Source organism: Oryzias latipes, chromosome 5 (genome assembly GCF_002234675.1).
Source record: "Oryzias latipes chromosome 5, ASM223467v1".
In the NCBI taxonomy this organism is placed as follows: domain Eukaryota; kingdom Metazoa; phylum Chordata; class Actinopteri; order Beloniformes; family Adrianichthyidae; genus Oryzias; species Oryzias latipes.
Genome location: NC_019863.2, coordinates 1301077 through 1364872, shown reverse-complemented (window position 1 = coordinate 1364872; position 63796 = coordinate 1301077). Strand labels below are relative to the sequence as shown.

General features: G+C 44.1%; 3 protein-coding genes across 4 annotated transcripts; 2 read left to right on the top strand and 1 right to left on the bottom strand.

Moving 5' to 3' along the window:
- The first annotated feature begins 8388 nt into the window (after positions 1 to 8388).
- pxk (PX domain containing serine/threonine kinase like) lies at positions 8389 to 38367 on the top strand. 2 transcript variants are annotated; one of them, XM_023954699.1, is made up of 19 exons: positions 8389 to 8697; positions 17286 to 17336; positions 18250 to 18297; positions 19691 to 19877; positions 20590 to 20667; positions 21302 to 21375; positions 22954 to 23028; positions 23739 to 23843; positions 23944 to 24045; positions 24133 to 24294; positions 24368 to 24485; positions 24782 to 24860; positions 30512 to 30560; positions 30640 to 30717; positions 32060 to 32146; positions 32789 to 32852; positions 33648 to 33707; positions 33997 to 34061; positions 37444 to 37553. In XM_023954699.1, the coding sequence occupies exons 1-18, from the start codon at positions 8596 to 8598 to the stop codon at positions 34011 to 34013; spliced, it is 1536 nt and encodes a 511-aa protein (XP_023810467.1). In that variant the 5' UTR covers positions 8389 to 8595; the 3' UTR covers positions 34014 to 34061; positions 37444 to 37553. The 2 variants fall into 2 exon arrangements, with proteins under 2 accessions (XP_023810467.1, XP_023810466.1); XM_023954698.1 differs by lacking the exon at positions 33997 to 34061 and having other exon boundaries at positions 8398 to 8697; positions 37444 to 38367.
- Positions 38368 to 43371: 5004 nt separating this feature from the next.
- On the top strand, positions 43372 to 52748 carry LOC101163393. The gene is made up of 5 exons (XM_004086153.4): positions 43372 to 44378; positions 48307 to 48468; positions 49279 to 49457; positions 49532 to 49772; positions 51394 to 52748. The coding sequence occupies exons 1-5, from the start codon at positions 43953 to 43955 to the stop codon at positions 51739 to 51741; spliced, it is 1356 nt and encodes a 451-aa protein (XP_004086201.1). The 5' UTR covers positions 43372 to 43952; the 3' UTR covers positions 51742 to 52748.
- On the bottom strand, positions 52749 to 60805 carry pdhb (pyruvate dehydrogenase E1 beta subunit). The gene is made up of 11 exons (XM_004086154.4): positions 60679 to 60805; positions 60524 to 60583; positions 58480 to 58587; positions 57288 to 57350; positions 57179 to 57214; positions 55264 to 55454; positions 55065 to 55159; positions 54330 to 54440; positions 53700 to 53791; positions 53485 to 53626; positions 52749 to 53090 (listed from the first exon to the last, which is right to left on the bottom strand). Exons 1-11 carry the CDS (start codon positions 60715 to 60717, stop codon positions 52945 to 52947), a joined length of 1083 nt encoding a protein of 360 aa, XP_004086202.4. The 5' UTR covers positions 60718 to 60805; the 3' UTR covers positions 52749 to 52944.
- Positions 60806 to 63796: the final 2991 nt, after the last annotated feature.

Below are 63796 nucleotides of genomic sequence, written 5' to 3'. Positions count from 1 at the left end.
ATTAAAGTCTGAATCCTTCTGCGGCTGTTATCAGTGCAGCTGAAAGTTGAGGTCAAGTTGTCTGCAGGTCAGAACTCTCTGCTGAAAATCAGGGTCACTTCAGACTTTTAGAGATAGCGCTGATCCCAGGTGCCTTTTTTCTTGAAATCATATTTGACTCTTTATGACTATTTATCACTGCATTTGTTGCTTCAGGCGTCCGTGATCAAACACTTCTCCAAGTCCTTCGTGTTTTTCACAACCAGAACCTTGGACCGGTCCGATGGACCGAGTGGTTTTAGGAAGATTCTCCAGCCTTTAACCCAAGTGTTCTCAATCTGCTTCACTTCCTGAGAAGCCTGGCATGTTTGGTGATTTCAGCATTCCTTCTGGTCAGATGGTCGTTCAGATAAACACCAGATCCCTTCAGATTCCTCATTTGATTCATCAGAGCTAGTTTGTGGTTTTCATTCACAAACCTGATGAGGATCGCTGGTTTATCCATCTCCTTTCTCCTGGGGAGCCGGTGGCAGGTCTCAATGGTATTTAGATTGAAGAAATGTTAATGCTTGGAGCTTACAGTGTTTACTTCATATTATTGTAAATGTCCCTATGTGACCTTTCAAGTTACAAAACAAGTGACTCCTTGTAGGGAGGCTGTGCAGGATCAACACCCTAAGCGGGGAGGTCAATCTCTTGTCAAAGACAAAGAGCCTTCCCCCATGCCATGAGTGCCTGGCACCCACCTCCATAGCCTCTCCTCCCATGTGTCTGTTCCTCTAAACTGCAGGGGGCCTCTCACATGTATGTATGCTTAATCTGCTGAAAATGATTCTGAACCAGTTCTGTGGGTTATTTATTCTTTAGTATGTATGAAAATTGTCTGCCTTTGAACATTTCCAATGCATTTTAACGTGTTTTACAATATTTCTTTTGCAATATATATGGCATCCCCTGGCATTCCCATTGTTATGACTATTGTCACACATTCTATATGTTTTGAACAATAAAGCATTAAAAAAATACCAACCGTTATACCAAAAAAAAAAAAAAAGCAGAACTAAAATCAGCAGGTGCTCTCAGCCAGTCGTGTTGAGCACTGTTGTCTGGGAAATATTTGAGAGAGAGTTAGTTCCCCCCTCATTTCCCAGCCTTGTCCCACCGGGTGGCTCGCGCCTCAGCAGTTTGAAAACCACTGTTCTAGTGTATATCTCTGACCCTGTCCCAGCTGTTCCCCACATTACAGATGTCTCACAAAAATTTGTTGCTATATCTGGATATAACTTAAACTTCAGTAAAAGTCAAAGCTTCCCTCCCAATAATTTAGTGCTTCAATTACAGGACGCTACTTTAGCATTTCAGATGTCTAGGAATTCCCATTACACGAGACACGCAAAGTCTGTACCAGTAACATTTCCTTTACTGGAGAAAGTCAAAACAGACCTGAAGAACTGGGAAGTTCTCAAACTGTCTCTTGCAGGGAAAGTAAACTGTATAATAATGAACACACTTCCCTGATTCCTTTACCTGTTTCAGCGCGTACCCCTCTATATCCCTATTTTTTTTTTTAAATCAGTTGAAAAAAGCTTTTCTTCATTCATCTGGAGCACTAAAAACCCAAGAGTCAGTTTAAAATTATTAAAAAGAAAATTATGCATTGGCTACAGGCCAGATACATTAAGAAATAGCCACAAAGATAGACTGGTACTTGCTTCTGCTTCTCTAATAGCAAGACGCCAAATATAACTGCACTGGAAATCTAAAAACTTTTCTAAAGTCTTTTCCATTGAAATATTTCAGTGAAATTCACCATCTAATGTTAAAACTCTCAGTTTTAAATTTAGTAAATAGTTAGGGCACAGCTAATTTTTTATTTAAAATTACCAGCTTCTTTCATCTTAAATTTTCTCTCTTTTTTTAATTATTATTATTTTAACTATGTATTTAAGTTCTGTGTGGTCTTTTATTTCACTAAATACTAGGGGTATTAGGGACTCTGTTAAAAGAAAATCACTTTTTTTGTTTTGCAAAAGCCAAGAATGTTCAATGTTGTCTTCAGGATACTCACTCCAATGAGAATGATGAAAAGTTTTGGTCCAATAAGTGGGGAGACAAAATCTACTTTTCTCATGACACCAACCAATCAGCAGGGGTCGCTATATTACCAAACAATTTTTCTGGCAAGCTGTCAGTTACAAAAAGAGTCATATTTTAAAGTTCTAACAAAAAATGTAAAAAAAAATCATGCGGAGAGATGGCATCCATCCTACTTTGAACCGCTCTCCTTTCTAGGAACAGTTCTGCTATCCTTAATCGTGCAGCCTGACAACCCAGAGACGAGACCCGGCACAGAGCAGCAGCCTCCCTTAGGGTTAGTGCTGGTGCAAAACCCAATGCAGGGACAGTCGAGCAGTTCCTAGCTTTAGCTTATGTGCTGAAAGGCAAGTGAAAGGAGTGAGACACAGAAACCTTAAAGTGAACAGACAGCAGTCCTCTCAATAACAACAAGCAGAACTATGATGTCATTAAATATGGTTATTTAAACATTCGATCCATTTCCTCTAAGTCCCTCTTAGTCAATGAGTTAATCAATGATAACAACTAAGTTTCAACTTAGTCTTCTAGCCTTAACAGAAACTTGGCTCCAACAGGATGACTATGTTAGATTGAATGAAGCAATCCCCCCCACTCATGCTAACTATCAGAAATCCAGGATTTCAGGGAAAGGAGGTGGTTTGGCAGTAATATCACAGTCTAGCTTACTTCTCAGCCCTAAAGTTAAAAATGCTTATAACTCCTTTGAAAGCATCATATTGTCTATAAATCACCCAAACAGGAAAACTCCAAAACCTGTTTTACTCATAATTATTTATCGCCCCCCCGGCCCATATTCAGAATTTTTAACTGAGTTTTCCGACTTCCTATCGACTATTGTCTTAGATTCTGATCAAACTATAATATTAGGGGATTTTAATATTCATGTTGATGACCCCAGTGACTGCCTAGGAAAGGCTTTTGCAGCTTTATTAGATGATGTTGGTTTCACCCAAAGTGTGAATGAACCCACTCACTGTCATAAGCACACCCTGGACCTTGTTCTAACCCATGGGATAGAGATCAGCCAGCTGAGTGTCCTTCCTCTTAACCCCATCATTTCTGATCACTTTATGATTACCTTCCAGTTTACATTAGAACATCCTTCTGCCCCAGTGAATAAGAAACAGCTTAGAAGAACCTTAACTGACCGTTCTGTGTCTGAGTTTAAACACACAGTTCAGCCAGTACTTAGTGATATTCTGAGAAAATACTCTGAGACCAGCTCCCATAGCATCAGTCCTAGTATAAATGACCACTTTGTTAATGATGCCTTACAATCCCTCAGGAGTACACTCCATGTTGTTGCCCCCCTGAAACCTAAGTTCGTTAGACAAAACCGAGTAGCACCGTGGTTTAACGCTGAAACACGTTCTCTTTCACAAGAAACACGACCGTTTTTGTGATTTTGGGCTACATAAATAAAATGTAATTTAATTGAATTGAAAAAGCACCTTGACACTAGACTTAGAATGTGAGGCTTGTTTCCCAAACAGATGTTGGTCCGGTACTTGACATGACAACAGAAAGAAGAGAGAGGCAGCGGTCAGGATGTCAAAAAGGTTACTTGTCAGAGAATAGGTGAGAGTCGGGAAACCAGCAAAACCACAGTAGAAAAACCGAGTTCCAGTGATAGTCAAATGGTAGGCGTTGGAGCTTGTGTCACTTCCTGAAAATGAGGTTTTTAAAGCGTTGTGGTGGAGCTTGGGTCAAAACACCGACATGACAGTGCAAAGCCACGAACATCTCTCTTTCCCTTCAAAATTCAATGTTTCAAAATGTTTTGAGGCTGTTCATTGGCTCATAGTATCTCAGCGTTTGCGGCGTTTCAATGCATTCTGGACCAATGACAGCTTGACAGATACCGCACATTTGAGTGTTTTGGTGCCATACCAGCTACACAAAATGCACAAGTTGTGGGTTTGCAAGTTTAAACTCCAAACTGTCCTGAGGAAGACCCTCAATTTTACAAATTAAAGAACAAAGTCATTGAGAAGCGGACAAATTAGACAAATCTTTAACAGATAATGAACTGGTAACTTCACTTAATGGCATGGAAAATAATAAATCACCAGGACCGGATGGCTTCCCTGCTGAATTCTATGAGCACTTTTGGAATATTATATCTCCATTATTCATCAGAGCAATTACAGAAATAAAGCAAACCTCAATACTTCCAAAACACATGAATACAGCAGTCATCTCTCTGCTCCCAAAGCCTAATAAAGACCCAACCCTCCCATCAAATTATCGCCCAATCTCTCTTATTAATGTAGACTTAAAATCATCAGCAGAGCTCTAGTTTGCAGGATTGAAAAAGTAACCCCCATATAATTCACCCAGATCAAACTGGCTTTATTAAAGGAAGACTTTCCTCTAGCAACACACGAAGACTGTTTAATTTAATACATCATTCTACTGTACAGCAAGAAGACACCATCTTAGCTACCTTAGATGCAGAAAAGGCCTTTGATAAAGTCAATTGGACATTTCTCTTTAGTGTCATGGAAAAATTCGGTTTTGGGGAGTCATTCATTAACTGGATTAAGACTCTCTACAACGCACCTCAGCCACAATAACCACCAATGGCATTACATCACAGAGCTTTACGCTGCACAGAGGAACTAGACAAGGATGCCCACTTTCTCCTTTATTATTTTTATTGAACCTTTAGCAGCAGCTATACGACAGAACCTCAACATAATTGGAATCTAGACGTCTCTAGCCCACCATAAAATTAGTTTATATGCTGATGATGTTTTATTGTTTCTACAAAATCCTCAATCATCATTACAAGAAGTTAATTAATCAATTCTCAAAAATTGCAGATTACTTGGTTAACTGCAACAAATCAGCTATCCTTCCGCTGAATAAAACTAAATGGGAAAATACAGCCTTTACTTCAGCTATTCCAGTGTGCCTTAATCACATCTGACTACTTGGGTATTAAAATTTCTCCAGTGGCTTCAGAGCTGATTAGCCTCAACCTTACACCTCTGTTGAAAACAGTAAGGGATGACCTGCAACGCTGGGTAAATCTACCTATCTCCATCATGGGTAGAGTAGCAGTAATTAAAATGACAATTCCTCCTAAAATAAATTATTTATTTTCAATGATTCCGGTGCCACCCCCTCGCAGCTGGTTCAAATCCTTAGACTCAATCATTACAAAATTCTATTGGAAAAATAAAACACCACGAATAAAATTAGCCACCTTGCAAAAACCCAAATCTCAGGGAGGTTTAGACTCTCCCAACATTTAATATTACTCGCTAGCTAACCAGCTTCAATATATCTATGAGTGGATTCATCCGAGTCAGTCAGACACCATCTGGCTAGATAGTGAAAAAGAATTGTGCAAAGAACTCCAAATCTCTGACATCCCATTTCTAAGTGAATCTATCAAGAGTCATTCATGTTATAAAGTAATGACAATAGGCTCCACTCTCAATGCCTCGTGGAAACTCTATAAAATTACAAACTCAAGTCTATCTGTATCTTATTCTACACCTATTTGGAATAATCCAGATTTTTTAAGCAATAAAAAACCAATCAATCTACAATTCTGGGCTACAAAGGGTATTACACATCTCAAACATATTTTTAATTCCAGTGGTCTAGTCCTAGTTTCTTATCTTATCCAAAAATACAGCATTAGGAACAGTCAATTTTTAGAATACCTACAACTTAAATCTTCAATAGAAGCTAAGGTGAGGACCAAGACACACAGTGAGGCTTCGTTCCACCATTACGGTCCTCACCTGTGGAACAAACGGCCTGCCGGAGGGCCTCAGGGCCGCAGAGACCGTAGAGGTTTTTAAGAAGAGGCTCAAGACCCACCTTTTTAGTCTGGCTTTGACATGACTTTGATCATTTCTTATGTCTTTTTTTATTGTCTATTTAATAATTTATTTATTTATTTACGTATTTATTCATTTATTTTTTTGTAAGGACTATTATTATCTCTGTTTTTAATATGCTATTGTTTTTATTGTTATTTTACCAATGATACGTAGGTTATGTTTTAATCAGTTTCCCTTTTTTATTTTTTAATTACTTACATTGTTATATCTTATTTTATTGTTTATCTTTTTTCTATTTTTAGTGTTGTTATTTTATGATAATTTTTATTCTGATGTTTTCTACTCCAGTGTTTCCTCTTGGGGATCCATTGTTCCGGGGCACCACCAGCTTAACCTGTAGGGGGTGCTGTTACTGCGGTGCCCGTTCTCGTTGGGCGGGCTGGGGTCCCGCTCTGTGGTCTAATAGTCATGGAGTGGGCCCTGGGCTGCTCTGTGCTGGGCGGGCGCTGTGGTAGTGACCCCTGTGGTCGGGCTGGGCCTTGGAATGAATGGATCCCCATCATATCGTTTCCTCGCAGCAGTACCAAGCCAGACCTTCTTTAAGCTGCAGTTCTTTGTTTCTAACTGGGTCGGTGGGGTGTGGGTGGATTGGTTGGGGGGGGGGGGGGGGGTGAGGGAGGGGTCCCATCTTTGTGTGATTGTCCTTTGTTTGCTGTTTTTAACAATTTTCGGTTTTTATGACTGTTTTATCTGCTTTTATGTTAAGCGCTTTGTGTTTTTAACTGAAATGAAAGACGCTATATATATAAATAAAGTTTGAGTTTGAGTTTAAAATATACGTAACTACAATAAATCTAGATCTTCCACCTGCAGTAACAGATTTAATAAAAATAACTTCAAGAAGGAAACTTCTCTCTAAAATATATAAAATAATCATATTCTCAGACGAATCTTTATCACTTCCCAAAACAAAGTGGGAAAACGATCTTTCCATTTCTGGTAACACTTAGTTCTGGGTTCAAATGTGTAAAAACATCTATGTTATGACAAAAAAGCACTAACTTACAACTAATACAATACAAAACCCTCCATAGAATTCACTACACAAGAGAGACAATATCAAGAATGGGATTTGATTCAGAGATCTGCTCATTTTGCACTCAGAATACTCCGGACGCATATATTCATGCAACTTGGGACTGCACACCCGATAAAGAATTTTGTGAAGAAATTACCCAAACCTTATCTACCTTCTTGGCCTGCCTCATTCCTTTATCACCCTCATTGTGTCTTTTAGGAGACCTATCAGAATTAACACATTCGAATGTTGACCCATCTAAGATTAAATTCACTCTTGTAGCAATAACAATAGCTAAAAAAACAATTTTCATGAGCTGGAAATCAAAGAACACCATAAACCTATCTTTATGGAAACATTAATTTCTTGAATATATTTCTTTAGCCAGTTTATCGCCTTCTCCCCCCGACACGACCAAACCACTATCAGTATGGTCACCTTCATGGAGTTCCTAGACCAATATAAAGTTTCATCTGAGAATCAAATATGTGACTGTCGTGTGTCCTCACCTTTTTCTCTCTATTATGTTCTATTCACTTCATTTGCAGGCGTCTGTCTGATGGTTATGTGTAATCACTCTCAACTTTGTTTGTTTATTTGTTTTATCTATTTATTTATTTTTGAAACAATGACAAGATGATTATTTACAGAGTGGGTTCCAGGATAGAGACCGCTATTGTTCTTTTCCAGTATCAAGAATACAATGAATGCATAATTATACGTCTCGAGCCTTTCAGGTCTATAGATGATTCTCTAATAATGTACCATAAATATGTATAGTTAACAGAATGTGTGACGGTTAGTTCAAGCTTGTGGATGGAATTCTCACTCGTTCTCCTTAGATCACACACACACACTAACGCCAGCACACACACACTTTATGTGTTAGTATTGATAGCTGTCTGTGTTTGTCAGATCTGTTTTTTCAAGTGTTTGTTGTTTTGTTTTGTTTTGTTGTCCTGTTGTCCGACTTAAATAAATAAATTTAAAAAAATAAAATAAATAAATAAAAAATCCTTCACAGAAGCAGTGAACCACACATTCTATGTCTGTGTTCTGTTTGTGTCAAGGAGATTCTAAATAGCTGGAAACATTGAAATAGCATCAGCACTACAGTGCAGCTTTCCCAGACTGTGAAAAACTTTGCTTTCAAATTTTGTTAGGTGTGGCAGCTATACCTACAAAACCCTACAAATCTACAGTGATGGATTAGGATAATCTTAGATCTGGATAATGTTGGATCATAATTCACAGTACACGCTGTATAGAATGACACTTTTCAAACTGTTTCTTTGATTTTTTCTTTAAAAAGTTGATTTGATGGGTAAATACCATTTAGTACTTAGACTGGATGTTTTAAACATGCATTTGTGAAAAAAGTTCATGTTAAGTGATAGAGGAGGCTCTTTAAAAATGTGCGGTCTTCGCTGGAACCGGGCCCCGCAGAGAGCGCTACGACTCCCGCCCAGCAGGGGGCGCTGTCGCTTTCCCCCGAAGTTCTGACAGACCAGCAGCGCTTCCGTATTACAGTGGATCGAGCCAACGGCCGGTGACTTCTGCGGGTGTTCATCCGGCTCCGTGGACTTTGGTCCCGGTGACAAGCGGACACTTTTGTCGGGCTTTTAGTGGCCATCATCTGGGATGTCATTCTCTGAGAAGCCGCCTCCCGGTAGGCTGCTGCTGGACGATACGGTGCCGCTGACGGCGGTGATCGAAGCCAGCCAGAACCTACAGTCCCACACGGTGAGTTGTAACCTGGAATAAAAATACAGTCGAACACCAGTTTTATAAACCGTCATGTTTGGTGTGGGTCGGCCTCTCGCTCCGAAACCTTAAACGAGTAGAGTGTTTTGAAAAATAGAGCCGTTCGTCTGGTCTGTCGGCCGTACATTTATTGTACTGAACGGATTTTCACGTCAAAGTCTGCCGGAGCTGAATCACGGAAACACCTTCACTTCCGGGCACGTGACAGTCCAGAGAACCTAATGCAGCTTTTTTTTTTTAATGTCCAAAATACAACGAATAGACAGAACAGGTTGAACAATATAACAGTGGTAGTGCCAGGGGATGGCATATGCATTACAAAACATACATGACACAATATTTGAACTACAGGTGCAAAAGTCTAGCGATACGATACATATAATCCCGATGTACCGGAACACTTTTTTGAAGCATGATTTAGAAAAAACTCTATCTGAATATCAATACGTTTTTCAGTACAATAAAATTGTAAAATTCAGTTTATTTATATGTTAAGCACTGCAGCTGTATCCCATAAATTAATTGTTTTTACCCAAGCAAATTCACAGTTATTTTATTTTGGTAACTTAAAATATATAAAGAGAAAGGTCAACATTGTCTAATCTTTACAACAAAATATTTTTCTGTATTAAAAAATAAATAAATAAACAAGTGAATTTGTCTCAACCAATAAGCTTCTAAAAGTATGATTGAGGAAATAAAGTGCTGTTTACATTACTTAATATACCTTCTCTAGTATTTTTAAAGGGTTCAGGAACAAGTCGGTGCTTCAAAAATAAATAGAAAAAAAAACAAAACATAAATTATTTCCAGAAACAACAGAGTGTGATGATGCAACATGACAGGGCGCTTTTTAAAGATGCTTTATTTACGTGACAAACTGCACTGCAGCGCTGCCGCCACGCTTTCTCACACACGGAAGTAAACAGCCTCATCGCCACGACCTTGGCCATCGCTCTGACCCATCAGGTCACCAAACTAGAATCCATTGCTTGGAGGTTCTGCTGAACTTTGGCCCGCTTTGCCGACAGCATTTTGCTTGATGTTGCGTGCAGTAGCTGCTGTGCCGCTGCATTGCTTCACTCGTTCTTATCTGAGCCGCTACAAAGCACCGCAGTCCGCTTTTCTATGATTCTTGCAGCAACATGGCATAGAGTTTCGGTTCGGTGCTCATACCAAGTAAAAACTAAGTGGTGCATGTGTCATATCAACAAAACAAGCTGCTTGTCGCTGAGATCTTGTTTTGTGTGTGTAGAGCTGCTCAAAGAGGCTCCGTGTTCTCTGCTGCCAACCCGGTCGGGGCTTTAAGTGGAAAACGAGAGTCAGACGCTGAAAGACGCTCATAAATAAATAAATATCGTCCGGACAGCATTTTGAATCGATACAAGTATCGCCAAATGAAAGATCGCGATCTATCGCCGAAACAATTTTTTTTCCCAACACCCCTAATTAAAACTGTTTTTATAGTTTTCTTGTTTACTCTTTTTGAAATGATAAAGAAGTAAGATTCAATTTTTAAATTTTACAGGGAAAACATTTTTGATGAAGAAAATTTAGATTTCCTAATATAAAACATAAAAAACATAATTAGTAGATTAAATGCCTTTTTTGTGATCACGTCCCATGTTCTCCACACATAAGCCAAATATGATGTGCTGAAATTTCATCTGAAATTTGGAGTCAGCATGTAAGAGTTAATGGCCAAAAAAAGTGTGCATTATCCAAAATTAACGCACGCCAAGTAAGAACCGTCTGACAGAAGCGGAGGACGGTTGCTTCCGCGAAGTGCGTTAAAAAGTGATAATGCATACTTCAAAGACCATCAACCCGCTTTATACCATGGTCACTTACAAAAGAAATAAATATTCAACCAGTTTTTAGTATCTTGTTCTTGTTATATTTTTTTAGTTTGGATCGCTTTTTTCACAAAAAGCAGACTATTTGCACGGACCTCGAGTGCAGGCGACAAAGGAAAGCGATATAAATGTTGATGATCACGACAGGTTAAATAAAGCATCAGTTGAGAGAGAAAGTTCTCCTCTTACCGCTTGTTTTTTTCCAGATGATGAAGCAAAAGGTTGCTTTAAAGAAGATAACGCAGTGATACAAAACATTTATGCGATGTGAGCGGATTTTCTTTTGTAGGTGTGGTATATCACTGTGCATTATCACTTTTTAATGCACAACCAGCAGCCAATCAGAATCGAGAATTCACCCGGACCGTTGTATAATGACATTTATGAAACATGTACATTCTTTTCAAAATGTTCTAGTGTTTTCACATTTTAAAAACAGATGACTAATTGTTTCTGTATGTTCTTTACAGAGTGTACAGTTGGAATCAATTGTTTTATCATATCTTAACATGTATTGATTAGCATGTAGAAGTTTGTACAAGACATCTCTCATCTTATTAATCAATCATTTCTGATGCAGTATTTTTCTGGCATGTCAGGGACCAGTAAAAAATTGGGCAGCCATGGTACAGAGGCAGGGCGGTCGACCCCGATCAGAAGATCACAGGTTCAGTTCCCGCCCTGCTCGTCTCCACAATGATTGCTCCATGTGGTCATCACATTTGCTCATGGGAATGGCACCTTGAAAAACTGTGTGAATCTCAGCTAAGTGCTGGCATGTGACGGTTAAATATTTTTAACCCATTGAGATTTCTAGAAGTTTGTATTATTGCATGTAGAATGTGATTCTTATAAGAACTGTTTAAAATCTAGAAACAGAGTTTTACTTTTGTGCTTTAACCTGGCATTCAAAGAACTTAAAGATAAATACTTCTTATCTTTATCTTAAAGATAAAAATTGATTTTTTTTAAAGAAGAGAAAACAAAAATCTGAGTAAATAAGAGTGTCTTGTGTTACTTCCAAACTATGTGCCAATGTTCACACAGAGTGAAAACAATATTTTAATAACCTTGAAGAATTTAAGTAACTGCATTTAAACATCACTATCAGAACTCAGCAGCCAAACTGCTTAAAACATGAACATAAACATACTCATAGCATTTCAGTATAATTAATGGTAAATGTGGGCTTAAGAATTTGGACGGCAGAACAGCTGAGATCAGAACAAGAGTCATGTTTGATGTAGAAAACACAAAGCTGCTTGGGATGCAGTTAGTTCTGTTAGTCTGAGCCCTCAGGAAGACCCACCTCTTTACAGTTGATGTAGGCAGGGACCCCGGGTGGTGGACTGTTTTACCTTCTCTCCTCTCTGCTCAAATCAAAGCCCACTGCTCTGGTTTCCCACTCAGCTGTGATCAGGTCCTCAGTGAAGCACAGATGGCGTTCCTTCAAGATGGAATTATTTTTCGCTGCTTTGCACACGGAGAAACTGGAGAATGATCCCTCCCTGTTTGTTCTCGTTTTTCCTCAACTTTCCTCAACGGCGTCCAGTTTCATTCACATAAAACAGCTTTTGTTTTTCAACCAGGAAAGTAGTTTGACAAATATTGGCAGTTTCACATCTTCCCTGGACACTGTTTCTGGCACCCCATAGAGTTTTAAATTCCAGTAGCTTCTTCTTTCTTTGCTTTTTTTTACAATCACATTGATCCTTTTCTTTGCTGATTTTAAGTCTTTAAAGGTAGGGCTGTACGAAATGAGGAAAACTTGCAATGTGCCATATTAGTGATCAAAATTACAATGATGATATAGATGGCGATTCATGACCAAATAGCAAAACAACCAAAAAGATCATTTCCATTTCACTGCAATAGTTTAATTTAAATAGGAGTCAACATAACTTGAATTATACTTCAAATGACCCTCGTCTACATAGGAGGTGAGCATCTAACATAAAAGGCGTCAAATGCATAAATGGATTTATTTGATTTGTTAAATACTTCAAGCTGCCATAAGATTGTTTAGCACATTTCAGATTGCCATTTATTGCAATTTCCACCGTCTTTTGCGATATGCGTATTGCACAGCTTGATATCACGATAACGATAAATTTGCAATTTATTGTGTCAGCCTATTTAAAAGCGAAGCCGACCAATATGGAATGATTATGTATTTTATTATACCTTTTTAATTATGCATTTACTTGGTTCTTTATAATCAGGAACAATGTGTGTGTGTGTGTGTGTGTGTGTGTGTGTGTTGTAATAACGACTGTGCTCGCTTGCTGGAAACTGAACTAGTGGAACTGGCTTGACTGCCATATAAGGGCATGGAAGTGCTGAACGCTGAAGCTGTTTTGTGTCTGTGCTGAATGGCTTATTGAACAGAGAGGAAACATGTGAAGGGATGCCAACCCAACTGTCCTTCACACAGGAACTGCTGGTCTCTTCATCTCATGCCTGTACGGACAGACAGAGCAGTTGTATGCCATGATTTGATTTACATGTTATTCTCTTGGATAATAAAAACTGCTTGCTAGAGGAGCAGATCAGAAGCAGAGCACTTCTTTTCTGCAGATCCACCTGGCTTTCCCTTTGCAAAGGTTTGAAACTTCAATGCAGAGATTTTCATGGGATTTTTTTTTTCTCGAGGAGGTTTTTGTGTCTTTACCATCCAAACCTGGGAAGACCTTAGGCCATCGTCTTCATCTGGGATGATCATCCGCCCTCTGTGGGTAGTGGTGTCCCGCAGCACTAACGGCTGTTGCTGTTAGCCATGACTTTGCTCTCTTGAGAGGCTCTTTCTTTTCTTGAGACTAAGTTGAATCGATTAAAATATTTCAGCTTTTATTTATAACCAGAAGAAATTTCAAAGTAATGTATAACTAAGCTGTTTCCATAATATTTAAAAAGTTTGGCGCGGCACATGGAAAAAGAGCATCTGCTCCAGCTGCCATCTTTGTTCGCCCCCTGCCACCGGTCATGCTGACTTGGTGCAATTATCAGACTATGAGCCTGATTGCGAGTTTCTGGCAGTTGCTACCCTTTCCGTGAGGGCAACTTGATCAGTCTCTGTTGATGTTGCAATCTTCCGGAAGCTTCTGTGGTGTCACAGCAGCCATGAAGAACTGTTGCAGGACTGTTTACTGGGACCAGTTTTCATCACACACCCCGTAATGTAGTGCTTCTCAAATATGTGATGCCGGGGGGGGGGGGGGGCAGTAGTAGCGGCCTCAGTCACTGGCAATACGGCAATTGCCCGGGGCGCAAATTTAATGGGGGGCGGTGGCAGCAGCAGCTCAGTGCTTGGAATGAAACATCTGCTCCACTATTGGTTTCCTATGATGTTATATGACAGTTTGTAACAGCCTGAAACTGTGAACTGCCGTCCTGCAGCTGTCGTCTGTGAGAAGGAAAGGGGAGGGGGAGGGGGCTCAGGCTGTGACGTTGAACGGCGTATGGAGTACAGCCTCGATTGTGCAACACCAGGATCATTGTTTGCTTTTTGTATCCTCAGCTCATTCATTAACTATTGTAGACATTTTTATGATGTGTCTTTATTTTCCATATAGCGTAATTTCCGGATTACAAACTGCTACTTTTGTCACGCTTTTAACTCTGTGGCTTATTCGATGATGCAGCTAATTTATGCATTTTTTCTAACAGCCGCTAGGGGCGCTCGAGCAGAAAGGGTAAAAGCGAGACAGTGGGAAAACAGTATATGTGTCGAGGAAGACACAAGTTTAATGTAAATTCCCGCTTTGTGAATGAATAGCACTAAGAGACTCTCATCATGGAAATGAAAGAAGAAATGCATATGAGCAGCTTTCAAGTTCAAAGCAATCGGTAAAAGCAGTGTGAAAAAATCCACCATCATCAACGGGCTTGGAAAAGCCGTTCTGCTGCGTGACGGAAAGGACAGGCAAGCTCCGGAGAGAATTTGCCTCAGAGTGACACTGACCGCTACAACGAAGGAGAGACTGAGAGAGTGTGTGGCGGAAACTATCTGATGCTGTTCCAATCCAACACTGAGGAGGAAGACTTCCATGGTTTCAGTGCACAGGAGGAAGATGAAGAAAGCTCTCAGTGAGTTTTACGTTTATGTCTTTTTACCATGTTAGTGCTGTTACCACCGTACTGCTGCCGTGTTACTGTCACAGGCACTTTTTGGAAAGAAAAGCTCAGGTATATCATTAAAACGTTGAAAACTCTTTCTGTGTACGGTCTTTCTTTGTAAATATATCATGTGTTGAACCTTCTCTGCGATTACTTTTTTCTTTCTGACCGTGAAAATGCAGGGGAGATGCTCTCTGCTGAAGGCGGATCTTCCTTCAGTTCTTCACTTCCCCGTTCGGACCCTCAAAGTGGGTCAATAAAGAATCATTCATCTTCTTCTGGGTGGAACCTTCTTTAATTACAGTTCCCCTTCACTCTGTATAATAAACATAAACACACACCCCCAACACACTTCTGCTGCACACTCTCCCTCCTCTTTCTTACACACACGCGTGGTTTCAGCACATACACATCCTCATTCTACAACACATTTCAATGTGGGCCCATGCGGCTTATAGACAGGTGCAGCTTATGTTTGTACAAAATGGTTTATCCTTAAAAAATGAAATGGCTTATAATCAGGTGTGCTCTATCTCCGGAAATGATGGTAGATGTTTTCTTTGTCTGCCTGTGGTTTAGTTGGTGTCAGTATTTGACATACAGACAGCAGGTAATGCAGGAAAACAGCTGCACTTTTTTGAGATCATAAATAAATAATCCATCATTGAGAAAAAAAATTAGAGCAATGTTTTAATCTATTTCTTCAGACTAAAAACGTTAAATATATTGGTGCTGTTAATGTTTCCGATCAATTTACATTTAATATTATTTATTGAATTAATTTTCTCAGCATCAAATGGTTCAGTTGGTCAAAATGTTTCTAGTTTAAATAAGGACTGCCAGATTTTTTATTTCAGGCACTTTAAGCTTCTTTTCTGTTTTAGACTAGAACAGAGTTTCTGTGGTAAAATAAAGTTAATATTTGTTGAAAGTGGATTTATATTGCTGTTTTGTTTTGTTAAAGTTAGAAGATACAACTTTAGGTTTACTTGCACAATTTTTATAGATACTGATCTTATTTAGAGTCACTGTGGCGAGTGTGTGTTTGTGTGTGTGGGCAGGCGGGGGGACTTTTTCTTTTACCTAGTGGGGCCTTGGAAAAAATAATTGAGAAGCATTGGCTTAATGAAACACAATCCTGCTTCTCCACCTTAACCAAAAATGACTAGCCTGAATTGAACAGACTAGAATTGGAGGTTTTTTCTTCAAGCCATGTTTTGTTATGGATTTCTACAGGCTGTTTTTATGTTGATGTCATGGTGAACACGGCTCAACTGTCAGTCATCATTTCTGACACCCTGCCCACATCTGGCTGCTGCTCTTCTACCGGCATCGGTTCCTCTGCGGCTCATTCAAGTTATTCTCTTCCAGAAGAAATGTCTTTACAGGCAAACTTTTGTCCGAAACTTTTATGGAAGATTTTGCTGCAGTCTTTGCTGGATCAGCAGTTTTCCTGAGGAGATGCCTGTCACCTTCACTCTGTCCAGCAGCTGCCATGTTTTGTGCCCTGATCTAAAACCAAAGGCCAAAATGTCATCTTTCCTCTTCTTCTGCTGTCTGACCCTCAGAACATTCTTTTATAGATGTTTGCAGTTTTTCCTGGATTTTGTCACTAGAGCTGATCTCAGAGGCACCTTTACCTAAAGAGTTTGGAGTTTTTGCACCTAAAGCGATTTTCTCTCTGAGGATGTGCATTGATGTGTATTTTCATTTTAATGCATCCAAACATTGGCAACTATAGACATAGCTCCACCGAATTCAGTGGTTTGCAGTTACACTGTTCTTTCTGCGAGTGGATCTATCGGAGTCTCTCTGAAGATCCAGTTGGTTCTGTCAGAACCAACATCAGAGACAATGTGGCTGCAGCTGTGGACGGCTGAGCGTTGTGGCCGCTCGCTCTTCTGGAGGGTTGGATACAAAGCAATCTGAGCTGATCTTCCTCAAACAATCGTTGCTTCAAATTCATCAAAGTCTTTTTAGTTAAATTCTTGTTGGCTGTTCACACCAATGAAAGCTCCACCTCTGTTTGAGCCGTAAGACTGAACCATTAACTTCTCAGTCTGACGGCAGGATTCTGTTCTTTGGCTAAAGTTAGCCGAGACATTTTTTCTTAATAATGGATACAAGGTGAAACATCTTCAGCCTAAAAAAGCGAGGCCCAGGCGACTGCTGTGGAACCGGCCTGCATGAATAAGATACTGACTGGGGGATATTCAGAGGAATGGCGTTAAACCAGAATTTTAAACTCCTGAAGGAGATTGGACTGGGCTCTGGACAGCAGTGCAGGACTCTGAAATCCACTGAAAACTGAAAGTGAAGGAAGCGTCAGACTGTGTGCTTCCTGTCAGCCTTTCAGAGGATGACTCAGCAGCTTTAGGACACTTTCTGCTGTGTCAGCTGACCTTTTGGTGTGTGGAACAGTTTGAGTTCCCTCTGTTTTGTGAGGAAACTCTGGCTTCCCGACCAAAGTTTGATGACATTTGACTCTAAAGCATCAGGCAAAACTGTAGAACAATCAGGCTGCTATTGTAAAAGGATAAACATGTGAAATTCAAACTGTTTTACATTTTGATGAGCTTTGTCTCTGTCTGTCAGGAGTACATCATCCGAGTCCAGAGGGGCGTGTCTTCAGACAACAGCTGGCAGGTAAACCCACCAATCACAACCTGAACAAGCAAATACAAGTATTGTACTGTCATTTAAGGCCTGCTGATGAGGGGCAGCAGCTTCCTGGATGTTAACCCTCCAGCTTGTGCAGGTTATGCCCCCCCCCCCCCCCCCCACACACACACACACATGTGACTACATTTGCTCAGACCTTCGCTGTGTTTACATGGACAAAAGTAATCGGAAAGAACGCCTGATCAAACAAAAAATGTGTCATGTAAACACGCCGTTCTGAATAGTCTGTCCCGATCAGACTCGTTTGGATCAAAATTTCTTTCTGATTGAGATAGGTGGGTTATGCTGATTGTAGATCCGATTGTTGTTCATGTAAACGGTTCATTCCGATCGTGTCACTACTGCCTATAGTTTACGTCATGCATAGACGGTGTGGCGCTCCAGAGAAAGCTTTAGAGCTCTAACAGGACCGACCGGCTGCCGGACTCAGGAGAACCGTGTGTCCAATCAGAGCTCGGACCGTCCGCTCACACAGCGGCTTTGTTTGGGACGGTGTGTGAGCTTTTCAAAGCAGAAATGTGGCTCAGTCCTTAGAAACCGTTCATACAATCACGTGGATTTGTGTTTCCAGTAGTGTCCCGACAAAATAAAGGCTGATGTTTTTCCCACATATTTACATGCAGCCAGGATGCAGATTGCAGAATCAAAGGCTAAATGTCATCACGTGTTAGCCTTCTCCTGACCCTGGCTTCTTCCAGCGCCGTTCTTCTTCCACAAAAAAGCACTGATGACACGGATTAAAAATAAAATGATGAGCGAACAGGCCGAAAAGTGTGACCTGAAAAGTGGTCCTGATTTTAATCAGACCATTGATCCCATCAAGATATTTTGCGGATGTAACTAGTGGCAGTGTCTGATGCAGGTGTGTTGGTTGCAGGTGATTCGCCGTTACAGTGACTTCGACATCCTCCACAGCAGCTTGATGGTGAGAATCTTAAACTTTCCTTCATAACCTGCAAAGTTTTGTTGAAAGTCCTGCCAAGACTCAGATCAGACCCACAAGTGTGGACCAAAATGCAAGGGTGGGACTGTCCTCCCCCAGAGGTGGCCGGGGCGAGGGAAGTCTGGGCATCTTTGCTAAGACTGCTGCTCCCGCGACACGGTCCCGGATAAACGGAAGAGGATGGATGGATGGATGGATGGATGGATGGATGGGAATGTCCAAACCAGGAAGTCTGCACTGAGATTCACTTGTTCAGTGTTGGGGAAATCTGAAAGGCAGAAGAACACCTTGACTGAGACGCTTTTGTGTGGAGTTGGTGGAGAAGGAGAAGTCAGGAGTGAGATGCACCCCCAGGAACTTGACACTGTTGACCTTCCCCACAGTAGCACCATTTATGGTCAGATGTGTGTTGTGGTGATTGCCAGATGCCCTGAAGTCGACCACCATTTCTTTTGCTTTGTCCACGTTGAACTGGAGGTTATGGGGCTCAGGACGCACCCCTGTGGTGTCCCTGTGCTCACTGAGATGGGCCTGGATGTGTGTCTGCTGATCTTGACTGTCTGCAGCCGGTCTGTCAGGAAGCCGACTGTCTAGTTGCGGGTTGCCGTGTCCACGCCTAGTAGCCTCAGCTTCTCCACCAACTGTTGTGGGATGATGGTGTTCAAAGCCGAGCTGAAGTCGATGAAGAGGACTCTGGCGTAGGTGTTCTTCCTCTCCAGACGCGACGGTGTGATGTGGAGAGTGGTGGAGATGGCATCTTCCGTGGTTCTATTTGCTTTGTATGCAAATTGTAAAGGGTCCATAGTTATTGGAAGACTGTTGTTGATGTGCTTTAGGACTAGGTGCTCCATATATTTGGTCACAAATGGAAGAAAGTCGTTTGGGCAGGCTGGATTTGAGTTTTTTGGGACCGTTGTTGTCCGGGCCGGCCGCTTTGCATGGATTGATGGTGGAGAAGGCCTTCCTCACCTCAGCGGTTGACAGCTGCAATGCTGTGTCGCTAGAAGACAGCGGGAGCATCTGTGCCTGGGTGGAGTTGTTAACTTCAAACCGGGCGTAGAAGTTGTTCAGTTCCTCTGGTAGAGAGCGGTTGTTCTGGCATATTGTCGAGGAGGGGGGGCTTATGGTCCGTGATGTACTGAAACCCCTGCCACAGTTGACATGAATCTTTCTCGCACACGAAGTGACTGTTCAGTTTTTGTGCGTACAGCTTCTTCGCCTCTCCGATCAGGTTTTTCCTTGCCAGACTATATGCTGCTGCACCTCTGGATTTAAATGCCTTGTCCGGGCTCTCAGGGAGCGCACGTCTCCTGTTAGCCAAAGTTAATACAGTAGTCAGATTGTAATTGTCCTTTTCCTCTTTACCTGTCCCCAGGTGTGTGGCATCAGCCTCCCTCTCCCTCCAAAGAAGCTGATTGGAAATATGGACAGAGAGTTCATTGCTGAGAGGCAGAGAGGGCTGCAAACATATTTGGACTCCATTACCCAGCATCCCCTGCTCTCAAATTCTCTGACAGTCAAAAAGTTTTTAGACCCCAGCAACTACTCTGCTAACTACACAGGTTTGTTCTCCGTGCATTCCAAAGACATTTAGTCCCTTCCTTAAACCAAACCTTTTACACCAGCACCCAGCATCCTGATTGGTTCACTGACGGCCTTTCATGGTGATGCCTCTTGGCTTTAACTGTGTTTCTAATTACCCACCCTCCTGCCTGTTAGGGCCCCCCCCCCCCCCCCCATTGCCCCTCCCGTAGTTCTGGTCCCCAGATGTTGTTATTATTTTCAGACGTTTTTTAGGGGAAACTGCTGATAAGTTTTCTTTAAGTAGACAGAGGGGCAGACGTGCACATGGGGGGTGCCACAGTTTTCCGTTTAAAACCACTGTTGAAGTGAATCCTGTGGCACATGGGGGGTGCCACAGTTTTCCGTTTAAAACCACTGTTGAAGTGAATCCTGGTTCAGTGTGCATCGCTAGTCTGTATCATGGAGTGAAAAACAGAGGCCCCACCCCTCTAATTAAAGTTTATGATGATACTGAGGATCCAAAATGGTGCTTTTGTTTTTACATTTTACTTCAACCCTAACTTTAATATTTTCTGTGAACTGCTGGAGAGCATCACACTTTTCCTGTTTGTAGTAATGACACTAGACGGATGTCTAATTGTGGTTTCCATTGATCATTGGATTGGGACTTTAAATGTTCTGCCATAGAGAAGCAGCCATTAACTCTCTTCAAGGTTACATTATTTACCTCAACTGTGTTTTCTTTGTCAGAAATCGCACTTCAACAGGTCTCCATGTTCTTCAGGTCGGACCCAAAGTGGGAGATTCTGGAGCCCCTCAGGGACATGGGTGAGACTAACTGACTGCTTCTGTCTTTTTTGGTTGATGTTCATCATCATCTTTTCCATTAATTATGCCCCCCCCCCCCCCCCCCCCAACACACACACATAAATATTTAATCTGCAGGTTGTAATGCTATCATCAGATTGATAAAAGCAGCAAAGAAACGCAAAAGGAAAATTAGAATTATAGCCTTTTAGTTTAAACAATCAAAGCCTTCATTTGCATTTTTAGACTAATGATTCAGATGGGGGCTGCACGGTTGAGTAGTGGTTAGCACTCTCACCCCCCAGTGAGAAGGTCCTGGTTGGAATCCTTTGTGTTTGCATGTTCTCCTCATGGGGGTGTCGGTTTTTCCAGGAACTCTGGCTTTTTCCACAGTCCAAAACAGGATTCAAAGGGTACCGGATGATTCTGAATTGCCCTGAGGTGTGAATGTGAGTGAGTGATGCTTTCCACAAAGTGTAGAGCTGGTCCACTGTTCCACAACAGGACACCAGATTTCCACCACTGCAGGTGCTGAGACCCTACTTCACATCACTAGTGTCTTCTGCTGGTCCCCTAACAGATATAAAGGCTGACACCTTAGCAGCCCATGTTACATGTGGTGATGAACACGCATCAGCTGTTCTGTGTTTTCCAGGCTGGAGGATCAAGAAGAAGTACTTCCTGGTTAAAAACAAAGAGCTGCCCAAAGAGAAGTACCTTCTGAGCTGGGTGAGTGGAACTGCTGCTGCTCCTATAGGTCCACCTATGTTTGGACAGGTCTTCAGAAAAGCGTGGCTCTGCTTCATGTCATCTCTTCTCTCTGTTGTGCTTGGATCAGTCAGTCAGTCAGTCAGTCAGTCAACCTTCTTATTCGCAGATGGAGAAACAGAGAAACAACAGTTCTGGGGTTTACCGTCATTTCTGTTGTGTTAAAAACCTGCAGCTAAGCTGTGTTTGTCCAACGTCCTCTTCTGTCTGACGACACAATGTTGTTAGTAATCAGTTGAAGGTCTTTAGGCTCCTACTCATTTACTTTAAACTAGTTATTTGAGTTTTCGACTTGATTTGTTGCATTGCTTAAATGTAAAAATTAGTTTGTTTGAAAGAAATAGAGTATAATATTGTTGTTGTCTCTTGTTTGTACAAGAGACGTGATATATGGAGAGGAACAACATTTAATAGACTTATAGTGTATAATGTTCATTAAAATGGTAACAAATCAAATTCTCCATCGTGGAGCAATTAGTTTTTTTTCCATTCATTCCAAATCCAAAAAGTACATCCAAATCGCTTGTAGTAATTATGAATCTGTTCCACTGTTTAGGAGTAGACAAAGTGTCAGTGTGGCTCCAGTTTACCTGAGGCAGAAACAGTCTGTGGTGGTCAGTCATCAGGTTTTAGAGAAAAACAGTTTGAACAGAAATTCATCCAATCACAGCTCAGACTTTCTTCACATGGAACGTTTTGTTCCGTCTACATTTTACTAAACTCATGTTTTAACCCTAACCTTCTCTAAACAAGCCTAACCTGAGGAAGAGTCACTTCCTTTACTGCAGCCAAACATTTAAAGGATAAAGTACATGTTTGATGCTTTTATGAATACCAGTCTTCTTTTATGTTATAATAGTGGAAATAAAAGTGAAGGATTTTCTACCAGACTGGAATCTCCATGTTTGATTCTTAATCATCTTAAAAAACTTCTGTCAATCAGTCCTGTTAACCATGAATGCTAAAGCCGCCGCTGCCACAGAATAAAGAACTGGTCCAGAGTTCTGCCTCAGTGTTCAGCTCTAAAATACTTTTACATGATTTAGATTAACACAAAAAGACCCTAAAGTGCGTTAAAATGATTGTCCATGTTAATTCAGTAACACCTTACTTACCACGCCGACCCCGTCTTCAAACGTTGGAATCCTCGCCGGCCTTCAGGTCAGAGTCTTCTCTGATGCTGGAGTTGAACCCACAGCTCCTGGTGTGCTTGGATGGCACACCAGGAGCTGTGATGCATGTTGTAGGTTGTTGTTTTAAAAGCTTTATTGTCCGTTTTGCACTGTTGTGTATGAGCCACAGACCTAAAGTTAGATTGGGTACCCTGCTCAGTCTGATGTCAGGTCTTCTGCTCCACACAAGCCAGACTTCTGTACCGTAATCAAGGGGGATTACTGTTTGAGGGGGATTACTTTTTGATGCTAGTAGCTTGGCATCTTTCTATTGTTTATTTTTTTTCTGAAAGAGGAAACCTGTTGAATTGGTACTGAAATCCCATTCAGCTTCTCTTGAACTTACTCTGCTTCTCCTTGTGTACAGGTGGATCTGGGTCCTGATAAGGTCTTGTCGGACAAGGACCTGCAGTCGGCCATGAAGCTGCTGACCAGCTTTTCTGTAGGTGCCACAGATGCAGAAGTAACATTTTGTGCTGTTGGAGCTGAGAGCCACCATCACAAACCATCACAAACTCAGACCGTAGTCGGAAACCGCTGTTATTTCCGGTCAGGACGCAAACAGTAACCAATGAAGCGGGATACCGTTGCTCTGGAACAGGCTAGAAATCGTTTATTTCTTTGCTCGGATCAAACTGTTAGTACAGCACAACGTCTGCAAACACTTCCTCATTCAAAACTCAGAGAGAGCACATAAGCCGGCCGAGCAGCCCTCCTTTTTCCTCTCATCCCCTCTCCTGCCTCATCCAGGAGCGCCCATGGCAACGCCTCCTTCCGTCGCTGCATTGTCTCCATGACAACCGCAGTCACACAAAAAAAGGGGGAGGGTCTCACCATGCTAAACATTTGTCGTTTGGACTGTTATGATAATTATTAAGGGCCTGCTCGCTCATAATTTTTTAAATCCGTGCGGTCAGTGCTCAGGTCTGTGGAAGGCAGAAATGCTGCTACGTTACATAGTCCTCAGAACTTCTACGTTTGATAGTTTCAGCATTGTATAGTGTAAATGCAAAAATCGGATACGGGTCACTTTTAAAAGATGACGTAAGCGGGTCATCAGAAAAATCTGATATAGTCAGAAAATCGTATTTGGGCATCAAGACCTGCAGTGGAAATGCAGCCTTCAAGTATTCAACCTGTTGTCTTCCACAGACGCCGTACCTCTGTCCGCTGTTGTTCTCCAATGTGAGTGAGTCCTCTGCTCTGCTCATCCGGCCCTTCAACGAGAGCGGCTGCCTGAGAGATCACATCTGTAAGGTGAGTCCCGGGGTCAGCTTGGAGCTCCGCCCCCACGCTCAAGCCAGCGGCTGGAAGGTCTTTGTCATTTCTTTGGGATTTTCAAGTCTCTTCTCTGCAGGTGAAGCCCAGAGACAGTTACCTGAAGAAGTACTGTAATCCCAAAAGGAGTCAGGGCCTGGAGCTGGAGCAGATCAAACTGTACGGCCGTCAGATTCTGGAGGTATGCACGCACGCACACCTGCGTGGGCGGGGCTACATGTGCACATGTGCTGGCGTGCTGCAGTGGCGTCTGTGGCTTTGTGTTCAGGGCCTGAAGCTCCTCCACGACAACGGCATGTTTTTTGGTCACCTGCACACGTCCAACGTCATGGTGGAAGAAGACGTGTGTCAGCTGCTGGAGGTGGAGAACGGCATTCTGGGAGTTCCCTCTATGCTGCGAGCAACGTTCAGCCAACTGAGGAAGATCAACGTACGTACACAGGTCAGATGAGCCTGATGGGGAATCCAGCTTCTGTCAGTGACAACGGCGTTGTTGTCTGCAGACCACAGAGAGCATCGACGTCTTCTGCTTCGGCCATTCACTTTACGAGATGACATATGGTCGACCTCCCGACAGCGTGCCTGTGGATCAGTTCCCCGCCGGCCCCCATACGTCTGTGGGTGTGTACTTGGAAACACTTTTGACCTCTAGCCGGCTCTTCTACGCTTATCTGGGAGAAAGGGAGGTGTCTGAAGTGGAACAGTGGTCTGACCGCCGGATTACCCGTAACCTAAAATCTAAGAGTTCTTGATGTCTTTGAGAAGTGATGCAGCAAACGTGGAAAACTAGTTTTTCCTGCTTTTGCTTAAAGTGTGATGATCTGTAAGAAGAGCAGACTTTAGACTTTAGACAATGTTTGGGGGGTCATGCCATCCTTTTCAGCTTTTTTGTGTGGTTTTGTCCGTTTGGGCCTCAGTGTCGGTGCTGGAGTCCATCCTGTCTTCTGAGGCGTGTAAGAGCGGGATGCCCTCGGTGTCAGCGCTCATCCAGACGCCGTGAGTCCTTCACCTACATGCACACCAACACACACCCTGTAGCTCCTTCACCCACACGCACACCAACACACACCCTGTAGCTCCTTCACCCACACGCACACCAACACACACCCTGTAGCTCCTACACGCACACCAACACACACCCTGTAGCTCCTACACGCACACCAACACACACCCTGTAGCTCCTACACGCACACCAACACACACCCTGTAGCTCCTACACGCACACCAACACACACCCTGTAGCTCCTTCACCCACACGCACACCAACACACACCCTGTAGCTCTTTCACCTACATGCACACCAACACACACCCTGTAGCTCCTACACGCACACCAACACACACCCTGTAGCTCCTACACGCACACCAACACACACCCTGTAGCTCCTACACGCACACCAACACACACCCTGTAGCTCCTTCACCCACATGCACACCAACACACACCCTGTAGCTCTTTCACCTACATGCACACCAACACACACCCTGTAGCTCCTACACGCACACCAACACACACCCTGTCGCTCCTACACGCACACCAACACACACCCTGTAGCTCCTTCACCCACACGCACACCAACACACACCCTGTAGCTCTTTCACCCACACGCACACCAACACACACCCTGTCGCTCCTTCACCCACACGCACACCAACACACACCCTGTAGCTCTTTCACCTACATGCACACCAACACACACCCTGTCGCTCCTACACGCACACCAACACACACCCTGTCGCTCCTACACGCACACCAACACACACCCTGTCGCTCCTACACGCAAACCAACACACACCCTGTAGCTCTTTCACCTACATGCACACCAACACACACCCTGTCGCTCCTACACGCACACCAACACACACCCTGTAGCTCCTACACGCACACCAACACACACCCTGTAGCTCCTTCACCCACACGCACACCAACACACACCCTGTAGCTCCTTCACCCACACGCACACCAACACACACCCTGTAGCTCTTTCACCTACATGCACACCAACACACACCCTGTCGCTCCTACACGCACACCAACACACACCCTGTCGCTCCTACACGCACACCAACACACACCCTGTCGCTCCTACACGCACACCAACACACACCCTGTCGCTCCTACACGCACACCAACACACACCCTGTAGCTCTTTCACCCACACGCACACCAACACACACCCTGTCGTTCCTACACGCACACCAACACACACCCTGTAGCTCTTTCACCCACACGCACACCAACACACACCCTGTCGCTCCTACACGCACACCAACACACACCCTGTAGCTCTTTCACCCACACCAACACACACCCTGTCGCTCCTACACGCACACCAACACACACCCTGTAGCTCTTTCACCCACACGCACACCAACACACACCCTGTAGCTCTTTCACCCACACGCACACCAACACACACCCTGTCGCTCCTACACGCACACCAACACACACCCTGTAGCTCTTTCACCCACACGCACACCAACACACACCCTGTCGCTCCTACACGCACACCAACACACACCCTGTAGCTCTTTCACCCACACGCACACCAACACACACCCTGTCGCTCCTACACGCACACCAACACACACCCTGTAGCTCCTTCACCCACACGCACACCAACACACACCCTGTCGCTCCTACACGCACACCAACACACACCCTGTAGCTCTTTCACCCACACGCACACCAACACACACCCTGTCGCTCCTACACGCACACCAACACACACCCTGTAGCTCTTTCACCCACACGCACACCAACACACACCCTGTCGCTCCTACACGCACACCAACACACACCCTGTAGCTCTTTCACCCACACGCACACCAACACACACCCTGTAGCTCTTTCACCCACACGCACACCAACACACACCCTGTAGCTCCTTCACCCACACGCACACCAACACACACCCTGTCGCTCCTACACGCACACCAACACACACCCTGTAGCTCTTTCACCCACACGCACACCAACACACACCCTGTCGCTCCTACACGCACACCAACACACACCCTGTAGCTCTTTCACCCACGCGCACACCAACACACACCCTGTCGCTCCTACACGCACACCAACACACACCCTGTAGCTCTTTCACCCACACGCACACCAACACACACCCTGTCGCTCCTACACGCACACCAACACACACCCTGTAGCTCTTTCACCCACACGCACACCAACACACACCCTGTCACTCCTACACGCACACCAACACACACCCTGTAGCTCTTTCACCCACACGCACACCAACACACACCCTGTCGCTCCTACACGCACACCAACACACACCCTGTAGCTCTTTCACCCACACGCACACCAACACACACCCTGTCGCTCCTACACGCACACCAACACACACCCTGTAGCTCTTTCACCCACACGCACACCAACACACACCCTGTAGCTCTTTCACCCACACGCACACCAACACACACCCTGTAGCTCCTTCACCCACACGCACACCAACACACACCCTGTCGCTCCTACACGCACACCAACACACACCCTGTAGCTCTTTCACCCACACGCACACCAACACACACCCTGTCGCTCCTACACGCACACCAACACACACCCTGTAGCTCTTTCACCCACACGCACACCAACACACACCCTGTCGCTCCTACACGCACACCAACACACACCCTGTAGCTCTTTCACCCACACGCACACCAACACACACCCTGTCGCTCCTACACGCACACCAACACACACCCTGTAGCTCTTTCACCCACACGCACACCAACACACACCCTGTCACTCCTACACGCACACCAACACACACCCTGTAGCTCCTTCACCCACACGCACACCAACACACACCCTGTCGCTCCTACACGCACACCAACACACACCCTGTAGCTCTTTCACCCACACGCACACCAACACACACCCTGTCGCTCCTTCACCCACACGCACACCAACACACACCCTGTAGCTCTTTCACCTACATGCACACCAACACACACCCTGTCGCTCCTACACGCACACCAACACACACCCTGTCGCTCCTACACGCACACCAACACACACCCTGTCGCTCCTACACGCAAACCAACACACACCCTGTAGCTCTTTCACCTACATGCACACCAACACACACCCTGTAGCTCCTTCACCCACACGCACACCAACACACACCCTGTAGCTCCTTCACCCACACGCACACCAACACACACCCTGTAGCTCTTTCACCTACATGCACACCAACACACACCCTGTCGCTCCTACACGCACACCAACACACACCCTGTCGCTCCTACACGCACACCAACACACACCCTGTCGCTCCTACACGCACACCAACACACACCCTGTCGCTCCTACACGCACACCAACACACACCCTGTAGCTCTTTCACCCACACGCACACCAACACACACCCTGTCGTTCCTACACGCACACCAACACACACCCTGTAGCTCTTTCACCCACACGCACACCAACACACACCCTGTCGCTCCTACACGCACACCAACACACACCCTGTAGCTCTTTCACCCACACGCACACCAACACACACCCTGTCGCTCCTACACGCACACCAACACACACCCTGTAGCTCTTTCACCTACATGCACACCAACACACACCCTGTCGCTCCTACACGCACACCAACACACACCCTGTCGCTCCTACACGCACACCAACACACACCCTGTCGCTCCTACACGCAAACCAACACACACCCTGTAGCTCTTTCACCTACATGCACACCAACACACACCCTGTAGCTCCTTCACCCACACGCACACCAACACACACCCTGTAGCTCCTTCACCCACACGCACACCAACACACACCCTGTAGCTCTTTCACCTACATGCACACCAACACACACCCTGTCGCTCCTACACGCACACCAACACACACCCTGTCGCTCCTACACGCACACCAACACACACCCTGTCGCTCCTACACGCACACCAACACACACCCTGTCGCTCCTACACGCACACCAACACACACCCTGTAGCTCTTTCACCCACACGCACACCAACACACACCCTGTCGTTCCTACACGCACACCAACACACACCCTGTAGCTCTTTCACCCACACGCACACCAACACACACCCTGTCGCTCCTACACGCACACCAACACACACCCTGTAGCTCTTTCACCCACACGCACACCAACACACACCCTGTCGCTCCTACACGCACACCAACACACACCCTGTAGCTCTTTCACCCACACGCACACCAACACACACCCTGTAGCTCCTTCACCCACACGCACACCAACACACACCCTGTAGCTCTTTCACCCACACGCACACCAACACACACCCTGTCGCTCCTACACGCACACCAACACACACCCTGTAGCTCTTTCACCCACACGCACACCAACACACACCCTGTCGCTCCTACACGCACACCAACACACACCCTGTAGCTCCTTCACCCACACGCACACCAACACACACCCTGTCGCTCCTACACGCACACCAACACACACCCTGTAGCTCTTTCACCCACACGCACACCAACACACACCCTGTCGCTCCTACACGCACACCAACACACACCCTGTAGCTCTTTCACCCACACGCACACCAACACACACCCTGTCGCTCCTACACGCACACCAACACACACCCTGTAGCTCTTTCACCCACACGCACACCAACACACACCCTGTCGCTCCTACACGCACACCAACACACACCCTGTAGCTCTTTCACCCACACGCACACCAACACACACCCTGTAGCTCCTTCACCCACACGCACACCAACACACACCCTGTCGCTCCTACACGCACACCAACACACACCCTGTAGCTCTTTCACCCACACGCACACCAACACACACCCTGTCGCTCCTACACGCACACCAACACACACCCTGTAGCTCTTTCACCCACACGCACACCAACACACACCCTGTCGCTCCTACACGCACACCAACACACACCCTGTAGCTCTTTCACCCACACGCACACCAACACTAACCCTGTCGCTCCTACACGCACACCAACACACACCCTGTAGCTCTTTCACCCACACGCACACCAACACACACCCTGTCGCTCCTACACGCACACCAACACACACCCTGTAGCTCTTTCACCCACACGCACACCAACACACACCCTGTCGCTCCTACACGCACACCAACACACACCCTGTAGCTCTTTCACCCACACGCACACCAACACACACCCTGTCGCTCCTACACGCACACCAACACACACCCTGTAGCTCTTTCACCCACACGCACACCAACACACACCCTGTCGCTCCTACACGCACACCAACACACACCCTGTAGCTCTTTCACCCACACGCACACCAACACACACCCTGTAGCTCCTTCACCCACACGCACACCAACACACACCTTGTCGCTCCTACACGCACACCAACACACACCCTGTAGCTCTTTCACCCACACGCACACCAACACACACCCTGTCGCTCCTACACGCACACCAACACACACCCTGTAGCTCTTTCACCCACACGCACACCAACACACACCCTGTCGCTCCTACACGCACACCAACACACACCCTGTAGCTCTTTCACCCACACGCACACCAACACACACCCACTTCAGACCTAGACACACTCAGAAATGACATTTGATCTGTGGAAGGCCTGGCCAGGACTCACATTGATGTCTCTCAGGCTCTTCATTGATGTCCGGCTCAAACAGTCAGAGAAGCTCCAAATCAAGGTGAGCTCGGCTCTCTGTTTCCTGTGTTTAACCTCAAAGGGGGGCGGTCAGCCGTCATACGTCTCTGCTTGTCCTGCAGGTTCCTAGCAAGCTGAAAGAGGCGCTAAGGGCAGCAAAGGAGAAGCTGGAGAAGCGTCTGCAGGAAGAGCAAAAGCTGGTGCGTCCGTTCTTCATCTGGATGATGCCGTTGAAGTTTCTGATTCATTCTTACATCCTTTCCTTTCAGGGGAAATCTTTTCTCAGGAATTCTGTGAGGCTTTGAGAAGAAATAAAGCAGCTCTGCTTTAGGCCTAAAAACTTTTTATCTAAATTTAAGTCACATTAGAAATATCCATCCTCAATGAAATCATGAACATACATTCATCCTTCCCACTGAGAAACAGCAGGTCTGTGTTTAAGTCCACTGACTTTGGCCTATAACAGTTAAATTATTTTAAGAAATAAAACTAGTCGTGTTTTTCTATTGGATGTTTATTATATCAACTCAAAATTTGGGTGAATTTCCTAATAGAATTTAGAGTGAAACCTAACGTCATGGAGCCCCATATTCAGAGTAAAAAGTTACTTCAGCTATGAAGAAAATATTTGATCAGAGTTTCAGGTTCTAATGTAATCTAATTAACCAGAGCCGTAGGTCCAGCTTCCAGCAGGATCATTGGAGAACCTCTGGGTGAGCTGGAGGAGGAAAACTAGGAACCCACCTTCCAGCTCAACAACTACAACTCACTGGATTCTGCAGTGGAGTCCAGACCCTTTCCAAAAAAACTAGAATATCGTGGAAAAGTGTATTCATGTGCATAAGTCCATAAAAAATGAAATTTTCATTGAATAGAGAATTAGGGCCCACTGTTTAATTGGTATCAAGTGTTTATTTAATTATTTAGTTTTACATAAATTGAGGTTTCAGCTCATAATCCACAAAAACAGAACTTCAGAAAACTAGAATCATGTGGAGAAATCTCCATTTACAGTTTTTGCATAAAGATAAAGACAGATTCTGATCACATCCATGACGACGGTCTTTTGTGATAGTGGTGATAGTGATAGTCACCACAGTCTGCAGGCCAGTCCAGCACTGTGATGGCATGGGCATCACATGGTGGTGTTTTTGGCGGTACGGGCCAGGTTCTGCTGGAAAATGAATCCTACATCTCCATTCAGATCCTCTGCTGAATCCTTCACTGCACCACAATGTCATGAATTCAAATGAAAATACCTCAAAATGAGGCTTTTCACAGCAAGTATTAGGTTAGATGAAAAACAGATTCATTCATTACAGGCTGTAATAAATTAATCGCAAGCAAACACTAAAATGTTTTTCTTCTTTCTTTTCTAATTTTGCTAGAGGCATAGGCTTTGTTTGAATTCCCACCCTACTCTCTCACTACTAAACTCTGGAGTGAGTAGTGAAGGAATTGGACACAGCTATAGTCTTTCTGGACATAACGGCGTGGGGAATCACAGGCTGATTGACAATGTGCCATCTTGTGTGATTATAGCTCCACCATCATAGACGGCTGACCCGGGCGCAGTCCCACCACAGCTCAGAAGAGGAGAAGAAGAGGAGGAAGATTCTAGCGAGGAAGGTCTGCTGACAAAAATCCTGTATATCATCCAATAGTAGTCCTGGCATTTATTCCTATACGTAATGTGGCTGCCGGCCTGGCGTTTATTAGAGACGTTTGTCTATTGGAGACGGCGTTTATGTAATCACAGACAGAATGGTGATGGCTAACGGGTTCATTTTTAGGTGAAATTTGGTTCCACAACACATCATTGTATGACGTTCTGATCGTTTCTTTTCTCTTTGAAGCATCGTCAACCTCCGTATCAGAAATCCTCTTCGCTTTCACGCACATCGTTTTCCTGGAGACACGCCCCTTTCAGATCTTGATGGAGTCCGGCCACTATTAGAGACCGGTGTCTAAAGCAGCGAGGGAGCACCTGTTAGACGCGCCGTTTATTGCAGATATAGGGTTATAGGAAGAGTTTAGCAGAGTCCCACAGCGCTGCAGCCTCTCATGACTTAAGAAAAACAGGAAAATGGAACAAATGTGAGAGTTTTGGTTTACGCAGACGCTACCTACATTCCCACTTCTGAGGCATCGGACTCTCACTCTGGTCTCTAGCCAGTGTCTCTTTAGTCTGGCTCCACCAGCCATAACAGAATGACTTACCTCCCGTTCTCCCAGAAATCAGAAAACATCTTCATTCTTCTCTCTTTGTAGAAGTCCAGACAGACAAATGTAGAGCACAAAGAGGATATTTCTGTTCCAAACAGCAACAACTCTGGTAGGTAGTTTTCTCATCACGTATATGTGTTTAATGGCTTTAATGTCTTTACATCTTTCATAGTACTTCAATAAAATCTGGAGAATTTGAGATTCAATTTTTGTTTTTTCTTTATTTTTTTTGTTCTGCCCCTCTATTCTTCTGTCTGGTCCTTATAGGTATTGATAGAATATTGGATAAGATCACAGGGTTCCAAACAGCTTTGTGTTGTGAGGTCACGTGACGGATGTTGGAATCCCAAACTAGCGGTGTTAATGTGTCGCGTTCATCGCCATCAATTATTTACAAACAAATTAACAAAACCCTAACCAACATTTATGTTCTGGTATTAATGAGAAGTTTGTGGTGAAGACTTTTGGGATTATTAAGCAAAGTGCTTCTACAGTTTTTATGTGTTCATTTAAAGACTCTGGTGACTTGTTTTTGGGGTTTCCTCATTGTTCAAGATTTAAAAAAAAACTTCTCCTTGTTGTAAAAGTAAAGCTGTGGAAGTCTGTCACTTTAGGAAATCCTCAGAAGACCACTTTTTAGTAGTAATTTGATCTTTTACTGCAACACAGTGTCTCAAATTGAAATGAAAATACCTGAAGAAGAGGCTTTTCACAGCGATCATTAGGTTTGATTAAAAATAGATTTAGATTATAGTAACAGGTTGTGATTATTGGCACAGGAGGCCTGTTTCCAGTTTGTGTTGGTCTTTTCCATAGGAACTGTCCAGTTTGGGTCTTGGGATCACATGAGGACTGCGGTCTTCAGTCGGTGGTTCTGGGCTAACCCGTCTCTGTTCTCCTGCAGGTTCTGGAGCCAGTTCACCCCCCACATGCCCCTCCTCTCCCACACCTTCATCCACCACAGGTGGGTCCTCCTCCTGTTTTTCTATACATCTGCACCTTTACCCCTCGGTCTGTTCTGTATCTATGCAGGGGGGGTCAGTTAAAACGGTGTGATCAGCTTCTGTCTGTCTCTATTTCTGGCTATATGACCTGTTCTGTCTGCAGGATGATTTTACCCTCATTTATTTTTAAAATGTTTGAACACAGATGGGATCCCAATCCCCCCCCCCGGAAATACAGATTGATGGGAAATGACTAAATAACCATCTTCTTCCTCTCTCTTTCTTCTTCTTCTTCTTCTTCCTCCATAGAGCATGCTTCATACTGACTTTGGGTAAAGTAGAACAGTGATGGTGGTCTCTGATGGGTTTTAAAGGTGCAGTACCCTTTCACTCCATCAAGCTTTCAGTCACAAAAAGTGGAGGCAGAGCTGAGCCGGAGAGTTTTTACCAGAAATCCTGTCAGAACTTTTGCTTCACTGCATCTACAGTCTTCAGATGATGTGAGAGTAGGAACAACATACTGTGGAATGTTATACCCATGGGGGCCACTAGATGAGAAGTTCTCTGAATGTTCCCTTCAGCTCTGGTTCTGAGTTTGACAAACGTCAAGTGTTCAATTCCAGTTGATTTTAGCCCCACTCCTCTTTCCACATGCAGTCACTGAGATTCAAAGTGAAACCCTTTCAGATGAAGAGTGTAGTGCAGTCTGGAGGATCGTGTGAGCGCGGCGATGCGGCGCTGCAGTTACACGGAACATGGCGCTCCAAGTGGAAGTTGTTTCTGCCGTTTCTTTCCAAATCTGCATGGTTGTAGTGCATCTGCTGCTCTTTACCTGCATCTCAGCATGTTCATTTGAGCAGATACTCCTCAATGAAAGAACTCCTCATTCTAGCTTTGAAGCCCCCAAACCTGAGGGGGGGGGGGGGGGGGGGGGTCTCTGTAGGCTTTCAGTATTTCTTTTTTTATCTTGTTATTGATTGTTCACAGAATCCAAACCAATCTGCGGTCTATGCTACTAACCGCAGACGAATAAAGGGACTGGGAGTGAGGAAAGGAGTTCTTCTGCTGTGATTCAGCTTTGAGCTGATATTCAGGATGTGATGAAAGCTGAGGTTCATCCAGGGCTGGGCCATCAATCAATGGAATCTAATTTGCTGTTTCAGACTACTTTTGGGAAAATGGAGATTTTATTTTCCCAGCTCTCTGCTCTCTTGCACTTCAGTTGTTCAGAGTAGAGTCGGTCCGTCGGTCTCTCTCAAAGTGCAGATGTTAGAACAGCAGTAGGCAAAGATGAGCTACTTCCACGAGGCTGAGGAAAAACCAACATTAGCGCGCTGTTTGCTTATAGATTTTTTAATCCTTGCTTCCAGTGCTTTATTATTGGCAGAACGAACCCAGCAGAAGGGTTAGGATTAGGCTAATACATGATGACAACATTTAGCTGGGGATGAAATTCAAATGGAATAAATCAGCTTTTATTTTGTCTGGATCTGGCTGGTAACACAAGTTCACATGATTGTTGGCATGGTTTCTCAGGACTGTTCATTCAAAAGTCCTTCTGCCAGCTCACACACCGTCCCATAGCCGAGTATCTCAAAGCAGAGTAGCTTGGAGATACTAATCTCCCAGGAGACACGGTTCTCCTGTATGGAAGCGATTCTGTAGCATAATTAAAAATAAAAGTCAAAACCAGAAATGCTTTTCATTTTGAAAATGAAAAAGCATTTCTGGTTTTGACTTTTATTTTTCATTGAGTTACACAAATGCTTCCATACTCCAGAGTCTGGCAGCTCGCTCACGCAGAGTAACAAAGCAGCTTCCCTGCCTGCAAACAGGAAGCTACGAGTCCGGCTGCTCTGCTCAGAGACACGGTTCTCTGTGGAGCAGCAGGTTCATTCTAACAGCCACAGATCTTTTCACAGAGTGGGCTGTGGCAAAATCTCTCCATAAGCACTACAAAGAATAATGTCAGACACAATTTATGAGGGAAAATAACTTTAGGTTACAAAAGGAAACATGAAATGAAAATATGTAGAGCCCGAGCAGGTCTCCACGCTATACGTAGTTTGTCCAAGTGGGGCCACCGTAGTGTGACCTTATCATTAGTGTCAGGCCCCCGACCACTTACTGCTGGCCGAACAGTTTTGGTACCTACACCGGTTTAAAGTCTAACTATATTTTCATGGATTTAAGACGCGACAAATTAATTCATAGAAAATGTATAAAAACTGTATTTAATAACTATAATAAGAGGTACTTTGTATGTAACTTTATCAGTAGTGTCTTTGTAACATTGAGCTGAAAAAAGCCCCCCCCCTCGTGAGAGCACTGCATCTTTATCTACAAATGAATGAACTGAAGGCAGAATTTAGTAAAAAAGTGTTTTCTCTGTCAATCTGCTCCCCTTTAGGAAATCTGTCCTTGTTTTCTCAGCAGGCTTGAATTTTCCAGTTGGTTCAGACTAAAGGTGACGGACTGACGCCACTCTTCTCATGGGGGGGGGCACTTTTCAGCAGGAAAACAGAAACAACACAATTGTGGTTGAAAATCTTAGACATTTTGAAAACGCAAAAAGCAGAGCAAAGATTGATTAGAAATCAAAACAGGAGATCTTTAGAACAACACGGTTGTTTTTTATCTGATGTTTTCACTACGTTGTGACTTCCTCTCTGTTTGCATTTATTGTAATATCATTTTTTGAAATACCATCTATAGTTTCATTTGGTTGGTAGATTTTTTTATCAACTCATCTGTTGGGTCAAAAGTGAGGTTTTGTTCTCTGGTTGTGACTTCAAACTTGGAGCATCAAACCACAAACAACTAAATCAGTTTCAAGGCTGCTGCTCTCAAAAATGTTGTGCTGAGTCGTTCTAGCATTTCTCTTTATGAGATGCTGAAGTTAGCGGTAGCTTCCAAAACATCTGCTGCAATGTTCTGCAGACATTTTTACAGCTGCTACTTTGTTGAAGTTGGTGTTAAAGCCAGTTTCTAAAGGAGATGTTAAATAAAATAGTTTTTGTAAAACATACAGTAGTCCATCATTTGGAATGTTTGTTTAAGTAAAAGCAGGAAGAGAAATAAATGATTAAAATCGAATTTGGACAGAAAAAATGAGAGATTTTTATTTTGGGTTAGCTCTATGTTGATCTGAGCGGCGTGAAGACAGTCTCTACCTTAGGCTTTCTGAAGACTTGAACCTGGTTCAGGGTCTCCTATGTTGAGGGGGAGGCTCTGGCTGATCTGTTGTCCCGGGACACTTAGAGAGGGTCAGAGATGCTGTGAGTGTGGTTTGAAGGGGTTTATCTGCAGAGCATTGAGGAACAGGGGGCTGTGATGGAGCCACAGCGTTCCAGCTGCTCTCCTGAACTCACCTCTTCCCTGAATTCCTCAGCCTCTTCAATTAGTTGCAGTCAGTTTGGAAAGTTCTTGGTGATTTTCTTTCTGTTGAACTAAAAAGACAATTGAATCTGAGTTGTTTTTCTTTTTGGATGAGAGCTTCACATTTGGAGGCGGTCTCCTTCACAGCTTCAGATGTTTTTCAACCATCAGAACTGATGGAGGGTAGATTTAGGATTTGAACTTGTAGAAACAGGAAAAGCTCTCTTCATTTTGGGTCAGCTTTCAGACGCATGCTTGGATTTGTTCCCTTTCATGCATGCACGCTTTGTTGGACCTGGTTCCAGTTGTTCTGGATTTGTTGGATCAGATTCAGAAGAAAACAGTTTCTCATCAGGCTTCTTCTCCTTCTGCACACAGCTCCTCCACCTGCTCCTCCCGTCCCGGACCGCTCCCCGACTCCACCCCAGCCCCCCCTGCCTGACGGAGCGGGAGGGGGCCGTTCCGCCTTGCTTAGCTCCATCCAGGCCTTCAGTAAAGGCAAACTGAAGAAGGCCAACACGACGGACCGGAGCAAACCCGTGATCTGACCCTGTCCATGGCATCAGAACCACAACACAATCTCTGCCCTGCCTCCCCCATCACTGGAACCCCCCCTAACGGACCTCCTGATCCTTTTTCCCATAAGCTCAGCTTTTCTCTGAGTTTGAACGTTTGGACCCAGAAGCTCGGCGTCATGTCAGGAATGGCCGTCAGACTTGAAGACAAAGAATAAAAACCACTGAAGCACCTTAGATCTGGGATCTTGCCTGCTGATCCTGGATCCTGAAGGGTTTGTCGTCCAGAAAAGACTGAGCTTCGGTTCCTCCCCCTTTGGGTTCCAGATAAAAGTTGTGCTGCAACAATCTGATCGAGCTTTGCCAAAATATTCTCCATTTCAAAAGGGCAAAATGGGTTGTGAGGGGATGTTTCCCTCCACCTGCAGAAGCAACACTCCGCTGTACGCTTGGTCTGAGGATTTTTCAGCCAAAATCCCATCATGGCGTTGATCCAGGTGGTCCAGTGCAGCCTCAGTCTCCAGAAACTGCTGCTCCTTTCTCCTCTCCAAAAGCCACAACAGGACTGAAGCCTTTGTGAGGGACTTTTGTATCTCCCTGACCCTTTTTTCTGCAGCAACCCCCTCACCATGTCACTGTGTCCTGCCAGGGTCCAGGAGGTTTCACCCTGAGCTGTGCCTGTCAGGCACATGAATGCATGTTCAGGGAACAGAACAGGAACAAGTCTTCTCTGCTGGATGGCCTCTGGGTTTGGGATTCTTCCAAGAATAAAGGAGTTTGAACATTTCTTGCTTTTAACTTCATTTGTTGTCTTCCACTGGAACGGTTTGTTGGTTTGATTCCATCCCGCTCCACAATCTTCAGCTGTGCCGAATCGTTGCTGCAGCTCTGAGATGCTCAGATGAGTTTAAAGTTTTAACAGAGAAGGCTGGGGACCCTGCAGCAGACAGAGGCCTGCTGACTGGGTTCGTTTTTTTTTTTTAATTCAAACATAAATTAAAGCTGCGAGCAGCATCGAATGGCCCGCAGGCGCTACCTGGTCACCCTTAACCCACGCTACCAGCCTTTAGTACAGACCCTTTAGCATTTACACAGACCCAATTTTACAAATTGATGTAAAAAAAAAACACAACTTTTTTTTGTGGCTTTTCTGTTGGTTTTATCTCCATGGAAACCATTTTAGGTTTGGTTGCCTGGGAACACTGAACAGATCGACGCAAGAAGATTTCCTTAGCAACAGAGGTTTTTTGCTAACCACGCCCACAGTGTTATATTTTTTTTTTGTTCAGCTCCAGCCAGGGATCCATGCATTACATTTTCACAGTATTCTGAGATCGACACTAGTTTAATCTCACCACACGCATGCCTTTCAAAATCTACGTCCTCTATATGCCGTTTCATGGCTGCCGTTTATTAAACGAGCGCAAAGATAACTGAGCGAGTGTCGTCAGGTACTGAGTGAACGAACCTACAACTGTGAAAACACGCCGCTAACCGAGCGACATCGCATTTTACAACAGCATGGATGCAATCCTAACAGAGCGGTGATCCAGAATCAACGCAGCAGCATCTCACTGTTGTTGATCTAATGTTGATCTTTTTTCCTTCATTCCATCAGCTTTACCTCTTTTGGGTCTGTCATGTTAAGGCCTGGGAACAAAAATCAAACGTTAAGTAAGACACCTATCTAACTAACAAACAGATATGAATGTATTTATAAACATTCAAAGATCAAAAAGAATATTTAAATCTTAAGCGGTAAAACAAAGATTCATTTGACTACAGGGTGAGATGAGAAGCTTTTGTTAACCACAGGCTAACACACGCTTCCTGTACTTGGAATAGCGTGGTAGCACTTTCTCAGACTAAAGCGTTCATGTATATTTACCTAATAGTGATTTTCACATGAGGAAAACCTGCAGCACAAAAAACCTGCTGCACTTTCTCACCTTGGTCTTGGCCGTTCGTTAACGTTTTAATCCACGTTACATTCGTCGTTTTTTTTCTACACTGACCAAAAATATAAACGCAACACTTTTGTTATTGCTCCCATTTTTATGGTATGAACTCAAAGATGTGAAACATTTTCCACATACACAAAATAACCAGTTCTCTGAAATATTGTTCACAAATCTGTCTAAATCTGTGATAGTGAGCACTTCTCCTTTGCCAAGACAATCCATCCCACCTCACAGGTGTGCCATATCAAGATGCTGATTAGACAGCATGATCATTGCACAGGTGTGCCTTAGACTGGCTCAAGAAAAGGCCACTCTGAAATATTCAGTTGTATCACACAGCACAATGCCACAGATGTCGCAGGTTTTGAGGGAGCGTGCAATTGGCATGCTGATAGCAGGAATGTCCACCAGAGCTGTTGCCAGGGAATTGAATGTCCATTTCTCCACCATAAGCCGTCTCCAAAGGCGTTTCCGAGAATTTGGCAGCACATCCAACCGGCCTCACAACCCCAGACCACGTGTAACCACACAAGCCCAAGACCTCCACATCCAGCAAGTCCACCTCCAAGATGGTCTGAGACCAGCCACTCGGACAGCTGCTGAAACAATCGGTTTGCATAACCACAGAATTTCTGCACAAACTGTCAGAAACCGTCTCAGGGAAGCTCATCTGCATGCTCGTCGTCCTCATCGAGGTCTCGACCTCACTCCAGTTCGTTGTCGTAACCGACTTGAGCGGGCAAATGCTCACATGCGATGGCGTCTGGCACGTTGGAGAGGTGTTCTCTTCATGGATGAATCCCGGTTTACACAGTTCAGGGCAGATGGCAGACAGCATGTGTGGCGTCGTGTGGGTGAGCGGTTTTCTGATGTTAATGTTGTGGATCGAGTAGCCCATGGTGGTGGTGGGGTTATGGTATGGGCAGGCATACTGTATGTTATGGGCGACGAACACAGGTGCATTTCATTGATGGCATTTTGAATGCACAGAGATACCGTGACGAGATCCTGGGGCCCATTGTTGTGCCGTACATCCAACAACATCCCCTCATGTTGCAGCATGATAATGCACGGCCCCATGTTGCAAGGATCTGCACACAATTCTTGGAAGCTGAAAACATCCCAGTTCTTGCATGGCCAGCATACTCACCGGCCATGTCACCCATTGAGCATGTTTGGGATGCTCTGGATCGGCGTATACGACAGCGTGTTCCAGTTCCTGCCAGTATCCAGCAACTTCCCACAGCCATTGAAGAAGAGTGGACCAACATTCCACAGGCCACAATAGACAACCTGATCAACTTTATGCGAAGGAGATGTGTCGCACTTCATGAGGCAAATGGTGGTCACACCAGATACTGACTGGTTGTCTGAGTCCCCTGACCCCCTCAATAAAACAAAACTGAAGATTTCAGAGTTGCCTTTTCTTGTGGCCAGTCTAAGGCACACCTGTGCAATAATCATGCTGTCTAATCAGCATCTTGATATGGCACACCTGTAAGGTGGGATGGATTGTCTTGGCAAAGGAGAAGTGCTCACTATCACAGATTTAGACAGATTTGTGAACAATATTTCAGAGAACTGGTTATTTTGTGTATGTGGAAAATGTTTCACATCTTTGAGTTCATACCATAAAAAATGGGAGCAATAACAAAAGTGTTGCGTTTATATTTTTGGTCAGTGTATTAAAGCCTAAAAAAAAGGAAAGTCCCGCCCTGCTGCCTACCCGGATTTGACCTGCAAATTTTGGCCAATCTGACCAACCAGAAAGGTTACCGCCCCCAAGTGACAGACACACCCCCTGAACATTGCTCACAAACCCAGTGACCGCGCAGGAGTGTCGCTCAGTTAGGATTGCATCCGCGCAGTTGTAAAATGTGGGGTCGCTTGGTTAGCGTTGTGTTTTTCCAGTGGTAGGTTCACTCACTCTGTTATCTTTGCGCTCGTTTAACCCTTGTGCTATCTTAGGTGACCTCACCCTTCCATTGACATGTTCTCCCTACCATGACAAAGGTGGATAAAGGTGGAAAGATTTCATGTAATCCATGGACACCAGTGAAGATCACAAATCATTGAAGAAAAAAGGTTCAGAGCACTGTCTAGTGGGTCTAGATGACCCAACTCCCAACGGTAAAGTGCCTAGTAGGGCTGCACAATATGAGGAAAACTCGCGATATTGGTGATTAATATTGCGATAACGATATAATTTGTGGTATATAAACAAATAGCAAAACAACCAAAAACATCATTTCCATTTCACTGCAACAGTTTAAAAATGATACAACAACTGACCCTTGTCGACATAGGAGGCAAACATCAAACATAAAAGGGCTCATCTGATTGATCAACAACGTAAACGGGTCCTTCCGATTGGTTAAATGCATAAAGGGATTTATTTCATTTGTTCAATATTTCAAGCTGCCATTACTTTGTTTTAGCACATTTAAGGTAATCATTTATGGCGATTTTCGCCGTCTTTTGCACAGCTCGATGTCGCGATAACGATAAATTTGTGGTTAAAGTGTGCAGGCCTTGTGCCTAGGATAGAACAAAGGTTAATTAAAGGCAGCCATGAAACACCATACTTCTACTTGGAACATGTTTCTCCATAATTGCTTGCTAATGATGGCTGAGAAGTTAGGAATGAGCCTGTACCCATTGTCAAAGGTCGATGAAACTCTGGGTTGTTGTAGACTTAAGCTGGCAGCATGTGTGTAAAATTTAAAGGGAAAATCGCCATCGTTGTGTCTGAATTCCTTCACTACTCACTACATAGTGCACTACATAGTGGCTTCACTATTTTCTAGTGCTGTCCGAATCTAAAGTTCCAAAATCCAGGGCCCTAGAAATTTCCCAGAAGTCTCTGCGAAAAAAACCAGTGTGCATTCATGCATACATTTAAAATGTATTTAAATGTATTTTTTTAAACAAACCATTAACGTTTTTATTTTCAGAAGACAGTGGATTCATGGAAGATTGTCGTAAAAAACACTCTTATCAATTCGATTTTAACTTTGTGAAATCAATCACGTCTTGTTCGCCATTTAGAGAAGACAAAAAGTAGTGAGCATGGTGTCTGAGTTGCTTTTAAAATCCAGGGCACTATATAGTTTTTTTAGTAGTAAGGGGGTTAGGGTGGAAATTTGGACATCTCACACTTTGCCACAAAATGGCCACCAAGCATTAGGTCATGTGACCATCCAGAATAATTTCAAAACTTCTGTTAGATGTCCCAGTAACCTGTGCTAAAGTTTTTCAATAAAAGAATTTCTGCCCTGTTCAGCAACTCTGATCTGGTCAGAAAAAGCTCTAATCCAACATTTGACACCAGAAATGGATGTAGCAGGAACATCATCTGCTCCTCCAGAGCTCTGCTTTGACCTTCAGAAGCCACTGCTGAAGCTTCGTTTTCAAACTCCATCTTTTCAAAAGGCTCAGCACTATTTTTCTGACTGCACGTACAGAATGGCCAATGCTCTTAACCTTATGTGCTGCAGAACAGGCCCCTGTATCCTGTTAACTGCATTCTCCCTGAGAGCTAGAGGCAGCTTCTGCTCCATCTTTGGTAAAATTTCATTCAAATGAGCTGCAGAGAAGAAGCCTGAACTGGCTGGTCTCCATTAATGCTCATCAGCTGACAGTTTCTCTACATCTTCCTGCAGTGAATTTAAAGGAGTTCCTGACTCACTGATCCGTTTGGTTATTTTCCTCCTGAAAACTGGTGAAGGTGGACCTGAAAAAAATTTGATGTCAGAACGCTCAGCATTCGAGTCGGGGGGAATCAGACAAACCTCTGAATCCGGCAGCTTTGGGGGGCTGGGGAGGAGCAACTTGTCTTCTTTGCAAATGTTCAGTAAAAGTCTATGAAACCTTTAATAAATGGTTATTAAAGACATTTTGTTCCAGTGGAAATCCTTTCTACTTGAGTTTTCCATGAAGCTTTCCTCCGATGAAGCAGCGTCACAGACCATCAGGTCCTGCACAGCCTCACACCATATAAACACAACGTTCGGTTCCTCTTCCTGACCCCTTCAGTGATCCCTCTGCTCAAAAACTGGATCTGTCGGGTGTAGGCCCGCCGCCTGCCGCTAGGGGCGCCACCTGCGGCCATCAGGTGGCGGAGAGCCGGAAGTTGTGGCGTTTGTTTCCTGTGGAGCCTTCCGCCAGCTTATGGCACGCTTCATGTGTCGGTTATTCTTGCTTTCAGTCTTTTATCGTCGCCTCAGTCAGAGTTGAGCTGCACGTGACCACTCCGGAAGTCACCGGTTTCCATAAACAAAGGTCCGTCGGTTCACCCGCTGCTGCTGTCGCCCCCACCGGGCGGTTCTTCTTCCTGGCTAGCTTTAGGTGGATGACCCTCCAGTCCGTCTGCGCTCCTGGTCTTTAGGAGGTATTAGGAGGTCGGGTTTTGATGGCCAGCGAGGAGCAGCACCGACCCGCCGCGGAGCACGACTACGCGAACACGGCGGACGGTGACCGTGGCAGCCCGCCGGCGGCTGCGTTTGTGGCCGCCGGGATGGAGTACAGGGTTCCGGTGGAGGAAGGCTGTCCCGGAACGGACCCGGACTCCCGGGTGACGCCGCGACACCCCGCGCGGCCGGAGGACAGGAACTGCTCGTGCTGCCAGCTGCTGTTCGAGCGCCACGGACGCTCCTTCAACCGCAGGGCGGTGTACACCTTCACCACCCCGGACACCGTGCGGTGGGTGTTCCCCGAGTCCACGGTCACGGAGAAGTCCTTCCTGTGCGAAAGGTGCGCGCAGGTGATCCGCACCAAGGGGAGGCGGAAACAGAGCGGGAAGCGCAGCCTGTGGCTGAAGCCGCCCACGCCCAAGAAGGTGCGTGTCCGTCCGTACTGCCCCCACTGATGCCCCTAGCACGCGCATGCGCACACCGGATTCAAACAGCAGAACTTTGTTTGCATCACTGATCTAAATGGAGAAAAATAATTCCAGACAGTTTGAGCAGATTCTAGACAGGAACCAAGGATCATCTTTACCGTGGACTGATCTAAGATCCTCTGACACGAAATGTTCACACAAATGTGGAATTCATACACGGAACATTTGCCTCTACCACATGACTTCTTAAGTTTTATTTTTTTAGGTGGGTGGGGGGCTAGCTTTGAGGTCATTAAAATAATACTAACCCTAAAATTGCCCCCCCCAACCAGATATTTGTTCGTTGCTTCAAGGCAACTCTATGCGATGAGATGATCATCGTATTGTATTGATACCTCGTATTGTATTTGTATTTTACAGTACAACAAACATGAAGTAACTCACAGACAGCATATAAACTATGGAAACATTTCATGGAACATCAGAACAACAAAATATATCTACAAACGTGTATTTATACATTTATACATTTCTCATCGTCTTTACTCGCCGTGGAACCTGAGGAAGCAGACAGGTGTGAAACAAGTCCCTATTGCATTTCGTGCCCAAAAAAGGAAAATGCATTGGAGAGAAATAATTACATAATTGCTAAAGCACACACACATTTACTGTTCACACTGAACCCTAAGTTCATAGGTGTCCCTAAAGCTGATTCATGAATCCATTTCTCCACTTCCTGAGGGAATCTTCCTCACTGAAGGTTTCCTTCCATAAAATGTGTTTATATCCATTTCCTGTGATGGTGAGTATATCGTAAAGTAAAACAACTGTGAACATGTACATGCTTACAAACGCATATCTACACACATGCTAAGGCATTATGTTACCTGAAACACATCGACTAACTGCACAAAGTCAACGAATGAAAATGAACAGTTTTACTGAATATAAAACATTTTAAAGTAGAAAAACCTATCAAAAGTACTTCTTCACAACCAATTGACACATTTTAAAATTACATTTACATCAATATAAACATGTAATAAAGTGATCTTGGTCTTCTTAGTAGCTAACTAGCAGGGTCATGTGGACCCAGACCCGGATGCAAAACTAATATGATGGGTGCCTCTATTTAAATGTTGCAGCTCTTGTTTTCGTTGCAACCAACACATCCTCACACCCAACTTGTCATACATGGACGTATTTTAGGGGCTCCCTCTGTCTTTTTGACGTTTTGGGGGTCCCCAACTCATCATTTTTCAATGTGCTGCCTGTTCCCATTACATCAGGGGTCCCAAACCCTCGGGCCTCGAACCAGTGCCAGTCAGAAAGCCTCCTGGTACCAAGCCGCAGACAGGAAAAATGCATACACTAACTTTGTTGCTTTCCGCTTTTTTATTTTCTGATTCAGAAGGAAGTTTTATTTTGGAAAACTACTTGATTCTGTTGACCACATTCGCTTGTCTTGCTGCGTCGCGTGACATAAAGCGGCTGCTCGCTCTGAGCGCTAGCTAGGTTATCTGAAAGCTCACCACCCTTCCTATCTTTCACTGTGGTGTCAAGAACCCACATTGAGAAAACTTTGCGAGGAATGAATTCATCCACTTGCTCTTTGGATCCCCTTCTGACGGCTCTTGCCAAGTCTGTTTTGCCTACTGTGAGCCCAACTATCACTGAGCTTGTAAATATCTCACTGCGTACTGGCTACATCCCAACCCTCCTTAAAAACCGCTGTCATCCGTCCTGCTCCCAACAAGCCCTTGCTGGACGCAGAAGTGCTTGCCAATTACAGGCCTATTTCCAATATCCCTTTTCTGTTAAAGGTACTGGAGAAGATAGTCGCTTCACAGCTGCAAAACAACCATTTTGAAAAGTTCCAGTCCGGTTTTCGATCAGCCCATAGCACGGAAACTGCTCTACTTAGGGTGACGAATGATCTGCTGATGGCAGCTGATTCAGGATCACCATCTCTGCTTGTTCTTCTGGACCTAACAGCAGCTTTTGATACAGTGGACCACATTGTCCTTCTGCATTGCCTCCAAAAACTCTCTAGGACTGCCAGCAGATGTGCTGCAGTGGTTCCGATCATATCTGACTGATAGAACTGAATACGTGCTCATGGGAGGATGCAAGTGCAGACCGCTCCATGTGACATGTGGTGTCCCGCAGGGGTCAGTTCTCTGCCCTATTCTCTTCATACATTACATGCTTCCCCTTGGACGTGTCATCAGTAAACATGGGTTGTCCTTTCATTGTTATGCTGATGACACACGGATCTATAAAAAAAACGCTCCAAACTCCACTGCAGCTCCATCCCATCTCACCGGATGGCCTTGAGGAGATTAAGGGATGGATGAACAGCAATTTCCTACAGCTAAATAGCAGCAAAACCGAGGCACTACTTGTTGGTACCCCTTGCAGATTAATTCCTCCTCAATATCCTAGTTCACATTCCACAGTCAGGTCATCACTGTCTCCTCCTCAAGCACCAACCTAGATGTACAGTTTGACCCTCAGTTAAACTTCAACAACCACTTAAATGATCTATACAAGACCTCATTCCACCACCTACGAAACATCTCCAAACTCCGGCCTCTTCTATCACTTCCCGACGCAGAAACACTTGTCCACGCCTGTATCTCCTCAAGGCTGGACTACTGCAACTCCCTTTTTTGGCATTCCAAACAAAAATATTTAAAAAACTTCAGTACATCCAAAACAGTGAAGCCAGAATAAAGCGGTCAGGAAGTCTGAGCACATCACCCCCATCCTGAAATCGCTCCACTGGCTCCCTGTTTCATCCCGGATTGAATATAAACTTCTCATCATCACCTACAGATGCATGGTTGGTCAGGCACCACCATGCCTCCAGGAACTCCTCATTCCCCAGAACCAGAGCCGTACCCTACATCAGGCAGTTTCCTTGTTCAGGAAGTTGACTCAGCGGCGGATCAGCCCGTTGTGTCGATGCTTGTGACATCATCAAACAGCTGACTGCTGGTGTGAGATGAGGGAAACTAGCGTTAATACTGACGTAGTCCTCGTCTTTTCTTTGACAAAGTAGTCAATCAAATATAATTGATCAGATTGGAGTTGTTTTGTTTTTTAGAAGGGATAAATGGCCAACTAGATGACATTCAGTTATGTAGCCTAATGTAAAATCCTAGTGAAACTTAAAAGTCAAAAAACGCAACCAATTTGGCTGTCCAGAAGACCCATAAGTTCTGGTCAGGTGTTGCTGCATCCGTCATTACCTGATGAAATATGTAGAATAACTAATTATTGGTTAGATCAGGGATGGTAACTCCAGACCGCATTCTTGGATGTTTTCCAGCATACCCTGCTCTGGCATGTTCTAATTGGCTGGACACACATGAACCTGGTAATCAGCCATGAGTAGGGCAAGAATATCTGGAAATCACGCAGACCTTGCGGCTCTCAACACCTGGAGTCTCTTTAGGAAAACAAGAAGACGCACCTGTGGCGCTGACTGCGCTTTCCTTTCCCCTTTTCAGGCTGCCAGCACCTTCGTTGGTTACCCCGGCAACAGTGTCTAGTGCATTTGTCACATTTGTCACACATGATGGCTGTTGCCATGGTGCAAATGTTCTCCACTTGACATCTTGTTTGCAATAAAAAGTGTTTCAATTTTAATAGCTGTAGGATCGCTCAGAATATCCGTTTTTGACAAACCCGACCCCTTCAAGATTCCAGTGAGCTGCTCAACACGTAGACCCAACAGCTCGAAACAGTGGCCGGTGGACAATTCTGCATACCCATAAAAATGCTGATGTGTCAAATACTTCTCCCCCCACTATAGCTGTGCATCACTGAGCAGTCTGGCTGCACTACAGGCATCACACCTCCTTTACTGGGGTCCAGACTCATGCAGGGGGGGCTTTGCTGACCTTTTCTCTTTCTGCAGACCAAGGACAAGCAGGCGGCTGGCTGCAGGATGGGCAAGAAGAGCACAGCGGCCCTGCTGGTCAGCAAGGCCAGCTACAAGGCCGCTCTCCAGGTGCTTTGGTCAGCCAAAGGCGCCCGCAAACCCATGTTAGACTTCTTCAGTAAGCAGCTCAAGATGGAGGTGAGAGTGGGGCTGAATGAAGGATCTTTACAGAGCCTATATCATGCTGTGCTTCAGCCTTTCAGAGCAAACTGTATCCACATATATGATATTACCTTTGGCACACTAAAGAACGTTTTTTTTTTTTTTTACTAAATATGAGCTATTTTTGCAGTTCATCTTCTTACTCTGAAGTAAAACAACTTGATCTCTGAGGCCCCGCCTCTCGCTCTCTGAGGGTGACGTCAGCCTAGAGTCGGCCTCGGCAGCGTTTCTCCCACGAAGACAAACATCTGAACTTTTGCAAAGATGGACGTTCACACTGTGCATAGAAAAGGAAAGCGTTTAGCCAATCACCGCTAGCTCCACAGAAAAAGTGTGTGTGTGTGTGTGTGTGGTCCTCACTTTGTGATGTCACAATGTGAGGACCAGCTGGTTTTCATGAATTAACCCTTGTGTTATCCTAGTCACTTTAACATTGGGAGTTGGGTCTTCTAGACCCACTAGACAGTGCTCTGAACCTTTTTTCTTCAATGATTTGTGATCTTCACTAGTGTCCATGGATTACATGAAATCTTTCCACCTTTATCCACCTTTGTCATGGTAGGGAGAACACCTCAATGGAAGGGGGGGGTCATCTATGATAGCACAAGGGTTAAGAGGGGCTGCTGGTCAGAGGGCATTTTTAGAGTATTTTTAAATACCGCTGTGGGGTTGTTTTTAGTGAGAAATGAACCTAACAAAAGCTCCAAAAGTTGATATAGCATGATACAGGCCCTTTATCCTTTAAGGCTCTGCAGCTGTTGGGTTTCTCGTTGCATGCCGCTGCAGATGAAGGAGCTGTCTCGGAAGGCAGACAGCCCCTTCCACCTGAAGGTGTCGGGCAGGAAGCCACTGTCCACCTTCCCCTGGCGGCGGTGTGCAAACTGGGCCCAGGAGACCGCTCCGCTGGTGGGAACCTGCCTGCGTTCCATGTTCCCCGATGTTAACGCCATCCTCAAAACCAGTCGGTAAGTCAGTGGCTGAAGGTCGGGTGGTCTCTGGGGGCGTTGGGCGTGCTGAGCCTCCTCTGTTTGACGTACAGTCAGCTGTCGGAGCAGCAGGCTGTGTCGCTGCTGGAGCGCCGCACCGTGGTGGCACTGTCCATCCCACTTTTCACCAGAAACAACTGGAGGAACAAGTTCTTGCAAGCTGCCCTGGGGGCGGAGCTACACCTGCAGGGCTGTTCTGGCTCCGCCCTCGACACCCTCAACACCATGGGCTTGTGTCAGAACAAAGACACCGTCAAGTTACTGCTGCAGCGGCTGGGAAGCAGCAAAGATGCGGTGAGTGAGACGTTTATCCGGTTTGCCCTTGTTTGAATTAAAGATCCTGTGCTGACAATCAGTGACGGGAAAGGCTCTGTCTGCAGAGCTAAAGGGGAGGAGCAAGGAGAATTCTGAGAACATTTTCCCAGAAACAGTCTGATTCACAGCTGTTGTGGACACAATCAGAGTATTAATATCATTTTCCATGATCTCTTGAGCCTTGTTGTCTCTTTTTGCTCATTTTAGATGAAGTATCTCTGTGTTTGAAGCAGTTCAGGACAGAGACACAGATCACCTGAGTTACCAGGTGTGACAGTCTAACAGAAACCCAAAAGATCTGGAAAAAATGGAGTTGTTTTGAAATCGTCTGACATTTGGTGACAGGTCTGGAAAAAAGGGATGAAACCGCACGTCCTGTTTGAGCCGTCAGCCTCTGATTGACTGAAGTGACGTGTTTCAGGTGGGCCGACTGCTGCGTCTGGAGGTCATTTTGAATGTGCTCTCTTATGGAAAAGCCCCTGCAGACCCTTCCCAAAAAATAGGATTTTACTAGGGAAATGTATTCATTTCCATACTTCGATAAAAAAATGTAACTGTCAGAATATTGATTCAGGGCCCTCTGTTTAATTGATCTCAACTATTTTATTTTTTACATATATTGAGGTTTCGGCTTATAAAACCCACAAAACCAGGATTTCAGAAAACTGGAGAAATCAGTTTACTTCTCAGTTTTTGCAAAAATATAAAGACAGAGTCTGATCATATCAAATCAATCAAAAAAATATTTCTATCTTCAATGCTTCAATGGTCTGGTCCAGGTCAGAAGGGTCCTGGTCCTGCTGGAAGATGAAATCTGCATCTCCATCCAGATCCTCAGCAGAAGGAATCCTGAAGTTTTCTAGAACTTTCTGTTAGTCGGTTGCAGTGATTCAGGATTGAAGGAGTTTACCAACACCAGTGCTGGAAATCCTGACTGGCTGGATGGAGATTTCACTCTGGACCTCCAGCAGCTTGGGTTCTGCTCCTCACCAGTCTTCCTCCAAACCTTTGGACCTTGATTCCCAGAAGAAAGACAGGACCTTGGACCACTGGCCAACGGTCCAGTCCTTCTTCTCCTTGGTCCAGTTGAGACGTTTCCTCCAGTGGTCCGGGCTCAGAAGTGGTTCGACCCGGTTGTAGATGTAGCCTGTCTCCTGAATGTGTCTGAATGTTGTGTTTATTGAAGCTGTTCCTCCACTTCATTCCACTCCAATTTGGGCAGATTTCTCCAGTGTTTTCTCATACTTTGTAATTATGAATATAGACTTTTTCATGATCTTTTTTTTTTGTGGAAACTGTATATTTTGGTATTTAAGGTTGGAGCCGTGGTCAGTGCTTCCCATCAGGTTCTGCTTGCCGACATCTCCGTGCCTAGGTGGTCTTCTAAAACCTGTACTCAGTGGTGCGGCTCTAATCGTGTTGAAAATGTGTGATGTTAGGGAAGGCGTTTGCAGCAGAAAACATCTGAACTTTTCTGCGTGAATTTTAGGATTTGACACTGAATCTTTAGATGTCTGGGTTTTTTTTTTTGACATTGTCTGTCGTTTCGTCCCCATGGGGTCAGCGCCACACCTTCTAATCCTTGTCATGTCATCCACAGCTGGATGAGGAACACGAGCAAAGGAGAGAACAGATGGAAGAAGTTTCAACTGATGACAAGGATGACAAAGAGGAAGAGGAAATGGTGATGACCGTAGAGGAGGAAGTGGAACAGGAAGAAGTGCAGGATGAGATTTGGGAGGAAGATGATGAATCAGCAGTCAAGGTGAACGAAGCTAAGAAGAGGCGCAAGAAAGCAAAGAGGAAGGTTAGAGGAAGACGAAAGCAAAGGGAGGAATCTGAGGGGGAAGAAGGGTCAGAGCAGAAAAAGAGGAAGGTGGTGGTGGTGAGGCTCGGCCTCCTAAAGGGGCACTCTGAGGTGGGAAGATCTGACCTATCAGCTCCTTAGGATGCCTCATGCTCCGCCCACAACTCGAGGCCCACCTCCATGACATCTTACAAGGTGCTTTTGAAGAAGACTGGTGGTAGCTGGGCTGAAACCCCCTCCCTCCTCTGCACACGCTGATCACATGACTGCCTCCAGCTAGCAGCTTTCTGAAACTCACCGCCTGTCCTTCCAGTGATTCCGTTGCAAAAGTCTCGCTGCTTTAACCCTTGTGCTATCTTAGATGACCCCCCCCCCCCCCTCCTTACATTGAGGTGTTCTCCCTACCATGACAAAGGTGGATAAAGGTGGAAAGATTTCATGTAATCCATGGACACCAGTGAAGATCACAAATCATTGAAGAAAAAAGGTTCAGAGCACTGTCTAGTGGGTCTAGATGACCCAACTCCCAACGTTAAAGTGCCTAGGATAGCACAAGGGTTACAAATCTGCACACGATTGCTGAAGAGGAGGCCAAACATTTGAGAACGTTCAGAGGAAGATGACGAGCACGGTGAGGTCCTGTCCAATCAAAACACTGGATCTAAAGCAGCTTCATGAAGTCAAAGCTTTCAGGGCTTCTGTGTTTGCAGGCTAGTCTGATGTGTCTGTTACCTGAACGCTTCTTCACCTCAGATCTGTAACAGCAATCTGTCCTTCATAGCTGGATGAGATTCCAGCTTCTGCCTGGATGTCTACAGATCAGCAGAAAGCCCTGTCAAACCGTTTCTAATACTCAACATGCTGTGATGAACTTCCTTCACCAGAGTTTGATAAACATGGTAGCTGCAGGCAGGTTGAGTTTCTGAGTGTTTTTAAGCACAGTAGAAGAAAGGATCTGTATGAGTAAAGTGCCTTTCTGCTGGGATGAACCCAAAGGGGATGACCTAACCACACCGCAGCAGCTCCAGAGTTCTCACTCAGTGCAGCCTCAGCACCACTCCCACCATCAGAGCACTGAAAAACAAAGCTGCTTCAATCTCTGAAAAGGTTTATTTCCCATTTCTGGCAATAAAAAGTTCTTTACATCATTTGATTGGTTCATTCCATTTATTCCAAGAGAAAGCTCCAGAAAAGGATGTAAGGAGTTAATTTTAGAACTGCAAATACCCACAATAAATATCCCCCCCACACCTGTTTCAGCTGCAGAAATCTTTGAGGAATGAAGGTTTCCTGGACCAACATCCAGACTCTTCCTAGAGGAGCATTTCCTGGGGAGGGGTCACCTTAGATGTTCAGGGTTTTCTTAACAGAGAAGATGATGTCTTTGACCTGAGGAAGACTGTGTTCCTCCAGGGTCTTAGCATACGGCATGGGGATGTCAACACCCGTTACCCTGGTAACCGGAGCATCCAGATAGTTAAAGGCAGGACCTAACAGAAGAGAGAAGAGGAGTTTAGAGCAGCAGAGCTTCAGGTGGAGATGACCAGCATCTAGTCATGACGGAGCTCCTGTGGTTCTATTGAATGTGGAAGGCCGATGACTCCAAACGAGTTCATCTGATCTGAGTTGTAACAGAAGTAACCGGAGAACCTGGACTCCAGGAATGAAGGTTAGGACCAGATTTTGGTTTTGATTGAAGAATTTTACCAGGGGGCCTTCAGTAAAGTAGTTCTAATTAGAAAGTATGCGGAAGGCCAAGCTCAGCCAGGATTTCTGGGGAAAAGCTCTAAAGGGTCAACCTTTGGAAGTGGAGAACATCCCACTTTTGTTCTTGCAGGGTGAGGTTTCTTTTAGAGGGGTGGGGGCTGTTTGTGCGTCAGTCACCTTCCATGACCCTGGCGCAGATCTCAGCTCCAACTCCAAACTGAGGCCAGCCGCCCTCCACCGTCACCAGGTGGTTGGTCTTCATCACGCTGGCCTCAATGCTCTCCACGTCCATGGGGCGGATGGTCCGCAGGTTGATCACCTGAAACCCACAGAGAGAGGAGGGTAAGGGTTCGGTGACGCCAACCTGTTGGCTCTGAAGTGCCCTCCTCTACCTCACACTCGATTCCTTCCTTTGCGAGCACAGCGGCGGCGTCGAGGCAGTGGCCGACGTAGCGCGAGTGAGACACCAGGGTGACATGACTCCCTGCAGAGCAGCAGAGTTCACACAGAGCAAAACGTTGGAAGCAGACATGAAACCCAGAATAACAACCGCTACAGTGGGTGAGGGGCAGGCTGCTTTGATGGTTGTCATGCAGCCAAAGCCAGGTTCAGCTGGAAGGCCTGTTGGATTGTTGGGCTGGGGGGCACAAACTAACTTCAGCTTTCTCTGGCCAAACAGACCAGCTAAGGATGTATGTAGGACCTGATCCCCTACATCGTGGAGCCTGGTTCAAACGTAAAGCTTCACAACAGGAGCCAGAAAATAAACCCAAAAACATCTGGGTTTTAGGAGGAGCACCCCAAGGTGTCCTTCACCCTCCAACATTCTCCCATGTGCAGCCAAAGCTCAGGAGGGCTGCATGCGTCATACCGTCTGAGCTGTGGTCATTTTTAATCTGATGAATAACTGTGTGGGTAGGAAATCTACACACAACCCCACAGAGGACGAGTCAGGACAGATTTGGGTTTTCTGCAGAAACATGGGTTCTGTTTCAGCTGCTTTGACATTCCCCCCCACTGACCTTGTCTTTCAACCTTGGCCTCGCCGATGGGAATGGTGAAGTCTTTGGACTGCGACTCCTCCGTCATCTCGAAGGAAACCCCGTACATTAGCTCGTTCTCCAAAAACACAACTGCAGCAAAAACACAAGTACCGGGGTCATCTCCAACGCCGCTGACAGTAGAAGAGTCTCCTGACCTGAGGTTCTTTAAAGACCCACTCCACAGAAAACTGTGTTATTAGTGTTTTTAACACCTTCATGTAGCATTTCTCTCATGATGGAGGACATACTTGTATTTCTTAATTCAAATCGTTGTGAATCAGGAGCAGATGAAAGAAATGCTGTTTGAAAAAGCTTGTAGTTACATACAAACTACAATCAGTGAGCGATGAGCTTCCTTCCTTCCTGAATTGTGATCTATATTCTCCAATCTATTGAGCATTGATGAACACTGGTTTACTCGATTTTGCAATTAAAAATTTAGACAGCACTACAAAATGGCATATGCACTATTTAGTGAACTATTTAGTGAGTATTGCAGGAATTCTGACACAGGTTTTTTGAGTTTGGCTAAAGAAAAAAACAAATCCTAATTAAAGGACGACTGGGGACACTTTGGAAATGGATCAAAAGATGACCGGAGTGGGACTTGAAAGGTGAAACGGACTAAACTGGAGAAAAATGTTCAGTCTGGCCTTAAAGCAGACTGCTGATGTGCTGCTGCTGCTGCTGCTTGAAGCTGTGACAGCGGCTCACCAGGGTTGTCATCTCTGATGGCTGATTTCAGGAGACCTCTAGCATCTTCAGAGTTCCATGGACTGACAACCTTCAGACCCGGACAGTGAGCGTACCTGCAGATAAACACACCGACACTCAGGCACGAGGATTTGAGCCCCCTGATGGCAGAAATGATCAGGATGCAAAGATATTCCTACAAGAAGGCAGAGAAACTCACCAGGCAGCAAAGCACTGCGAGTGCTGTGCCGCCACGCCGGCTGAGGCCCCGTTGGGTCCTCTGAAGACGATGGGGACTGGCTGCTGCCCGGCTGACATGTAGTAGGTCTTTGCCGCAGAGTTGATCACCTGATCGATGGCTTGCATGGAGAAGTTAAAGGTCATGAACTCACAAATGGGTCTCAGACCGGCCTAAGGAGATCAGACACAGACACCAGGCTTAGCTGCAGGAGGAGGGTTGTAATGGTCTGGCTCATTTTATCTCAATGATCTTCCTTTAAAGCATGAGCGGACGCTGAGGTCCTCTGACTGCAGGAGAACCTCAGGCATCATTTAGGAAGAAGCTCAAGACACAGCTTCAGATACTCTTACCTGATTATTTATTCCAATTTTATTATTTTAAGTATTTGATCTAATTTTCTGATGTATTCAAACACGTTTGATGTCTTTGAACTGTTTTTCCCCTGTGGGGCTGCCAGCCTGGTCTGTGGTTGTTGCCGTGGTGATCACCCTCACAGCCTCACAGCTGTGGAGTGGAAACCGACCTGGGTGGGCGTTGTGGCGATGGCTGAGCCAGCAACTGGCACGATTCCCCAAATACTGTTTCCTTACAATCAAAGTTTCCTTCATAATTACAGCCATGCGTGTTTTCATTGTGTGTGGGGTCATGGTGTGTGTGTGTCAGTGGAGGGAGGGAGGGAGGGAGGGGGCATTCTCATGTAAAGCATGAGAATGCCTTTTTATAAATACATTTGCTATTGATTTGATGATAAACAGTGAGCCAAAAGTTTCCGTGTGAATAATGAATTAAATCAGGACAAGAACACCTGAGTCCAGAGCTGCAGGATATGAGGAAAACTCACAATTTGCGATAGTAGTGATCAATACATGAATATATAGCAAAACTATCAAAAATATCATTTCCATTTCACTGCAACAGTTGAATTAAACTAAGAGTCAACATAACTTGACTCCCCAAATGACCCTCGTCTACAAAGGAGGCAAGCATCTACCATTATATAAAGGCCTCCATCTGACTAGTAAATGGATTTGGATTTGTTTAATACTTCAAGCTGCCATAAAACTGTTTTAGCACATTTAAAGGAACCATTTATTGCAACTTTCACAGACTTTTAAAATATGCATATTGCACAACTTGATATTGTACTAACAATAAATTTGTGATTTTTTGTGCAGGCCTACCAGAGACATAAATACTTTATATGTATATAGTGAAAAAGTTCATATTTCGAATCATTACACATAATTAAAGACTACTTTTCTTTTAAATGTTGATGACTTTGGCTCTCACCTGTGATTAATTCAAACCTAGCAAAGATTTCTGAGCCTTTAAATCGTGGCTCATCTACCTTAAAAAGAGCACCGGTTTGTGTTCTTTAATTGTGTCACTACATTTTTGGTCATCGTTACATCCGCAAAAATTCCTAAGGTTGCAGGTTTTGCAGGTTATTTGTGAGATGTTGTGGGTTTTCTAGAGCAACTCGTGGACTGTTTCGTCTGAATTTCAAGCAGAAACTCAGACCAGAAAGTCTCTTTGTTGTCGTGTTTGGAAGGTTTCCGTCTCAATCCAAATGCTCTTATATGTAGTTATTTAGTTATTGTAAGACTGGAATAACCAGGTACATGACATGGAGATGTTCTCGCTCACATTGTGTGCTCACAACACGTCCACACTGGGTCCAGGGAACGGTGGCACTGTGGTGGAGCGACCAGTGCATCAAAACTGCCCCAGGGCAATCACAAAAAACAAAGTTTGGGTTCCTTACTGGTTTTTGTAAAAACTAGAATTGATCAAAGTAAGTTTGAGATGAGGTCATTTTTCTGTGTTCCTGTTTGGTTTACTAGACCCACACTTAACTGACGAAAGATCAACGGCAGTCACAACCCAAACTCACCATGGCTGCTCCCACTGCGATGCCAGCGAAGCCCATCTGCAGCACACAGATACACAAGGTGTGAGGCGAGAACGCACACATGACACACTGACACCATCAGTACACTCACCTCTGAGATAGGCGTGTCAATGATGCGTTTGTCTCCATACTTCTTCCACAAGCCTCTGCTAACCTGACACACACACACACACAGAAGAACATCAGACGCTCACCGTTTCAGCCTTGTGTTTTCCGTATGAGCACAGCATCCAGACTTTCATCTTTAGGAGTCTCCCGCCCAGCAGAAACGGAAACTGAGCTCCAAAAGCTTCGCTCAGCTGACAACCGTCTGCACCGCTCAGACAGTGTGATACGAAACTTTTTATCTGCAGCGTCTTACAGTATTACTTCCAAAGGACTTTCAGTTCCAAACCAGAACACAAAAGGATCACATGTGAAAGCAAATGTCAGGAGCTGGATTTCTAGGATTCACATTGAAAACAACAGATAATATCACACGTTGCTAAACATTTTTTCAAGCTTGTTTAGGAATCGCTGATATATTTTGTATTATCAGAGGTTTGGTAGAGTCCCCAAAAAGTGTACGCTAGTAAGAAAAGCACTGCAGTATATTTTGACTAAAGTAAAATTGGAAGTACCATCCCCATCCAAAAACGTATTTTAATAGGAGTAAAGAGAGATATTTGAGTACTGAGGAACAGCGGATTTTTTGAAATGAATGTCAGACAGTAAAGACATGACATTATGGACAAATTCTAAAGGAATAACATCATAAAAATAAATAAATTTACAAAAAAGCTACTTACAAAATAATGCTTTCCTAAGTCAGCATTTTTTAAGAGATGACCAAAACAGCTGAAATTTTTCTATTCTGAGGGAGGTTTTATTTTGGAAAGCTACCGGATTCTGTTCACCACATCCGTCCGTCTTGATGGATCACGTGACTTTGACCAGCTTTATCAAAAAAGATCAATAGTTCTGATAGTTATTTCTTCCTAGGTAATATTTGCAATTTTTTTTTACTCTACTATTGAGCTACTTCCCAAACGTGCTCTGTTTAGGTGTTAAATGATAAAAGAAGGGGAATAAAATAAAAATGGGGACAGCCTGGATCTGTTCATTACATGTTTCACAAAAGTATCGGATCAGGACTTGGCATCTACAGACTTCAGATCAAATGACTCATAATTGGATTGGGGCCAAAATACCCTGATTGGAACATCCCTGATCTCTTCTTTTCCGGGACCTGAATACGCCTCCAGCGCTCGACTGATCTTTGTGTGATCCGTGAAACCGCCCACCTTGTAAGCACCATCGTACTGGGCGACCTCCTCTCCCATCAGGAACACCCGCTCGTCCCGCTCCAGCTCCTCATCCATGGCCTGGTTCAGGGCATCGCGGACTGTGACCTGACAGAACCAGCAGAAGAGCATGAGGGAACACGCGTGTGGCAGCGGAACCCCACCTCCCTACACTGAAACACACACATGTAGAAGGGGGAACAGCTTCTCCTGCTTTGGAATAGAGTCATGAAACCGTGAATGGAATTAAACTCCCAACACCGGGAAAGAGTCACGGACTGCATGGAATAAGTGGGGAGGAAGTAGTCTGGACTAAATTAGATCATACGATCAGATCAGATCATAATCATTACTAGAATTAAAAAAACAACAACAACAGGACAGCAGTGAAAGTCCCAGCAGAACCAGTTGGGACAAGTTCACGACCAGGGGGGTATTCCAGGAAGCATGTTTAAACTAGCCTGACTTTAACCCTGAACTCTGGCTGAAATCCACCTGAACTTGCTTACTCTGGGTATGTCGGTTCCAAAAGACCGGATATGAGTTGGCGTAATTACGCTCGACTTGGTAACCCTGGAGAGAGCGTTATACTTCAGTGAGACGGAGTCTGAGATTTTAATGACGGCGTATGAAGATTATACGTCCATCAAAAAAGGAATACGGCTGCATCAACAGCAAAAGAAAGAGTTTCTGCTTGGAGAAAAGAACGGACAAAGAGAACGTACGAGTTTCTGATCTAATTTCTATTTTCATTATGACGCATATGTGAAACATATATATATATAACTTATCCAACTTAAATTGATTCAATTGATAACAAGTAATTGAGTTAAATTTATTCAACCTAATTTCTTACGTCAATCCAACTCAATAATTGTTTATACAACTCAAATTTACATATTTATCAAACTAAATGTCATTTTACTCCAATTCAATTAAATTTTTTTCCATCTTGAATTATTGTACTTCTTGAACTCTCATATGTCTAAATTTGTGCCTGCAGATATTCTCATTTTTATAACATTAAAATGAATGAAACAAAACAGTTTTGACTCATCTAACCATATTCCTTGTCTCTGAGTTTATCGTCAAACCACTAACCAGTAGTGGTGCTATATAAACTCATCATCCTCTTCCTCCCTCTCACTCATGGTGCAGAAAGAATTAAACATAACAGGACAAAATAACTCGGCAAAACGCAGTAAACAGCAACAACTAAACACAATTTTTCAGAAACCCACACTTTAACCCAAATCCGTCCAGACAGGCAAAGGGAATGGTATCCCACAACCCCTTGCGGTGCCAATCTAACAGCAGCACCAAAGTTACACCTACTTAATTGAATTAATTTGAATGAAAGTAAAATAACTGTCTGGAAACTACGTGTTATTTTTAAACTGACTTAACTAAAACGAATTTGCTTCTTAACTGAAGCAAATAATTAAGTTAGATCAAAGTAAAAAAGTTTATCTTTCCAACATCCATATGTGGTCTTATCACCCTCTCATGGTGGAAAAAGTATTATCTGAGCTTTTTCATCCACTAAATCATCTTCAAATGGACACGCCATTCTGCTTCACCTCTCTGAAAACAAACTAACCTTCAACTAAACCTGCTCCAGACCAGGTTATGTTCAGAGCATGAGTTGCCATGGTAACTTGACCTACTCTGAAACATACCTCCATTTCTGGAACCGAAAACTGAGGTTATCAATTTCCTTAGCCTAAACTTACCCTGGGAGCTAGCATAACCTGCTTTCTGGAATACCCCAAAGCATAGCCATGAAACGGGAACAACAACAACAACAACACAAACGTCTGAACGAAACACACTAGTTAGCTAACGTCATCCAGGTTACATAGCAGTTCGTGTACATTTCTCTCGTTTGAAGCTAAGCCCAGAGGAAGACATCGGAAACTGAACACCAGAAATTATAAGAGCAGTCAGAAAACACGCAATTAACTGAAAAACAAACAGCCGACAGCCTGTTTTTCTCCAAACCAATGGTCCGGTGACTGTTAGCCTGTTAGCCGCTAACGCTGACCTGCACAGCGGCGGATCCGCTCCCGTGAAACCTGCGCCGCCCCAGAACCAGGACGACGTTCTGAAAAACAAACGACAGTCTGTCAGGAAAAAACAGCTGTTTACTGGGGGAGAAATTACGGTTAAAAACATCTACATATATATGAATGTATGCACCTTTCCTGACCGCAGGAAGGATCTCAGGGACGACGCCATATTTTCTCTGTCCTCTACTGGAGAGTAGGAGGAGATTCCTATGACGTCACAGGGGTCAGCAAATCAAAGCTCCACATAGAAACGCGTCGAAAACGAGTCACAAAAGAAAGCAAATCAGCGCGCTGAAGAGGAAAAGAAGGCGGGAACTTTCACCCGCGTGAAGCACTGACTCTATCAGAGTCTATCTCAAGTGCAAACCATTCAACAAATCACTCGATACAAAAACATTTTTAAGATCACAACAACAATTAAAAAAAAAACAAATTTTAAAAAGCAGCATTACATTTTAGAAAACAAAACAAAATTTCAGAAACCAAAACTTGAAAAACAAAAATGACAAAAAAAAAACATTTCAGAAAACAAAATTAATTTCCAGGAAAAAAAGAAATATAAAAAAATGAAAACATTTCAGAAAAAAAAAATTCCAGAAAAAAATGAAATATTAAAAAATGAAAAACATTTCAGAAAAAAAAAAATTCCAGAAAAGAATGAAATATTAAAAAATGAAAAACATTTCAGAAAAAAAAATGAAATATTCAAAAATGAAAAACATTTCAGAACACAGAATGAATTTCCAGAAAACAAAACGAAATCTTCAAAAATGAAAAACATTTCCAAACCGGAAGAGGCAGGTACTATGGGACAACGCTGATTGGATGATGATTTTTGTCAATCATTTGAACTGAAAAGTATTTTAAATGAAGCGATGACGGATTTTATCGTCCAAACAACAATGTACTATAATAATCCACGTATTTCCCATTTATATATCAAATAAAAAATGCAGCAAACTGTTAATGAACTTTAAAATTATTTTTTTAACATTTCGCCTGACACACGGTCACCCGGAAGTAGTTTGTGAGCACTTTTACTTTGAACGCTGTGCGCTAATGTCTACGGCTGCGAGGTTCACGCTGTCAATCATCTTTAGGTAAGAATCAATTCTGTGATCTTTTCTTTTGTCAGTCACATGTCTCTAAGGATGTTAATTTTAGGATGTTAAAGTGCTGCTTTGAAAAGATAATTTCTTTTTATCTTGCGCATGCGCAAAAAGAACCCGATGGAGACGAACCGTCTTCACATGATAGCCGTTCCCGTTTTCGGTGACAACATGAGAGAAAAAGCTCCGAGCCAGCCTGATTCTGTGATTTATACAGTAATTACAGTAATTATATGGCATCAGTGTTGCTAAAAATCGACTTTAAGACTGAAATCAGTAAACAAGTTCTTATGGGAAATAATATTTAAGTGCATTGTATATTTTAGAACCATGCATATACACATATACTGAAACTTAAAAATGAACTTTAAAGTTTATAAAATACTTAATTGAATTAACATGTGATATTTCTGCAGGTGAAGTTTCTCAAAGCGAAGTTCCAGAAAGGTTTGTGCTGCAGAAGAACAGATGGCAGCTCTACATGGGAATACAAGAAGACTAAAGTCATTCATATCATTGTGCAGTGTAAAGGCAAGTCACCATGATTTATGTGCAATGTAATCAATAAATATTATTTAACCTTAATATCTAATTTTTTTTTTAAGTTGCAGGTCCTGTAAAAAAAAGTCTTTAACCTGCTGCATAAGCCTGATTAGTTGTAAATGATGCAGTGGGGAGTGAAAAACGAAGCACAATTCCTGGCTTTAGCGTCGGGCTGATGATCTGGAAATCACATCTGAGGAATCGCATCAAACACTTGTACAACTCCAAACAACTTAATGTTCCTTTAAGCAAAACTCCAGTTTAAAATGTTCATATTAGACTTGCTTCATTTAGGAGTTTTTCCATGTTTACCATTTTAGGTTTTAAAGCTTTATTAACAAAGATGATGTTTGATTTTCAAAGCTGTTGTATAGAAATGTTTTTTTGTCAATGAAAAAACTGAATGCTGACGTGAGGATTGTAATAATGGATATGAAAATAAACAAATTTGTTTCATAGCAATGCAGTATATTTATTGAAAACTTAACATGAATACGTTATTCAGTAACAGAAACAAAGAAACAGTTGTGGATTTTCCTTTATGGGCTTCTTCATGCAGTTAATCAAATGTTGCGCTTACATTCAGCATTTACTCAGCGTACCTGTCAGTCACATTAGAGGAAAAAATGCATCTGGGAAAGTCTGTTTGTGCTTAACAACTATATCAAAAAGAGTCATGTCAGGGAAGTTTTGTCCACATTGCTGCTCAGCATCACATCCAGAGGAAGATGCACAGGTAAGAGACGCCAGTTCCTGCTCGTACATGCTTGCAGCTTCCTCTGCACTGGACTCCAGCTCCATTGAAATCCCTGACAGAGATAAATTAATAAATTAAAAATCCCTGACAGAAAAACATCAGCTGCCGTTCATCTTTCATTCAGGAAAAAGTTGAGTTCATCAAAATGAGGAGAAAATGGGTTAAACCAGAAATTCATTAGGGAGGGGTCAAAACACCAAACTCAGAATAAAATACATTATTTCAGTCTTATAAAAAATACATTCTAAAACAATTTGGTATTCCTCCTCTGCCTGAAAGACTAAAATGTTTTTTTTAAAGATTTATTTTACACTACAGACTTTGCCACCTTTAGTTACACACCTGGACGTGTCTGATGATGTGCACATCAAGTCATTTACTGTCATGTTTCTGTGCACTGACACACTCTAGTCTAAAGTCACAGATCTTAATAGTGTGAATAAGAAGCATTCATAAATGTTATTCTGAGACACAAACTGCTGCAGTTTACCTGACAGCTTTGCTGATTTATGCTGCTGGTACACCTGTCTGAGAATCCTGCGCACGTGACCCCCCTCTCCAGGTGATGAGGTAACCTGTCATTAACGTATGACTGAAGGATCTTGGATCTGTCTGTAAACACCCACCTAGAAATCACGTTTAACGCTACATTTATTAGATCAAATAAATGTGCCTCCATACCTTATCTGTGGATGGCGGGACTGCATTTCCTGATGTGCGCCGTCTTTTACGCCCGTTTCTTCGCAGCTGCTGCTTTAGACAGAATCCTCTCACGACATTTTGAAACATTTGTAAACCTGGTTGGTGTTGATATTTCTGCGTGCGTTCTGTCATCACAT

Bases quoted from the DNA above. Each gene is read 5' to 3' on its own strand.
- pxk (XM_023954698.1), top strand. From the start codon at position 8,596: ATGTCATTCTCTGAGAAGCCGCCTCCCGGTAGGCTGCTGCTGGACGAT. The intron at 19,878-20,589 runs GTTTGTTCTCCG...TTTCTTTGTCAG, and splicing joins CTACTCTGCTAACTACACAG to AAATCGCACTTCAACAGGTC. The intron at 24,861-30,511 runs GTGAGTCCTTCA...GATGTCTCTCAG, and splicing joins TCAGCGCTCATCCAGACGCC to GCTCTTCATTGATGTCCGGC.
- LOC101163393 (XM_004086153.4), top strand. From the start codon at position 43,953: ATGGCCAGCGAGGAGCAGCACCGACCCGCCGCGGAGCACGACTACGCG. The intron at 48,469-49,278 runs GTGAGAGTGGGG...ATGCCGCTGCAG, and splicing joins GTAAGCAGCTCAAGATGGAG to ATGAAGGAGCTGTCTCGGAA. The intron at 49,458-49,531 runs GTAAGTCAGTGG...TTTGACGTACAG, and splicing joins GCCATCCTCAAAACCAGTCG to TCAGCTGTCGGAGCAGCAGG.
- pdhb (XM_004086154.4), bottom strand. From the start codon at position 60,717: ATGGCGTCGTCCCTGAGATCCTTCCTGCGGTCAGGAAAG. The intron at 57,351-58,479 runs GTGGGCGGTTTC...TGTGTGTGTCAG, and splicing joins AGTACGATGGTGCTTACAAG to GTTAGCAGAGGCTTGTGGAA. The intron at 53,091-53,484 runs GTGACTGACGCA...CTCTTCTGTTAG, and splicing joins CTGCGCCAGGGTCATGGAAG to GTCCTGCCTTTAACTATCTG.